Genomic DNA, 72,089 nt, shown 5'->3' with positions numbered 1-72,089 from the left:
TTATAAGAAGTATACACTCCATTGAGCATCCAAGAAAATATTCAACAAGCAAACCATATACATGCACATACATATATATGTACAGTATAGATACATATAAAGATAGATAGAACGGAAGAAGTTAGAGAACTCTATTTCAACCATAAAAAAAAAAGTTATAATTTGTTTCATATTTTGATTACAAGAGTCCCTCATTTAAGGATGTCTTCTTCATTTGAAATGCACATAATATCTAAAATTGTTTTTAAAATTATTTTTTAAAAATAATCTATGATGCATTTTATAGATTTTAAGTAACATGTATATTTTTTTAGGTTAATTTATGATATGTTTTATAGATTTTAAGTAACATATATACTTGGATTTTTTTTATATAGGGTGATAAGCATCAACCCGAGCGGTCAGAGGAAATTGAACTCACGTTTTTCCCAAATAGGGGAACTTGGGATACCGCTAGGTCACATGCCCTTTGGTAATATACTTAGTCACTTGAAAATAAAAAAAAATTAATAAGATAACATTATATCATATAATAGTATCATAATGCATATATGTGAAAAGTCAACATAAAAGTTATTATTTGGTTTTATAAGGCACTATTGTTTTAATTAACTATTCATTGTTTTGAGTATCAGTGACAAGCTTGAGTTAAATGCTAAATCAAACCAGGTCAAACCCAATTTAATTAAGTTTGAGCTAACCATAAAGTGGATTAATAATGGTACTGTCCTATGTGATGCAAAAGTAGATGAACTCAGTTATCCCAACAAAATCATGTATAAAATAATTTTAGCTGAGCTTAGGGGTGGACATGGGCCGGGTGAGCCATGGGCTGGCCCGATCCCATCCCACAAAATATAAGATATGGGCTTAAAAAGTTGGCCCAAAAATCTGATTGGGCTCAAATATGTAGGCCCGATTGAATATAGGATCAGGATTGGGTTAGATGAATTTTAACCCAACCCGACCCAGTCGTCCCGAATAAATAAATTATATATATAATATATTATTTATAATATATATATATAATAAAAAATATATGTTTGAAAATACTAGGTAACTTTTTAGGTTTTGCTTTTGATTTTTTAATATATGTATGTGTAAGGTTGTGTATTTTTTTCATCTAATTTTTTTTTATTTAATTGTTTAATAAAATTTGAGAGGTTATAATAGCGGTTTTATTTAATCATTTTTATTATTTTATAAAAACTTGTTTATTTTTTGGGTTGGACTAGACTAGGCTTTTGTCTAATAAAAATTAAATGGGCAGGGTTTGGACTAAAATAATTTGGTCCGAACATGACCCATCCCACCCCCAGCCCGAATATATAGGTTGCATTTTTTAGTCTAGCCCAGCCCAGCCCAGACCTGGCCCAGCCGAGCTCATATCCACCCGTAATTGAGCTCAGTAACAGTTGACTAGATTTAGTTGCTTCAAATAACTTAATATAAAATGCCATTATACTTTCTGTCAAAATATAATCACATTAATTCTTCCACTTAACATTGTTAATACTGTAACAATTTGTTTATTCAATAAATTATTTTAGCTTTTAATTGATCAGTTAAAATGTCATAAAAATGTCAATATATATATGCACACTACTACATAACCAACCCCATCATCACATGATGTGAATAGTTCGTTATCCATCCACTAACTTGATGCGCGTAGTCCATTATCTATCCACTTGAAAAAAATTGGGAGAGTTCACGCCAACAATCAAATACATCTTTGATTTTCTGTATCCATCCATCATTGCTTTCAGGAGTGCAAACGAGTTGAGCCAAGCCGAACCAAGCCTTAACCAACTTAGTCATGTTCAAATTTGGCTTGCCATTATTTTAACTGAACTTCAACCTCTTTTAATCAAATCCAAGCTGAGCTTAAGGTTACTTCAACTGAGCCCGAGCTCGGCTCAGGCCTAGTTCGAGGCTGTTTCAAATGACACTGCTCTCCATATTTAAAGTAGCTAGCATTCTTTAGACTCAACAATGTTTATCACGTTGAACGAACGATTCAGACCAAGCATTTGTCACCAGGGCTACACACTATGTTTCATTAGTAATATATCATAAGTTGTCACGCCCCGAACCCGGTTAGCCGGACTCGGTGTGCAGACAAACGGCCGCAGACCCACAAGGGGTGAGCCCCATAGGCCTGCAAGGCCTCAGAATCTGATTCAAGACAGGCAAAACTATGATAACTCAACGGAGTTACAGGATTACAAACTCTACAAAATACACAATACCGGGATACAGAAGTCCAAAATACAAATACGAGAATACAGGGATAGACAATATCAAGAACTCAAAATTTACAACAAGACAAGACAACATCTACAGACAACCTTTCAAGATCCACGCCGGTCTATCACTTTTGATCTAAAAAGGATTTAATGAAAATCTATGAGCTCACTAGCCCAATAAGTAATCCAGAAATTGTTTAAAACAACAGGGTTTATGAAACTTGATTTCAGATATTAAGAATAATTCAAAGTTTAAACAGAGTTTAGACAAGTACAAAATAAATAATTCATCAGAGATATAGTTCTCCAGTAATAATGCTATTCAAGATAACTGAAATCAAAAGAAAAAACCAGATTTCAGAACTGCGAATAATAATTCACCAGAAATGAGCATAGGTCTTCAAAACATAATTTAAACAAAATACAAAGTGAAATATTCTAATAAAAGAATATTTCCAAATATGATTTATCGGAATTCAAACCCCAGAAATACGCTATTAAAAAAATACAGAAATTTCAAGGCAGGACAAATATTTGAGTTTTTGCAGAAAATCAAAATCAAAAGGGCAATGCCAAAGGTCATTTATTTATCCTCGGTGACAGACCCGAGCCAAAATAACAGAAATCATTTATTTACCCTCGGTGACCCGAGACTGAATATCAGGTGGCCGTTGATTATTTCACCGAACGGACACGGTGCGAAACTGCAGTCTCATTTTTTCCAAAATTACTTGTTGACAAGGTCAGGGTTTAATCCCCCACTGACAGGGTTGCATATTGCTTATTTGGAGACCAAAATATTCATATACAAAATATTTGCAGAGTACAAGTTCAGAAATTCCCAAAATTTTTCAAGCTCACATATACTTAGAAATATTAATAAAATTTAAAATTTCCGCTTTAGGGACAATAAAAAGATAAACAAAAATTAACTATAAATTAAATAAACAAAATTTAAAACCTTCAAACATCCATTGTTATCCAAAGCAAAAAGAATAATTTAAAATACTGAGTGTAAAATCAATGGTAATCAAATAATCAATAAATAATTAAATAAGGAAATACTTATACTCCTCAAATAATTAAGCATAGCTAGAAAATAGTTAAAATCTAAATAAAGCTCTTATAAAATTTCAGAAATTTTATAATCTCAAAATACGAAATTTTACCAATGGATTTCTTACAATATTCATAACAAATTGTTTTGTAGGCTAAGTTCAGATTTTTCGACATATCCATAATTTGAATATCAAGAATCACTGAAATAATAATATAAAGTTTCCAAACATACCCAACTTAATAATCCAAATAATATCAGAAATTTTGCAATTAGAACTTGTCACAATAGTAGGTGTGGATTACTTACATGCTACTCGTCAAAACTCCAACTCATTCGAACTCCAACCCAAACCTCATCAAAATCCTAGGGACAAGAAACCAATTCTAAAGTCTCAAAAAATACTCCTAAATGAAGTTCCAACATACATGAAATTCTCATCAAGTGTAACAAAATTGATCATCATAATCCAAGAGTTTCAAAAATACACTCCTTTGCTGGGATGTAGTAACATAAGGCATGCATGTTTCTAAAGGTTCACTACCATGAAAAAGAACTTCAAATTGAACATGACTAATGAGAACCAAAGATCATGATTGCAAAATAATACAGGACATGATGACACCAGTTGAGAGTGTATGAATATATACATATATGTTTAAAGTACAATACTACAACACCAAAAGAAGTCAAATATAAAGAGGATGCCTTTAACACACTCTCAAATTTAAGGCTTAAAAATTAAACATTAGCTATAAACCCATGAATGGTTGGAACCTGGGATTTACACATAAGTTTAAGAGTGTAGAAACACTTAAGGTTGCACCACAAAATTTTGAGCATGTGTACAAACAAGCTAGCATGGAAACCAACCATCATAAGGATATTGGCATCACTTAAACTGCCAACCTGAAAACTTAACACTTTCCAACATATATGCAAGACATGAAAAGGCACTAAAACAAGAGCAACAACATGCTAAAGGGCAATACAATCAAGTAGAAGGAAGACTTACTTGGTGAGATGAGTAAGAGGAACTACGCCATCAAGGTGGCAGCCAATAAGGAGAGAAGCAAGGTTTCTCTTGAAGGTAGGTTTAAAGAGAGAAGTGGCGACCAACTCTGGGCTATTCGGGTCACAAGCTTTCAAGAAACCCAAGTATTCTTTTACATTCCCCATCTTTAGAAGATCTCTTGCCGAAGTCTAACTTCCGGTGATAGTAATACTCATGTAGAGAAGCATCTCACTTAGATCACCAATGGATTTGCATCTTGAGAGCAAGAATGCCTTAGTTTGGAACAAGACATGCACTCCATCTACTCTCTCTCTTAAAGGACTGCACTCTCTTCTTGCTTAAGAGATCTAATATGGAGAACTTTCTCAGTTGTCTCCAATGCTCGCCGGACGTTCGGAGGTCGGAAGTTTTCCGATCCCGGAATCTCTCTCTCTCTCTTACCGAAAATTGGTACCATATGGGGTGGGTTGCTAATGGCTTTGGCTCAACATGTGACCAACCAGATGGCAACAAAGAGTCCACAAAACAAGGCTTTTGCATGAAAAGAAGGCCAGGAATCCAGCTTCAAATGTGGTTTACAAATGAATGGAGACAAAAAGCTGGGGCCCACATAAGTTATGTATCAGTTTAATTTTTTTAATAAATTAAAAATGAAAACAGAAATAGAAAACGTGTCTATATTTCAATCTAAAACACGGAGCCTACATGAATACTATAAATACTCTATTTGCTGAAAACGGACACACACTGAGAATGAAGAAAATGAAGCCATCTTCAGTCATTGTTGGCTTCTTCTTCATAACACATGTCACTATTTTCTCTTTATTCATCCAATTTCAAGTAGCTCATGGAGGTAACAAACAGATATATACTTTAAAAATTTTTGCCTTTCTTTTTGGTATCAAATATTATATTTTAAAACAAAATTTGATGTTTTACTATTGTGATTATAGGGATTATAAATGGGAAAGGAGGGAGAAGACTTGGAGATAGGAATCCGTTTACGCCAGATTCTCCAGCTGCATTTGAGCCAAAGGGGCCTTGTATTGATTGTAAATGATGGAATTCATGACATACGGAAGTTCTAAAGTAATTTAAATTAAAGTAGGATTATAATTTGAGAACATGGTATGTGCTTTAAATTTGAGTAAAAATAGTCGATTTAAATCTTATAGAATTTGAGAGTTTATGGCTCTCTACAAAACTGTGCTAGTTGCAGTAGTGTGATGTGTGTCTATTGTTGGGGTGTTGTGTTGTGTTCATCAATCTATCAAAAGTGTGGGAAGTTTGTTTAACTCAAGGGGCCGTTTGGTTGGCGGTAATGTTTGCACATTACCGCTTGTTACGTGGTAATCTTTTCACATTACCATGTTTGGATTATTGGTAGTGGTAATATTGATGGTAATCTGTGATTACTAACCTTGGAAGATTACCAAGAAACTTGGTAATCCCATTACCACCAAAATAGGTGGCTATGTTGGATTACCAAGTGGGTGGTAATCTGAAATATTTTTTGGACAAATATGCCCTTTGTTTAAATATAATAATTTTCATACTTTATTTGTTGGATAAAAAAATTAAATTTAAATAACATTATTTTTGGAATATGTTTAGCTTCGAAAATTTAATTTTTATCCAAAATTTTATTTTATTTTAAATTTAAACTTGCATAAAATAGTAGACACAAGGGTATTTTGGGAAATTTAGAATATTATCAAGTTGATTACTATATAACATGAGTTTCCAACCAAACATGGTTATTATGAATTACCACAACATTCCTGGGCATATAACATTCCCAATCTTATTACCACGGTAATCTCGTTACGTGGTAATATATCATTACCGCGAACCAAACGGCCCCCAAATGTTTGGGGTGGTTTCGTTATATAAATATATAGTAATGATATATTACCTAATGAGATTACCATTGTAATAAGATTGGGAATGTTATATGTCTAAAAATATTGTGATAATTTATAATAACCATATTTAATTGAAAACTCGTATTACTAATAATTTTTCATCACCATATTTAGTTGACTATAGTAATCAAATTGTTAATGTTCTAAATTTTTCAAAATATCATGTAACTAAAATGGTAAGAAAATTTAAATTTAAAATTAAATAAAATTATAAATAAAAATAATTAAATTATAATACAAAAATTTAATTTTTGGCACATTTTTCAAAGTACTCTTGTATCAAAAATTTTAAGTAAATTTAAAGTTAAAACAAAATAAAAATTTCACAGGAAAAATAATTAATGATAATACAAAATATTAATTTTTTTTATATTCCCAAAATACTCTTGCATTTATTTGAAATTTGGAAGAGAGAGTGAGAAAAGAATTAAATTGAAAGGATGGGGGCAAATTTGAAAAAAAAAATCCTGTCAAATTATCACCAATCTTGTAATATTGATGGACACCTATTTTAGTAGTTATTACCATCTTATTTAATAATATTTTACTATTAGTAATATTACATTATCGGTAACATTATCCTATGTTCATATTACCACATGATTTTCGATAATGTTTTCATATTATTATGTATATATTTATGTGTGATTAATGAAGTTATATATATTTTTTAAAATTTTGTGTGTTGAGTCAACCCTCGTTGGGGAGAGATCCTTAAAGAGTGGGTCCTGCTCACTCGAATTCAAAAATACTCCCTCCGTTCCTTTTTATTTGTGAAAAATTCATGTTTTTTTTTTATCTGTCATTTTTCTAACATCAAGAAGCATTTATTATTATTTTTTCAAATTACCCTTAACACACTATTCAATTCTCTTTTTGGAATTAAATATGAGAGAAATGTGAAGATATAAATTATGGGTAGTTTTGGAAATGTAACTAATTTTTTATAAAATTTTGTTAAATTATTTGGTAAGTGAGATTCATTTAATCACGACAGATAAAAAGGAACAGAGGGAGTAATGTTAACGTAGAAATGAGAAAGAGAGTAAAGCTATCATATGATAGGTGAAAACTAAGAATAAGAGCTGATTGGATAGTGATGCCATGCCGGATTTCACTCAGATTTTGGGTAGAGAAACTTATTACTGTCTTCTTATAATTAGTGCTTTTATAATTGAGAAAAAAGAGTTTTAAGGTTTAATTTAATGGCAATTTGTTATTGGAAGGAAGTTACTTTGTTTGGTTTTTTGTTAGGCAACTTCAATCAATCTTTTTCTTTCATCCTCTTAATTTTTTTTTTTTTGATAAAAGTGGATAAACCATAGATTTATTGAAAATGAAACGCAGCGTACAAGCACAAAACAGATAGATAAGAAAGAACATAAACTCTCACCAGAGGTGATGCACAAGTACTTCTAGAAACATAACAAAGGGAACAAACAACGAGAAGATAAAACAGCTCTGAAGACGAAAGCCACCAACATGGGGCACAGGTCAACAGAGCTGGGAGTGGAGAACTCTACTCCAGAACAGGATTAGGATTCGAATCGCCAGAATTGTTGGATCCCCTAGCGCTGATGAAGTTGATTGAGTGCTTGATTTTTTGAGTAGCCTCCGCCAGAGACTGCTGTTGATTAACATCAGCCGCTGAAAACCAGGAAAGTAGCATATTAGCAATTTTAAACATTAAAGAGTGAGTAGGTAATGCAGAAAACTGAAAAATGCGATTGTTACGCTCAAGCCAAATATTCCAAATAATAGCTCTAACACAAAGGTCCCAAAGAGGTTGGCATTGAGGTTGAATGGAAGTAATCCAAGTGGTCCAAATCTTCAAAAAGGAAGAGGGGATGGAGTGTATTTCCAACATATGTGTGAAATATGCTGAAACAGGTGAACTTTTAAGAGACCATAACTTAGTCTCTATAACATTCATGTGAAAGTACAAGTAGCATCCAATCCATTGAACCTTCAGGAACATAATTCAACAACCAAACTATATACACACACATACATATAGATAGATACATATAGGCCATTTTAATTGTATGATTTGAAGAATAATGTTAAAATTATTCTTCACTCAAAGGTGGGAGGGAAGATGAAACAAAAGGTCTAGGGGGTAGCTCCAAGCTTTCCAAACTCCCAATGAGCATTTGCACAACTCTTGTCATTGTAGGCCTATCAGTAGGACTCCATTGTATGCACCACAGAGCAACAATCACAAGCTTCCTCATAGTTTCTTCTTCATTGTTCATCACATCTATCGCTACATGAAAATTTTGCTCGCCGATCAACTGCTCGTAAACCCATTCAGGGAAATAAATCTCATCAGTTTTCTCTACCGAAGGATCGATGTTTTTCCTGCCACCTACCCTTTCCAAGACCAGCATTCCAAAACTATGAACATCTGATTTATAAGACACTGTTCCAAAGTTCCTTGGGTAGATTTCAGGTGCAATGTAGCCCCTTGTGCCTCTTACTGCTGTCATTGTCACAATGCTTTGATCTCTTGAACATAGTTTTGCAAGACCAAAATCAGAAATCTTTGGGTTGAATTCATAGTCAAGTAAAATATTGTGAGGCTTGCTGTCGAAATGGAGAATTCGCTGATTACATCCTTGGTGCAAATACTCAACTGGATAAATCATTAATGTATTTTGTTATTCGAATGAAGTTTCGTCATTTGGGTTTTTTTTTTAAAGAAAATTAACTGGATAAATCATTCATGTATTAAAACAAAAAACTTTATATGTACCAATATGGGAAAATATAGTACAGAAAGAACGTACGTGACAAAGACTCAATAACAGAATAATTCATCTATAACCACTCCGTCTATACCCATTTTGTCAAACTAAAATGTTAAAAATCTTCAATTGTATCATTGATTCCATGGATGGTGAAACATCTCAAACCCAACTCAATCCGACTCGAGTTTGATAATGAAAACTAGTTTTGATCGAATTCCAAGTCGGGCTCAAATAAAACCCAACAATATGGGGATCTTGATAGTCGACCTAAACCTGTTCCCAAACCTTATCTACAAAAATAAAATTATATAAAATGCCATATATCATAGTAGGGATGACAAATATACCAAAACTTTATTATTATGAATTGACATTTTTAATTTTTAATTTTTATATTGGGATGTTTTGTCAAAAAATTATATTTATCATGGTTTTATGACATTTTTTAAAAATATTTTTAAGAAGAGACATAGATGGTATGGATTCACTAAAGGATATGTTCCCAGCCCTGGCCCGAATTTCTACTCACATCTCCTACCTTGATCCCGAACCCGAATACAGGGAATTTTTTTCCCTGTTCTTGTCCCTGGGGGGATTTTTGGGTTCGGGGATTAATCCTAGCCCCTAACTAATAAATTAAAATATTATTATTATTTAAAATAAATTTTATAAAATATTTGCTAAAAATACAATAAAATTTTTTAATAATTAAGAAACTTATTATAATAAATGTGACCTTACAAAAAAAATACTAACATAGACTATCAACAATAAATTATTTACAAATTTTAGAAAAATGTAAAAAATGTAATATAGTTAATATAAGTTTAGGATTTTATTTAATTTTTATACTAATGTTTATTTAATTATTAATAATTTTCTAAATAAATAAATAAATATATGGGTTTTGTTCCATTTTTATTTAGATATTTATAACATAAATTATATATATAATATTTAAATTAAATATTAAATATTTAAATATTTAATATTTCGGGGCCCGAGAGGAACAGGGACGATATTCCTCAATCTCGGCCCCATCCCCGATAGTGATTTTTTTTTCAACCCCTGCCCTAAACCCAACCCCTGAAAAAAATTCCCCAACCTAGGCCCCTATGTGACGGGGAATCGAGTTTCCCGTCGAGCAGGGCCTATTGACATCCCTAATGAATGGGGGCAAGAATCCCCATGGGTACTTGATTCCTCATCAATAAGATTTTGCAAATTTATATAAGCTCCAAGATATTTTCAACTCTCAATAAATTTTAAATAATATTATACATTCCAAAAATTGTTATTAATAAAATTTTTATCTAAAATCAATTTAAACTGAAAATTCAATATTTTGCAAGTAGTTTTTTCATGAGTATATATGTGATATCAGTATTATAAATGGTTCTTTAGAAAACAATTAAAATAAAAACTCTAAACACAACAAAGCAACATGATTCACTTGCAAATTTAGTAATAGCGATGGGAGTTTAAATACTAATAATAATTTTAATTATCTAATTATATATTTTAAATTTATCAAAAATTTGACTTTATACATAATCTATAATTAATTATATATGTTAAACCAACTACTAAAAAAATTATTTCAAAATTGGATTTATTGAACCATACCCAAAAACACGTATATATTATCATCCATGTAATTATAAATTTTTAACTTTATTACAAAATTTTAATAATTTTTAAAAAAAGTTACATGTATATATATATATATATATCAAATCATTTAATTATATATTAATTTTATAAAAAAAAAATCAATTTTAATTTCATCCATCTAATTATATATTTTCAAATTTATTAAAAAATTGTATATAATCTTTAATCTATGAAAAACATACTTAAACCAACTATATAATTGCACTATTTAGAACCATTCTTAAAACCCACTTACTGAAGTTAACAGTTACACACTAATACTACTTTATATTAAACCAACAACTTATATATATGTATATATAGCATGCACGCTACCTATACATGCATGCATTGATCGATTGATCGTTGTTTTCTTTCCAAGAAGCTCAGTGCGCAGCGATCAAGATGAACCCCAACTACAGGAATTGGTGCTCGCTCCCGGCGTTAGCCATTAATGTAATAGCTAAGAACCTCAACACCATCGACCACGCCAGCTTGCGCTCCGTTAGCAAGGACTGGCGCAGCCCCACGGAAGGCCGTATGAAGGCCCCCTTCGTTATATTGGTAGACTCTAAGGAGGACGACGTAAAAGTAAAGGCTATATCCTGTTACGACATCGTAACCAAGGAGATCATCCCCTTCCGCCCCTTTGTTAATCACTATATAGAGAGTTTAGATCGAGTAGAACAAGTTTCTTATAGAAAACAACTTGTAATTCCCAACCACTTGATCTTGAAAATTCACACAAACCCAAGAAACCAGTAAAACAGTGAAACAGAAGTCAATATTACAAAAACAATGATATCAGATTGTATATAACTCTGATTCTTCTCAAACTCAATACACAAGAAGTTAAGATCAAGTACAACAACTTTCTTATAGAAAGCTTGGATGAAAACTCACTAAAATAAGCAGTAAAATTCATACAAGAAGAGACTTACATGAAAAACACTCATAAAAAACCAGAGAGGATAAAAAAAAACATTTCAAACAAAACACTATACATAACTGTTAAAGTTCAGTGACTGTTGGGGAGTGTAGGGGGCTGTTAATTCATGCTTAATACCCTTCTGTATACAGAAATCCTGAAATTCTCTTGACATGAATTCACCTCCTCTATCTGTTCTAAGTATCTCAGAATTCCGTCCCCGATCGCCTCTCAACAAAAAAACATAAACTTTTTGAAACAATCGAAAACCTCATGCTTAAATTTCAACACATAAATCCAAAGACATTCTTGAAAAAGTCATCAACAAAGAGCAAAAAATATTTACCTCCTTCAATTGACTCAGATTGCATTGGCCCACACACATCAGAGATGAACTAACTCAAGTTTGTGTTTTGCTCTCCGGGATTTTTCCGTAATTGAATGGAAATCTTGCCAATTTTCCATAGACACACTCTTCACAATAATTCACTTTCTTGACTTCGAGCAAACTCGTTACTAAATTTTTGTTGTGCTAACACTTGCAACCCTTGGAAATTCAAGTGCCCATATCTCCTGTGCCATAGCATTCCCAAATCTTCATCCTTTCATCGCCACATTCATCTGAATTTCATTAGAAAAATTCAATTGGATAAAGATTGTTACCACTTTTCTCGAATGTGAAACAAAAATTTTTTTCCGTAATCACTCGCTTGGATTACACACCCAGTCTTGCCAAATACCACATCATAACCTCCTTCAACTAGCTGACCAACACTTAATAAATTGTGAGCCAAAGAAGGAACAAACTGAACTCCATGTATTAATTTTTTTTCTCCTCCACACACCTGAATTGCAACAGATCCTTTGCCAAGAACATCAACTTCTTTGTCATCTCCCAATCTCACTTTATGTCTCAATGTCTCATCAAGATTGTGAAATAATTCTCTCTTACCTGTCATGTGACAAGAAGTCCCACTATCAAGTAACCAAATAGAAGAGTTATGTAATTCCTCTCCATTGTGCACCATAAACAAGCTTCCATAATCAATAGAGCTCATATTAACAGATGAACTTGAACCTTCATCTGAATTTCTGCTTTGTGTAGACCAACAATGAGATTGATAATGGCCATACTTCTTACACTTAAAGCATTGAACATTCTGAAAACCTCCTCTTGCACCTCTCCCGACCATCACTGCCTCCGGCCTCTACTAACTCTCCCAAAAAAATCTTGGACCACCTCTACCACGCTCATTTGTATATTGTTGTCCTTGTTGTTGTATGGCTTGCCTTTGATCACCACCTCTAGGATTAATTTCAGCTCTTCCTCTACCTCTAAAATTCCTGCCTCTTCCTCTCATTCTTCCACCTCGAAATTTCCTTGCATAACAAAAAGCTTCATGCCTCTCGGAAAAATTGATTAAATCTTGCCTCATGAGCCCCGCAAAGAACCACTCAATTCATCTAGAGATAATGTGGACATGTCCCTTGCCTCTTCTATGGAAGTTACGACGATGAACAAATCTGGAAGATAGACTCCTCAACACCTTCAAAAACTATCTCAAAGATCCTTCAATTCGGGTTCCCATACCTCCCGATTTGATTCACCAACGCTGTAACCCTTGTAATATAGTGTTGTATAGTTTCATCTTCTCTCATTTGAAGCAAATCAAATCTTTTGCCTTAATGCTCTCTGTCTTCATCGACACCATACGAGAAGTCCCTTGATTTTCATTCTTCAAATGATCCCAGGCTTCCTTTGCTGAATCAAATCTGACAATCCTATGAAGAATTGTCTCATCCACAGCTTGTTGCAACAAAAAAATAAGGCCTTGGCATCATCTTCCAAGTCCTTCTCCCGATGGCTTCTCTTTGCTAAAACCTTCTTCTATAATTTTCCACAACCTCTGGGATCTAAAGAAAATCTTCATCCTATAGCTCCAATGTTCATACCCATCTCCTTTGAAAAATTGGCAACAAAGAGTGAGAAATTTCGGTGTTGGTGTCGATCGTCGGTGTAGATGTCGATGATGAACTAGAAGCCATTATAATTTTTTTCTAGACTTCACCTTCACACAATTACCACTCTTCACGACTTAAAAAACTCTCACAATTCTTACCGAATAAAAAAACACCACAAACCCTCAACTATCACTCCAAAAAAAACTTCTTAACACCAAACCTCACAACTAAAAACACCACCTCTCAACTCACCTGCACACTAACACCGACAACTTTCACCTCATGGCTCTGATACCACTGTTAATCACTATATAGAGAGTTTAGATCGAGTAGAACAAGTTTCTTATAGAAAACAACTTGTAATTCCCAACCACTTGATCTTGAAAAATTCACACAAAACCCAAGAAACCAGAGAAAAACAGTGAAACGTAGTCAATATTACAAAAAAACAATGATATCAGATTGTATATAACTCGATTCTTCTCAAACTCAATACACAAGAAGTTAAGATCAAGTACAACAACTTTCTTATAGAAAGCTTGGATGAAAACTCACTAAAATAAGCGAGAAAATTCATACAAGAAGAGACTTACATGAAAAAAACACTCATAAAAAAACCGTAGAGGATAAAAACATTTCAAACAAAAACACTATACATAATCATAAAGTTCGAGTGATCGTTTCTCGAATCGAACCGACTGAGTCACAATACAACGTGTCTCAGCCCAAGTTAACTCCACCGCTTGACCTAATCCGCCTCAAACTAATGCACTTTCCTTGATCTTCGGATCACGACCGTTCACTACAAACACAATCCATGGCTTCTTCCACTGCCTAGAACTTAAACCTCCATCCTTGATTGATTCAATCTGGACCACACGATCTCAGAACCAAATGCTGGACTCTTGCTGCCTCGAACTTATGCAATATCACTGATCAAACAAATCCTCACCATCCGTTTCTTTCCTCTGATCTTCCAACTGCTTTAACTAACATTCAAATGGATGAAATGACTCAGCTACCCTTCTGCTTTAAACTAATTCCACCAGAACACTAAATTACAGCAACCTTGCTTCTCTGCTTCATCATTTCTGAAATGCACTCAACTTCAATCAATTCTAACACCCTTGGCCTCGCAGATTATTGCAGATTCCTACTACCTCGGCTCCTCCCATGGATGGATCTTCGTCGGTAAATACAGTCCTCCTCAAGAAAATAATCAAGAAGAGCTTGTGATCATACTCCTCAATCCATTTACAGATGAAACCATCAACGTCCCCAGTCTGATAGACAATCCCGCAGGCCATGTCTTTCTCTTGGAGCCACCAAGAAATCTCCAAGTAAATAATGCATTAACAGTTGTTTATTATCAGAATCCTCATCACCATGGCCAACCAATGGCAAAAGTCAGTTTTATTAAACTGGGAGGACAGATCAGTGAGTGGGTTTCATTTTTGCTATTACGGAGACCTGACAACGTGATAGCTTCGGAAGGGTTTTTGTATGCAAATCATTCAGGGGTACTTCAGGTCATAGATCTTGAGACAAGAAATCTTACTGGAGCAACTATGAGAATGATAGGGTTTCCTCCCCGACTACGAGGATTAATCCCTCCTTCAGTTTTCTTGAAGTTTTATCAGAGCACCGACGGCCGACTGCATTTGGTTTTCAGTACTACAAACTCAGCATACTGCTTTGTTAGAGTTGCACCAACTGCTGAAAATCAGAGAGATCTCTTTTCCCTTATTCCGCCATTGGAATTCGTGCCATCATCTCCATGGCGTATACTGGTCACAGAGGATCTTACTGTAGAAAATATATTTGGGGATGAAAGCGTCCATGTAGCTAGCTACAATCCCTCCGGCCTCTTTCGGAAACTCTCAAAGTGGTGGGTTAATGGTCCAAACCAATTGGAACCCATGGGCTGGATTACTCCTACTTTGCCATGATCAAAGGTGATTTTTTTCTTTCTTTCTTAAAGTTTTAACTTTGGATTTCTTTATGTCATTAATCATCACCCTCTTTAATTAATTATTTATTTTCTATTTAGTTACTTATATACAAGATCATGACTTACATTCTTTGAATTATTTTCATGCATTCATTCTAGGGTTTTTGTGAGTATTTATATATTTCTTGTGCTAACTGATTGTTCTAGTAGTTCTTTCTTCATTCTGTTACTTCAGTATGATGCTTACTTTCATTTTTCTATTATTTATTGACCCTATATATATATATATTCATGTTAATGTCTTTCTTGCAAGAGATTAAACTTTCATTCATTACAACAGGTTAAGGATGCTTGAGTTATGGCTCTGGATATATATAGTTTGTGGGTCACTTGTTGGCAAATGAAAGCTAGTTGATCAAATCCAATGAGCTTATGCACAAGCAGCTGGGAACCTGCAATTTCTGAATAAGTGTTCTCTAGCTAGCTAGTACAACTTTTTTTTTTTCTTTTTTTTTTAAACATGATATAGACGGTTCATCTTTTAATTGTGTTTTTTTTTTCCAAAAAAAAGTGGCGAATGAATATTAGATTTACTTGATACTAGTTTGGTTCACCAATTATGGGTACAAAAATCTGAAATTACATCTAGCTACACTCTCAATTATAAATTATTAAAATACAAAGAGAGATATTGGTTGTTAAACAGTGATAACTGAAAATTATATATATATATATATATATATATATTTTCAATATGTATATATATCAAAATTATATACATAAACATATTTCTAAAGCATAAAATTACTTTATAAATTTCAATTTTACTTAAACTTCTATCTTAAGCATCCTCCTTGAGTGATGACCCCTTGACCTCCAAAAGATCAATAATTAACTTTAAATTAATATGTTTGTATATATGTATACTGTTAAAAATAACGGATTGAATTATGTGAGCCTGATAATTTTACATGAGAGCTAAAAAAACACCAATTGCATTCAAGCAAAATTTATGTTTTTGAGGCAAGAGGATGGAATTCGGTGAAATTCCGGCATGCCTCATTAGCTTGTGCAACAAGCTATGGCTTGTATTTGTTGGCCCATTTTCTATCAAGTGGGATCTAAAAAAATAACTAAACTCCACCGCTCCAACAGTGATCAGAATGCCCGCTGTTAGTTTAAATCACATTTTTTTCATGAAACACATGGTTTACAATATTCTATTCATCCAACAACATGCATAGTCACAACAAACTTGTTTTCAATGATAAAAGATGAAAATACTAGATGAGTAGGATATATGAGAATGACAAACTGTTTTTTGATGATCAAGATCAAAATAGGTCACGCCATAAAAATATTATTTTATTGATATTGGTTTTTTCAAATAATATTTAATTAATAAAAAATCGTTTTATTAGTTTCAAATTTTTGTATTAATATTATTTAACTAGTAAAAGAATCACTTCAAGACAATTTTTTCAAATATAAAAAAAAACTCTTATACTTATCTTAGGCTCCTCCAAAAAAATAAAGAATTATTGGACTAGTACAAACCAGATAATTAAATTTGTTGTTCAATTAATTAAAACAAAAATTTTGATTTTGATTTCATAACCTATTATTCATTTGTCAAACAACATGCATAGCTACACCAAACTTCTTTTCTCTAATAAAAAATCTATTATAGTAGGATACATGAGAATGCCAAATTTCTTTTCCATGACAAAGATCAAAATAAGTGACCCCATCAGAGGACTATTTTGTTTATAGCTATTTTTTCAAATAATATTTAATTAATAATAAATTGCTTTATTAATTTCAATTTTTTTATTAATACTATTTAATCCTATTCGACTCTAGTAAAATAATCACTTCAAAACAATTATATATATATATAAACTCTTGTACTTATCTCATGCTCCTCTCAAACAATGAATTATTGGACTAGTATAAACTAATTAATTAAATTTATTGTTCAATTAATTAAAACTATACATAATTTTGATTTAATAACCTATTATTCATCATTATTAAATAATGACAAATTAGTAAATTATATATTAACAAATTATAGACTAATTAAAATCTAGTAAACACATATTAAATTATTAGTAGTCACAAATTAAAACAAAAAAAAAATCTAATTAGTTAACTATTTGTACTTCACGTGCATATATATACGTGAATGAGAATTTAAAATGATGTATATATATAAAGCATGCATGCAAGTTATATATAATAACCATTTTAATTAATTTCCAAGAATATTTACAGTGATCGATCAAGATGAGCAACCACCGGGACTGGTCCTCTCTCCCTGTGACACCCATCGTTCTCACCGCCGAACTTCTCAACGCCGTCGATCACGTCACCTTCCGGTCCGTGTGCATGGAATGGCGGGGACAGACACAACAGCGAAGAAAGGTCCCCCTCCTAATCCTCGTCGACCTTGACGACCAACTTCACCGCATAAAAGCTCTCTCCTTTTTCGACATCATCCGCAAAGGGATCATCCCCCTCCGGCTCATGCCCGCTTTCCACGTTAGTAATTGCCACTACCTCGGCTCCTCCCATGGATGGATCTTCGTAGGCCAAGTACCTGTCGCTCGCCAATCACGACTGAGGACAATACTAGTCAACCCATTCACCGATGAGTACATCCACCTCCCCTGGCTGACAGATCCACCTCATGGTCGTCTCTTTCTCTTAAAATCACAAGAACATCATCGCGTGATTTATGTTTACTACGTTGCTAGCGATATCAGGAACGCTTCTCAAGTGAACTTCATCAGGGATGCTGAAAGAGAATGGTCAACCTTCTGGCTTGTTACCCCGCCTGATGATGTTGTCGCTATCGGTGACCGGTTGTTCGCCAACGACGGAGGAGTACTCACAGAGATCAATCTGGAGGCCGGACGTCGTCTTGGCAGGAAAGTGCTATTGCCTGGTTTGCATAACGCTCTGTCATCAGATTCAACACTTTTCTTGAGGTTCTTTGAAGACTTTCGTAGCCGCCTCTATCTTCTTTTCACTGCCTCCCAAGAAAGATCACACTGTTTCATCAGTGTGGATGTCCTTGATGTTGCAAGGTTGCTTGAAACTGGGTTGAAGTCGTTGACTGGTCAGAGATTCAAAAGACACAATGTGAAGAAGCAAAAGGTTGTTTGACTTGTCAACAAAGCAAATGGCAAGCTTGCCTCTCCACTCACATTAAATGAGCCACCAGCATTAAAAGCAAAAAAGAAGATCCCTCACCGCCACTGTCAGCCAATGGATGCTTAAGTTTTTGTTTGTACTAAGTTTTATTAACGTTGTTTGCCTTGAAACCATGCTATCATGATGAGAAACTTTTTGTAACTTTTAAAGTGGATTTGGTTTAGCCCAATGAGTAGAATGAGAACATTCATTCTCTTAAAAAAAAACATTTCCTTCTCCACCTTTAACTTTGTTTCTTTCTGGTCACTGTGTTTGTATCTTTTTGGGTACTGAACTTTGACAGGGAACGATCCTGAACAAAAATCAAGGACCTCAAACACTTGATATGGGAGGCATTGACGTAAGCTCTTTTGAGCCACCTTCCTTCTTCTAGGGACAGAGGTTCTTGTTGATCCGAGATCATGATTTCACTGTGGAACCACAAAGCCCGCAGCATGATGTACATGTAGGTGATTACTATCCATTTCTCCTGCTTCTCAGACTCTCGAGGTTCTGGGCTAATGATCAGAACCCATGGGAACCCGTGGGCTGGATTACTCCTCTATTGCGAGAGATATGATCAAGCTAGTTAGGTGCTCTTCTTTCTTGATCAGCTCTTTTACCATAGGGTTTTCTAGCTATATATATATTGGCCATCAACCTCTCTTTGTTTTTTTTTTTGTTGGTGTGAATCTGTGGTCATAGATAAACATGATAATTATCTACCTTTCTTTAATTAGTAGGTTTTTGACCGCAACTGTTCTCTTCATGATTTCTATGATTCTATAACTAGTTCGTGAATATATGCTGGCTTATTGCCTGTTTTTCTACAACTTTAATGAATAAATGGTTTCATTCAAGCAGTCATTTTGTTATTATTATTATTATTATTATTATTATTATTATTATTATTATTATTATTATTATTTCTATACCTGTATGTTGATCATGATGATGTTCTTGCAATAGAATTAAAGTTATGTTGATTAATTCATTCTTTTTAACATGTTAAGTTTCCATGAGGACGCCTTTGATATATATACTTGTTTGCAGGATGAACCACTGCCCAAATCCTTCATTAAAATCTTTCTCCTTAATTAGTGTTAATTTATAGATCTCAATATATATATATATATATATATATATATAAATACTTGAAATGATATATATATATCTATATATATATATATATATATATGCATATGTGGTAGAGAACCAACAGTTCTTAGATAAGAATCCTCATTCTTTTCAACATAATGACCAGTCTAGTTATTTGCATTAGATTTATATATTTTTTTTAGTTATTTTTTTATATGCAAGTGGGCAAATTATAAATTTATTTAAAAAAGAAATAGTAAAAACCAACACAGTACCATTACTCTTAGTTTCGGAAAAGTGTTGAATCTTATTTTAAATTAATTGATGCACCCTTTTCCGTGTTGATGTCTTTTCGTCTGTTTATAACAGTAGTTGCTTGTAATTAATTAAGGTGTACATATAGCTTAATTATTAGCTATAAGTTGATGATGATCATGTAATTTCTTGCTACAATAATTGATGTTGGTTTATTCATTCATTTTAATCATAGACGATGATACCATAGATGGTAGAAAATTACTTTTTTTTATGTATTTATTTTTTTAATAAATTTATAATTTATCTATTTTTATTAAAAAAATTACTTTTCTTAGAGAATGTATACTTGTTTAGGTCTTTCGTTTTTATCGTTCATTTCTTTTTAGTATTTATTTTTAGATCTTAAAATATATATTTGACAAATCCAATGAACTTAAGCATAATATATTGGGGACAAATAGTTTATAAATAAATATTTTTTTCCACATATTATCACTGAAGAAAGCTAGTTTATAAGATGATATAGCCGTATGCTTTGATGTTGACGGACTTGTATTATAATCTCTTATTTTTTTTAGATTTAATTAATATAAATTTAAATATAATCAAACAGAAGATTTTTTATATATAAATTTATTTTGTAGTTATTATTCCCACCCAATCTCTAGATATCAATGTAAATGGTTTTAAAAAAATAAAAATGAAATTCTAAATACCACCACGAAGTAATATAACTCAATTGTATATATTTAGGGTGGTTTGCCAACATTATCAATAAAAAACTTCAATTGGAAATTTATCGATAGATATTTATCAATAAATATTGAAGAGGGAGAAACCAACAAGTTATGTAAGCAAATGATAAAAGAATTATTTTTAATTTCATCCATCTAATTACATTTTTTTTAATTTACTAAAAAAAACAGTATACTCAATCTATCAACAAAAATATTTATTTCATAATTACACAAATTAGACAATATCCAAAAGTACCAAGACCTACAATTACACATTAATACTATTTTTTATCAAATTAAAAATATTAAATAAAAGGGATGCACATAATCAACTGTTGGATAGCCCAATAACATACACAGATCACCACGCAATCGGTGGGCAGGAGGTCCAAGGAAACCATTTCGCCCACAACATACACGAATCGATCACTCCCATTGAAGCAATCGCGCCCCGACGGGCTATACTATCTATCTGTGGATCAAATTTGAATTCTTTGGAGCAGTTGATGAGACTGATGCCGATTCCATCAACAGAGAAGAACTCATTTGAAAGATTAGTGGATCTTAGGTCTGGCAATGGGCATGGAGGCCAGAAACCACTGGTATCGATGGTGATGAGCTGATAAGAGTAATCAATGGCTGTGACCTTGAAGGAAAGAGAAGGGCGGAGGGTGAGATGGGCTTGATCGGCAGAGCAGGAGAAAACGAGACCTTCAAGACCGCAGATTGCCGGGCTGGTGTTGAGCCGGAGAGGGAACCGCACCTCGAGGTCGCCGCACTTTGCCGAACACGGGCAGTGACTGAAAAACCACTCCTCCGCCTCGTTAGAGCCAGCGGTGGCGCCGGTGATGGCGAGGAGGAGGAGGAGAAGAGGAAGGCAAGCAGTGAAGGATGGGAATGGCATGGATGAATGGCTAGGGTTTGGGATGAACGGATGGAGAAAGAGAGATGAAGAGCTTAGAACTCCATTTGCAATTTTGCATGGCGAGAAAGTCAAAAGTCAAGAGTCAATGGCGGGACTGAATTGAGCACAAGGACTTCTCTGTTTCTCAAAACCATAGAGAGACGTGGAGGAATAATACAATATTTTTTTTAAAAAAAAATTATAAATAGTTAAATCATGTCTAAATAATTTATGATACGTTTTATAGACTTTAATCACAAAATTAAATTACATTGAATAAAAGATAAATTTTAAAAAATAATAATTAATGCTTCATAAATTTTATTAATAAATAATTATTAATATAAAACTAGTAAAAAAGAAAAAAAAAAAATCTTATTTATTGTTTTTTTAATATAAAAGAAAAAGATAAACTGAGTTACCCAACCAAACCATGGAGAATATAGTTCGAGAGATAGCTAATGAAAAATTGCATATTTTTGGGTTTTTGTTTGCTTCAAATATCTTGATATAGTTTTGTGTTACCAGACAGTACTTTTCACCTTGATTTTTTTTACTTATTTTGTTGTTCTGTTCTTCTCTTTTCTTTTGTGTGCCTCACCTCTGGTGAGAGACTTCTTTTTGTTTTTTTTTTTTACCTTGTGTTTTCTACTTTATTCGTCGTTTTTTTTAATAAAATTATAGTTTATCCATATTTATTAAAAAATAAAAATAATAACTTGATATAAGATACCACCGACTATGCTTTGGAAACTATTAAAAGATATTCACATTAATTCTTACACCTAATTTGTTAATAAAACCAATTTGTTTGTTTAATACATTATTTTAACTTTTAATTTAGTTAGAGGAGTCAACACCAACAATCAAGTGAAGCCTCAATTTTTATCCATCACTTTTCTCTCAATAAGCTAACCCTGCCATTGCTCCTTACACAATGTCCTCAGAGAGTTGAATGGTCAAGTCTTAGTAATTATCATTAGTAGTGGTGAACAAAAACATCCGGATCCGATGATCAGATCCGGTATCCAATTTTTTAATCCGAATTTTTTTGGTATCCGATTTGAAAAAAAGGACCGGGTATCCGATCCGAATTTTTTTAGATGAAAACCGGGTAAGAACCAAAATTTAAAATTAATAATAATAAATATCCTATTTTATCTAAATTTAAATATTACCATGCTTCTAGGATAAATCAGTAATTAATACCATAGATGAATAGGGTTTTTTTTTTCTTGATATAAAACTATTATTTATAGATGCTATATATGAAAATTTTTGGGTCAGGAGAAATTAAAAATCGGGTATCCAAATTCGGTTTTTACTATTTAGCATATTCTTATATAAATATAAAATAATATTAACTTTTATATGGTCTAAAAAATAAAAAAGAAAAAAAAATCCAAATCCTTCACCTAAACTATTTAAGAGTTATATATATATATTAATGAATTTAAATTTTACGAGGGATAGAAGTAAAAAAACATATACAAATGCCTAATCTAATAATAAAGAGTTATATAGTTATATAGTTATATTTATATATATATAGGATCGGGTACCCGGTTTTGCTCACCCGAGTCACCCATAAACATTAGTGGTGGACATGGACTGGGCTGGGTCAGGTCTGGGCTGGGCCAAACTAAAAAATGCAACCCATATATTCGGGTCGGGCTGGGCTGGGCTATGTTCAGGTCAAATTATTTTGATCCAAACCCAGTCCAATTGATTTTCATTATGCCCAGGCCCAGTCTAGCCCAACCCAAAAAATAAATAAGTTTTTATAAAATAATTGAAATGACTAACTAAACCACTATTACTAGAGATGTCAACATGGCGGAGATTCACCAGGAGATACATTCCCCGGCCCCAACTCCCGACCCCGAAAATATACTCTCATTAAATATGAAATTTGAACCCCACATTATTTTTTACACTAATATTTTGAGTGTTATTATTTTATATTAATATTATAAGCAACTTAATCACTTGAGGATAATAGTTCTAAAAAAATTATGTTCCCCTGTGTATATATTGTAAAATTTGCAAAAATATATAAGTTTTAAATTTAAAAATGATTGATGAATCAAATTGATGATAATTATAAAATCAGCATTAGAATTTTTGCAAATTTAAAAAAAAATACAAAATCAAACATGCAGGCAAAAGCATGCGTCTGCAACCCTAAACAAACCATTAGATTCACCTATAGGCTAACCATTAGATTCACCTATAGGCTATAGCCTATAGCACGCTTAATTGATTGAAGTGACACGATGGTTTGGCCCACATGTCGCTGAAAAAACATATACTCTGAAAATAAACATGCAGGCAAAAATTACGTGAAAAATCTTTAAACCAATCAGTTGTGCATGTCGTTTACGCTGTTACATCCATTTGAACAGCATTTGAAACTAATTAAGCTATATATATATATATATATATATATATATATATGCTACTGCACTTGCACTTGCATGCATAGATTGATAGGGTTGTCATCTTTCCAAGAAACTCAGTGAGTGGTGATCAAGATGATGAACATTAATGATGACGACCACAACCGGAACTGGTCCAAGCTGCCTCTGTTAGCCATCAATTCCATCGCCTGCAACCTCAACGCCGTTGACCACGTCCGCTTCCACTCCATCTGCTCGGGATGGCGCAGCAACACACAAGAACGCCAGAAGGCCCCTCTTGTGATTCTCATGGACCGTGAGAACAAAGATGATACCATAAAGGCTCTCTCCTTCTTTGACATTGTCGGCAAAGAGATCATCCTCAATGAGAACTCCATTGATGTTTGTGGTGCCCACTACCTAGGTTCCTCCCGTGGATGGATCTTTATTGGAGAATACACAGCCGCTCCAAAGAGTAATCAAGAAGAACTTCAAATCACTCTCATCAACCCATTTATGGAGGGCAAGAAAATCAAACTCCCCCTGCTCAACGATGTCCTTTCGCCATCAGCTCAAGTCTTTGTCTTGGGCGACACACCAACAGATACTGGGAATGAAGAAGTCATCATTGCCTATTGCATTGATACCGATCAGGTTAGAGGGAGAGTTTGTTGGGTTGTGGACCACACAATATGTAGGGATATAAGGACTTATGTGCATAAGTTGTGTGGACGTACACAACTAATGTTTATAATTGTGTTTATCTTATTATATTCAAGTTTTGAATGGACCCAAATTGTGATCTAATTCAAGTTTGAATTTGGTCCTTATTATCTAATTTTAAATGTGTGGATATACATATTAATCATATGTTGTGTAGAATTCCTGGGGGCAAAATTGTCAAATCTATGATGGGCAGACTTGTAATTAGCCCCATAAAGTTTTCTTATAAATAGGGTGTGGTCCCTGACTGAGCACGCAACGATCTGAGATTCAGAATTATATTTTTCTGAATTAGGGTTCCCATCTCCCCTCATTGTGTGTGATCAGTTAGAAGAACCACAAGGCCCAATCATCATCAATGGATTCAAGTGCAGGTACGCTTCCGCCACTTTCTTTGTTCCTAAGCAATCTCCAAACAAGAAGATCCAGGGTTTGAATTAGGTTTATACCCATTAGATCCATCAAGTGGTATCAGAGCAATCTTGTGTTAGAATTGTTTAGGATTTATTATAATTAAATCTTGAATTTATTGATTTTATTATGCATGCTTCGGTTGAGGTTTTTCATGCTAATATGATGATGGTTATATATACATATATTGGTATGTATATGATTGTTTAATTATTATATTACAATTCTGAAAGAAATTTTTGAAAGTCGTGCCATGGTTTTTCAATAGATTGGAAATTATATATATATATATATAGATGATATAATAATTATTTAATTAATATATATATTGATCCAGTTTTGGAAACCGTGTGGTGCTGTGGTTTCTCAATTCGGAAAACATAGATTGTTATTATATAAATATATATTTATTTATTTGGTTTTGAATGATTGGATTGGTTCTTCTGAACTAAATTATTTGACTTATCCCTTGTGATGGATTTGATATTCATATATATATATATATATATATATATATATATATACTAGATTTAATTTTTATACTTCGGAGAAATTATCAAGCCCTCGTGCTAATGCTTTTCTATAAAGATTTATTGATTATCATGTATCATGGATTTCAATACATGTTTATATTTACTTTTAGTAAGTTAATTTTCATTATCACCAAAATCAAGGTGCAGGAGCACAATTAATAATTTATATTATTTAAATTTTACTTTGATTTTGATTAGGATAATATTTGGATTTTAGTTTAATTATTATGAATTTAATTTTTAATTCATAATTATAAAGTTGTTTTATAATCATTAGGAAATAACAACTTAGAGTTGCTTTTATAGCTTTCTTGGGTATTTACTACAATTGGTAGAAACAGCATCGTCACCAAAGTGACCTCTGTTGTGGAAACTTTTTGTTTGTGAATAACCATGGTATTAGTGCATGCTTATGCTCATGCAGACAACATGTCGGCCCAAAGGAAGACTGTTGTCTGGCAGAAATTTGTTTGCACATGTGGTAATAAGTTGTTTATAGTTATTAAGTGTCTATTGTGAGTATTTAGTCGGCCCAAAGGAAGACTTCATACTTGACTAGATTTTACTATAAAACTTGATTACTGCAACAAGTTGATTACTAGTGAATTGAATCTCTGTCCAAAGACTAGGTTTACTGTCACAACAATTGACTTGTAGATGGGTGGTTGTTATTTATATGCTTGATTATTATATTTTTGTTATTTAATTGTGAGTTGATTTTTGTTAATTGCTCAATGAACAGTTGACATCATGAGTGTTAATAATGTATTTACTACACTCAATGGCATTCCTATGCTTAATGGCACAAATTTCAAAACTTGGAAAAAAACAAGGTGACACTTGTTTTTGGGATGTATGGATCTAGACTATGCATTAAGAGAACCATGTCCTGCACCTCTTACGGATCAAAAGCTCTCTTGAGGATAGGAGAGTTTTTTTGAGAGGTGGGAGCGGTCTAACCGTATAGGGTCTAATGATCATGAAGAATACAATCCCGGAGACTTTTCTGGACACTACATCTGATAAAAGGGACATTAAGCAGTTCCTTGACACCTTGGAAGAACGCTTCGTAAGAAGTGATAAGGCGGAGACTAGTGCTACACTAAAGAAACTAGTTTACATGAGGTATAAGGGTGATCGAAATATACGAGAGTACGTCTTTGATATGTGTCATCTAGCTGGAAAATTGAAGAGTTTGAAATTTGAGATACCAGAAGATGTTCTAGTGCATCTGGTGTTGATTTCCCTCCCTCCTCAATTTAGTCAGTTTGAAGTGAATTATAAGCATCAAAAAGGAAAAACTGGGACGAGTAAATGAACTTATCTCACATTTAGCACAAGAGGAAGATCGGATAAAGCAACATGAGGTTGAGAGTGCTGATTTTGCATCTTCAAGCCATTAGAACAAGTGCAAGAGTTCGAGTTGTTTTTATTAATATTAAGCTTATAGGGATAAACTCCATTGTTGTGGATCCGCTTGCATTAGCTCCTATAGTTTTTTAATAAGCATGTCGCTTATATGGTCGACATTTGTAGAGATGCTTTGATTAGTGGGAGTTTATATTTAGTTGGTTTAATATTTGTATTAATGTCATGACATTTATAATAGATTTTTGTGAAATTTCTAGATTATTCATTGTTTTACTACGAACTATAATCTCATAAAAGTTTTTTTAAAAGTCTGGACCAGGTTGGAAATAGACAAGCGTAGATCACATCGACTTGTAATTTCCATGCTACACATCCACACTTGATCTATGTTATTAGTTAAGTCGGTATATGTGATCATCGTGGGTTTAGTTGCATTATACTGGCGACGACTGCCCCTTTGTTCCATGTATTGATGAGGCTGATGGACGAGATTGATTTAGGTAATTTTTCAGTTGTAATTACATTTGGTTGTTGATAGTAATTTATACACAATTTTGAATTCCCGAAAGTGCATGATTGTATGGTCCAAGTGGGAGATTGTTGGGTTGTGGACCACACAATATGTAGGGATATAAGGACTTATGTGCATAAGTTGTGTAGACGTACACAACTAATGTTTATAATTGTGTTTATCTTATTATATTCAAGTTTTGAATGGACCCAAATTGTGATTTAATTCAAGTTTGAATTTGGTCCTAATTATCTAATTTTAAATGTGTGGATATACATATTAATCATATGTTGTGTAGAATTCCTGGGGGCAAAATTGTCAAATCTATGATGGGCAGACTTGTAATTAGCCCCATAAAGTTTTCTTATAAATAGGGTGTGGTCCCTGACTGAGCACGCAACGATATGAGATTCAGAATTATGTTTTTCTGAATTAGGGTTCCCATCTCCCCTCATTGTGTGTGATCAGTTAGAAGAACCACAAGGCCCAATCATCATCAATGGATTCAAGTGCAGGTACGCTTCCGCCACTTTCTTTGTTCCTAAACAATCTCCAAACAAGAAGATCCAGGGTTTGAATTAGGTTTATACCCATTAGATCCATCAGAGTTCATATAGTTTGTTCCAGCTTAAAGATGATGTGGAGATTGTTGGCTAATCTCGTCACACGTGGATGGCACTGAGTTAGTATTTATTTAATTTAGAAAAATTATGCACGTTCGGTTTGTGAACGTTGCTTCTTGACCGAGTCTTTAGCTGTTTGTTAGGATAGTTGAAGTAGAGGTAAGTGGATCGTGGTCACGTTTTTTTCTTTTGTTTGCATTTAGTATAAGTAACACTACAAGAAAAATCCCAAATCGGTACGGAAAAATTGGCACGGAAAAAAAATCGTTACAAATTTGTTACAAGATTTGACACAGAACTAACAAACTGTGTCAAATATTTGATTTTTTTAAAAAAATATTATTTACTTCCGTGCCAAATCATGCTGAATATACAAATTTAATAATTTTACGTGACGAGTCTAGAATCGCGATGCAAAAAAATATTTTTTTAAAAAAATAATTTATTAGTACAGTGCCAAATACCGTGCCAAAAACCCAAATATAATAAGATATTAATATCGTGCCAAATACCATGCCAACAATATAAATATAGTAATATATTAATATCAGTACTAAATCTGGGACAAATAAATAAATATATTAATATATTAATGCAGTCTATAAATCTAGTGCTAAATATAAATATAATAATATATTAATATTGTACTAAATCTGATTACTAAAAATATAAATATAGTAATATATGAATACTGGGTACAAATCTAGTCCCAAAAAATATTAATTTATTAATCTGAGTGTCAAATCTGATGCTAAAAAATATAAATATATAAATATATTAATCTCATGCTAAATCTAGTGACAAATATATAAATATATTAATATATTAATGCTGTGCTAAATCTAGTGCTAAATATAAATATAATAATATATTAATCTTTGTACTAAATCTGAGTCTTAGAAATATAAATATATAAATATATTAATATCATGCTAAATCTGGTGACAAATATATAAATATATTAATATATCAATGCTGAGTACAAATCTATGCTTAGAATATAAATATAATAATATATTAATACTGAGTCTAAATACTGATCTAAAAAAATATAAATATATAAATATATTAATCATGCTTAGAATACTGGTGACAAATATATTAATATATTAATATATTAATCTGAGTCTAGAATCATCGTTCAAATATAAATATAATAATATATTAATACTGGTCATAGAATCTGATCTTAAAAAAATATAAATATATAAATATGTTAATCATCGTACAAATACTAGTACTAAAAAAATATTAATTTATTAATACTATATCAAATCTGATCTAAAAAAATATAAATATATTAATATGTTAATATTGTGTATTTGGTGCCTAAAATTTATTTAATATATTAAATATAATTTTTCATTTTTATTAAACAGAGACACGTCATAGATATTAAATATTTAATAAATTAATTTTTATTAGTTATGGTAATTAAAAGAAAAAAAACAAAAAAACAAAATTTATTTCATTAACCCTAAACCCATGCCCCCACATGAAGCTTTTTCACCGCCATCCATTGCTCCTCTCTCTCTCTCTCTCTCTCCGCCGCCATTGGAGGAGCTACGAGGAGGAGGAGAAGCGACAGTGAAAGTGGGGATCGAGGGCGGACGCGATCGGTGGTGAGCTCTTTTAGGGGTGTTGTTTTGTTATGAAATTCCAAAGATCTGGGAGAATTCAGAAGAGGTGTTCATTCTAGGGTTTTGAATCTTCTTTTCATATATCTCTCTGTTGCCATTGGAGGAGCTGGAAGGAAGAGGAACATCGGTGATGATTGGTAGTGAGATCACTGTCTTTACTTTGTTTCTTTTCTTTAAAATCCAGAGGAGATTCAGAATAATGTGTTCTTCTTAGGATTTGAATATGTTTTCCCTCTCTGTGTGGCCATTGCAGGAGCTCGGAGGAGGAAGGGAAGCATCAGCGTGAACTGGCGGATTAGAGGTGGTACGATCGGAGGTGAACTCTTTGGCGTTTTTTCTTTCTCTTTTTTTTTTTGTTCTTTAATTGTGATTCCAAGCTGTGCATTCCATGCGATGAAAATAGCTTTCTTGGTGTTCTTAACATATTGTTCTGAGACTATTCTTATAAATTTATGATCATAGTCTGTATTTTTAGAGCTAATTAACATAATGCCAATTAAACATATTCTGCTGTTTTGCAGGCTGTCAGTTGGATGCTTGCATTATAGCATTTTGGAGCTTTTCTCTCTTCAGGCTTCAATTTCACAATAGATTTCTCCATTATGGTATCTTTCTATTGTTCAATCTTAGTAGATGATTTTTCAAAAGTGAAATGAAGACATCCACAACTCATTGTTTATGCCCCTGCTTCTAAGAAGTGCCATCTCTTTGTACTGCATGGCCTACTAGCTAGAGATAATAAAAAAACCATGTAAAAACAGAAGAACCAAAAAAAAAAAAATTATTTAGCAGGAACTATTCTCATGTTTTTTAAATTGATGAATGATGATTTGTAGCTGTAGTTGCGGCCCATAGGATCTATCTTTGTATTAGTTATACCATGCATCCTCTGCTGCCAGCTCCACCATTAATGTTAGTTATTTTTCAATAAACAGACATTTTCTCTTTATTGTATATTTAAATATTGCTGCTGTTTGAGCTTTGGATTTCTTTACCAATTAAACGGCAACAGCTAATTGAATTAATCTTTCTTGTGGTTAATTTTGCACCTGTAAGATGGATGTTGCAATCTCTAAACCGTGGATAATATCTGAAACACTAACTAATTGCTGATTGTTGATAAATAAATTTATGCTTGCAAATTTAAACATCACTCCCAAGCCCTTGTCACTTCTTGAGAGCAAGCCATTTATGCTTGCAAATTCTCAGTCAATGTCAATTAAAAATGCAGGTGGGAAGCTTGTTTACCAACCTGTTGTTCTTTGTTGGATAATCTAGAGATTTTCTTGTCTAGAGATTCAGGTATGGAAAGCTTTGATTTTTGTTGATTGAAATTGTTTAGTGGAGAATAGTTTCCAACTAGAAGTGAAGTTAGATTGCAGTTATGTACTTTAACCAAAAAAACCTTGCCTTTATGTAAAATTCTTCTGATAAAACAATATAACCTGTCATGGTGGAGGATTGATCTGAGGGACTTGTTTGGTTCTTTGCACCGTCCTGACCTCATTGACATATTGGATCGTCATTTTTAACTTTGTTATAGTTGGGAGTTGCATTATTTTTCGGCACAATACCTGTCACATCATCCATTTGTTAGAATATGGTTGTAAAAACCATACCCTCCGTTTTATTTCAAATGAGTGATTGGTTTCATTAATAGTTAATATTTTTAAATATTGATTAATGATTATATTTATTATTTAAATTCTGTGAAAAAGAGCTACTTTTATTTCAAATTATTTTGAAGGTGCTTGGTTAGAGAGATTGTAATAACTTGGGATGAACTTGGACCTGCTAGTTTATTGGTGTCATTCTAGAGATTGTAGCAGTTAATTAATATTTTGAGGAGCTTTGATTTGTGGCTTTTTAGTTGGTGTAAAAAAATTTGGAAGTAAAACTAATTTAGAATCTTATTTGGAAGTAGGCATTACCTAATTTGGAAGTAGGCATTAACTAATTTAGAATCTTTAACCTTTTCTGTATTCTATTCATTCAAATGCCTGTGAACTGATGCTCCATTACATACCTCTTTTGTTTCTTTTCTTTTAAGTTTGTTTGAGCCTGATGCATCACTGATTATGGTTGCTATACAAGCTTGTAATAATGTTTAATATTTTCGCTAACTTTATGACCATTTGAATCAACAAAATTTCAACACCTTTGTATTCATTTTAGAAAAAAATAATTCAGCTGACCTTTTGCATCTTAATTTGCAGCATCACTCAAGAAATAAGAAGTGTTTTGTGTGCAACAAACCAACACTTGGCATCTTCAACACTGCACATGAAATCAAGATGAAGATGATCACATTGAAACTAATATATTATAAGCACTGGTTTACTGAGATCCCCACCCACCCAAATTTATTAAATATTTCCCCCAAGTCCAACCCAACTCAAGTGAAAGTTAGTTTTGACCTTGATCCCATTGAAACTAATATAAAAATATTCTTAATAGTCCAATATATAGAGGCATCACAAGATCCACTCAGATAATAGCCTGTTTTAGAAAACAACAAAAAGAGCAATGGGTTGTGATAATTAGGAATGCTAAAGTTTAGAGTTGTTATTACCCTTTAGATTCATTATCCTTACATATTATTATTTGTGTTAGACTTGGTGTTAGATTTGTTCTGATATTGATTTTTGTTGGTTATTATACAGGGTACCTGTTGATCCTCTTGAATGGCAGATTTCTCAGGATACAATTAATAGCATTTTTGCCTGCCTGGCTAATACAATCGGGGCAGCTGAATCTATCTTGAGGGTTGCTCCAACAGGCCATGACAAAAGGCTATTCTTTAAGGTTCTTACTCTTTCAAACTTTCCCGCCTAATTTCCCAATTTAATTAAATAATGAAAGGTCTGGTGAAGTGCATGTAGTGAAGAAAACACCATAAGGCAATCTTAGGATTTTTGGCAACGGTCTCATCCAATGCATATGGAATACTCAACTCTTCTTTTGTTGTATCCATGCATGCATTTATAGTAATATTTGCACTAACCCTGTAAGTAAAACTATGTTTGTTGCTTTTGCTCTTTATGTAGGTGGATGTCAAGTGTCTGGTTGAAAAGCTTCTTGAATATGTCATGAATAACCACCTCGTTGTGCGAGATCCTGAGACTATTCTGTAAGCATTGAAAATGTCGCTGGTTAGAATTACTCATCTGCATTTTTTCTTCATGCTGAAGTGGGATGTTTATTTTTTTATTAATCTTTTCCGGAAAATATGGCCTTGCTACTTTGCATCACCAACTGATTTTTCTTTCTCCAGAACCTCCAGCTGCAATAGGGGGATTTGGAGTCTGGAAACAGCATCACCAACTGGTAAAAATTCTGAGCAATTTTCCACTGAACTAAAGGATATTTCAGGGAGCATCTGTTAAAAAGCTTTTAGCAACACATACATAACTAAAAAGTAACAAGAATTTGATAAAATACACAACCATTCATAGCAAACAACTTATCCACACAGTTTTCTACTTTACAAGATGGGACCCTCTGGATCTGGTAAGTCTACGCTTCTTGATTCATTGGCAGGTTTGGGGATTTTGCCCCTTTTTGCTGATTGTTTTGGGAGTTTGGTTTGATTGGTGGTACTGGAACAGGGAGGTTGGGGAGAAATGTGGTTCTCACTGGGAAGGTGTTGCTGAATGGGAAGAAGAGGAGGCTTGATTACGGTGTTGTTGAGTCAGACCATTCAAAATGATTGTCAACTGCACACTCTAGAATATGGTACGTCATCCATAAAACAATTCCTTCCAACTGTCCTTGATTATCAGAATGGGCAATATAGCTTGTCAGGAATTTCAAAGTGCTTGGAAACTAAGAGTACTATATCATTACCTTCAGTAGCTCCAATTGGAGCTCCATGGCAACAAATTTATCTGTTTGCTAGGAAGCAGAAGAAGATATATGTTGAGTTTTTTGAGTTGGCTCCTATCAACTTGTCTATAAGGTGAAGCTCTTAAATATTGAAGATGCTATTCCATTTGCAGTTAGAAACTATTAGAGTACAATGTGTGTTTCCTTGGTGAAGGAAGTAAATTCCTGTTACAATCTCTTCTTTCTTCAATTATTCTACTCGATCTAACTTAAGGTTTTCCATGTTAAAGCTTTTCAAGCACTCCATGGATGGTGAGGAATGAAACTCGTGCAGAAACAAAAACTTTTATCCGCGTAAGTGGTGCAAGTTTTCAGGTACAACTGAAAAATTTATTGCAAAAGTTATTATTTCTTTTATTATATAATTTACTTAAGTGATTGTTATTTTGGCTGATAGTTTGAATTTAACTGGCATCAAAATTACTGAATGACCCTTTTGGTTTCTGAAATGACATTGAAATAATGCATCATCCTAGTTCACTAGCAAATCATAGCCTTAATCCTTCACTTGAACCTCAGAGCTTTTGACTTGCAATTAGAGTTAGGATGATGTAACGGTGCAATTTTTTTTTTTATTAGAGTGAAGATATCCTATACTAAGTCTGTAACAGAGTCTTCACAAGCAAATATATGCTTCAAAGCAAGCACAACCTGCGTTATGGGTGTATTTGGTTAAAACTAAGACATCTTATATTCTCCATAACTTGAAACTTCATAAATCTGATCTCTTATTCCTAAATTTGTTAGGTTGAAGACAACACTAAGTACTTGCAATCTGGTCCTCCTTTTCTCATTCTTCTTCATCCTGCTTTGGGTCCACTTTGGGAGATTACTCGACAGAAGGTATTTGCTCAATCTACTATACATGGCTGATTGTCAAATTTTGCCATTGTGATGTCTTATAATTTGATTTCTTGGATAAGCTAATTATTGATGTGTAACCACTTTTGTTTTAAAATGCATGTGCAATGGCATTCTGATATGTTGTATAGTTTATAAATCTGTCATTTTAAATAGCACGCAGATTGATGTTTTAAAATTGTAACTTTTGCAGTTCTTTGGTGGCTCCATCATGGAAGGGTCTGAGTTACAAATTGAGGTGGCAGAGTTTATGTGGAGAGAGGTTCAGGTAAGCATTGCGTCATAACATTTTACAAGGTTAATTTCTTTTTACCTTCATTAAAATGATCTGTTCTTTTAAATGTCAGCTTGATGGAAGTCTTCTTGTCATTGCTGAGAACATTATGGGTTCAACTCAGGCTATTGAAAATGGTGAACCACTCATGCAATATGGACACAGGTACTTTATCTATGGTTTTCTTTTTTTAATAAAAGCCGCAATAACAAAAGAATCTAACTTGGTAAATGGCCCCTCTTCCAATAAAGATGTGCAAGGTGTAAATTGCAGAATGTCAAGGTCCAGAATAAAGGAATTGACTGGACTTCTGCTGACAATGTCTACTGGATGCATAACGTTCACCTATTCGAGAGTTTAAAGGTTATTCTGCAAGGGAATGCAGAATTTGAGGCAACCGATGTAGTCTTACAGGTGACTTTGCAGGAAATTCATTTAATGCATTTTGATTATTTTTTTGGGTTATAATTTTAACTTGATATTTTAGGGCAATCATGTACTTGAAGTGCCAAATGGCCACCGGATGCATGTCAGTTCTGGTGATTTAGGTCAGCAAAACTTTTCTGTAATTTTTGATTGAAACTGATATGTTTTTTTTTTATATTCAACATATCCTATGGCACTTTGAACATGCAAAACTAGTCCCTCCCTATTGCAGACTAATGAACTCTCTTGCAGACTATAATAGTTCTATATCTGCAGGCTTTGTTGTCAAGCTAGAACCAATTAAAGAGGAAATGATGGATAGTGGAAGCTGGTTTTGGAAATACAAACTAAATGGAACACACATTCAGTTAGAATTGGTGGAGTTGTAGGCAGGCAATTGAGAATAATGATCAGTTTCTTTAACTGAGGATAGCAGTTAATAAGAATATCACCTTCACTTGCTTGAACAGAAGTTCAACCATCTTAGAGGTGTGTTTTACAAAAGTGTCTCCTTAGCTCAGTTTTGTAGCATAACAAGTACTTTCATGGAAAACATTTATTGTAATAATAAAAACATTCTGGTTAATTAGTCCGGAAGAGGGTGGTAGGTGGGTAGGTCACTCATGTGTCTTGTTTCCACCTTCCCCAATGCCACAAAAATACCTTGAGTTGTTTTGAGAGCCTCGAGAAGCCTAATACTTCCTATTTCTTTTTTTTATTTAATTTAATTTTTGTTCTTTTTATATTAATCCTATCTGGACTTTTGTGTGTTTTTTTTCCTATCCTCAGATAAGATCAAGAAAAGGACATACAACTAATGTTATCAGGATCTTGTTTGTTCCCCAGCAACAAGGCTGCAATACTGAATTTTAATGTTGCATGTGGAATGGAGTTCTAATGTTGTTTTGATACAAGTGTTTGTATAGTTATACTACATGATTTCCAATGTATATATAGGGCATCTATATGTATTGTTAATTTAATAGGATGATTTTTGTTTGGTAATTCAAAATTTTTAACTAGTGCAATTAAAAAAAAATTAAATTAAATTAATTTCATATAAATTATTTTTTTTCACAGATTAAACAAAAGCGTGCCGAAAATTGTAACAAAAAAGTTTTATTAAAAACTGTGCCAAATACCGTGAAAAAAAGTAGAGTATATAAAATCATGTTAAAAATTGTGCCAAATACTGAACAATAAAACAGTGCCAAAATAGTGCCAAATGTAGAATCAAAGTCCGTGCCAAACATTGATGGCAATGGTTGGCACAATAGTAAAAAACCGTGCCCAAAACAGTGACAAAGTTCGGCACGATATTAAAAAAACGGCGCCAAAATGTATTTGTGACTAGTGCTATAGGCATAGTTAATTTTTAGTGCCAAATACAGTACCAAAATCAGTTTGGTACAATTTTTAATCCTATTTCCGTGCCAATTTTACCGTGTCGATTTACGATTTAATTTATAATAGCACAAGTTAAAACATATATATAGACTTACAATTAGACAATACTATTAAGTTTATATCAAACCAAGCATATATATATATAGCATGCACCCATGCACTTACACGTATACATGCATGCATTGATTGATAGATCATTGTCATCTTTCCAAGAAGCTCAGTGCGTCGTGATCAAGATGAACGACCACCACCGGAACTGGTCCTCGCTCCGATCGTTAGCCATCAGTGGCACCGCCAAGCTCCTCAATGCTGTCGACCACATCCGCTTCCGCTCCGTTTGCTCGGAATGGCACAGACACACAAGAGAACATCAAAAGGCCCCGCTTGTGATCCTCGCCGACCTTGACATCGAAGATGATAGCATAAGGGCTCTCTCCTTCTTCGATATCATCGGGAAAATAATCATCCCCCTCCGGCCCCTAGCCTACCAGGGCGTTCCTGATTCCCACTACGTACCTCGGCTCTGTTGGTGTTGAGGTGGTGCCGTGATTGAAGCCTGGTGCAGCGCGTTCGTCATCCAAGTCGTGGGAAGCATGGTGGATCTCTGGACTGGAGCATGATGGCGGCATGGATGGAGGGTGCGCAGCATGGGGTGAAGGAATGGCTGGGCATGGTTGCTCAAGGAAAGCGGGAGACTTTCTTTTTAAACTTTTGACTAATATTATTATATAGTATCTGTGTTAAGGATGCTGGCCAATCAAGTTTAACTTAATGAATCATGCTGGCCAAATGTATCTTAATGGCTTAAGTTAGCCAATCAGGTCGCTAGTAGTGTTATAGCGTTTGGGTTTACTTTTGACTATTAATAGTATGGAGACTGATAGCTCATTGGTTATATGAGCAAGTTTTTAGTTTTATTCATTCTCTTGACTTGAGTTGACTGAGAACCATTGCCTCTTCTTCTCGTCTTCTTCACAGGCACTGCATATACTAATCTCTTTGTCTGCATCTTTCTCTCCAGCAGGGGACACAGGCGGAGGCTTGCCGGCGTCGCGATCCTCAACAGGCTCCTCCCGTGGATATATGGATCTTCATTGGCAAATATACTTTTGCTCAAAATGGTAATCAAGATCGACTAAGGATCACACTCCTCAATCCATTCACTGAGGACGGCATCATCAACCTCCCATTGCTGGATGATCAACCTTGGGGCCGGGTCTTTATCTCCGGCACACCCACAAATGAATGGGGACTAAAAGCTGGGCCCACAATAGATAGATGAATAAATAAAGGGATTTTTACTTGCATAACCCTGTAAAATCATGAATTTACTTAAATACCCTCATAAAAATGATATATGCTTGTATACCCCTACAAATCAATTATATTTGCTTATATGCCTCTATGGTTATATTGACTCTTAATGGTGTTAAATCAATGGATGGAATAATGGTAAATTACCAAAATGGGTTTGCTTATATACCCCTCTAAATTTTTTTTTTCTTATTTTGTAGACATTACTCACTTAATTCAACAAATGACCATTATGGGTTTGTTAATATACCCATCAATTTGTTTATTATATTTTATAGACTTTAAATTATTGAAGTTATAGATAACCAATGTAATTCTTTTATATATGCTTTAATTATTTTTAAAAATTATTAAAAATTATGAATTTGTGAGTAAATTCATATTTTTAAGGTTTTACAAACATCTCTAAAAAATTTTACATTATCACATGCTCTTTACAAACACAGCCTAAAAATAGGTAAAAATTACGACATGTAACAATATATAGCAAATAATTTCATACACCTACTCAAAATATAATCACATATGAAATTCATAAGAAAGAAGTCTAATAATATTTTTTGAACATCCATCCAATATCAAGTTTTTTACCATCAAATTCTCTAAAGGACATCAAATTTTTTGAACAAACAAGTTCCCCATAAAATTCTTTAAAATTGGGAGATTCTCCGAGTAAGCTCCGGCGACGGTGTTGATCACGCTGAGACCTCTGAAGGTGAAGACAATGGCACATGCGTAAATGCCACGGCGTCGGGCGTAGCCGGCGTTGAGATGGTCCAGTAAGGTTAAGTTGAAACCTCCGGGGACGGTGTAGATGTCTCTGACGCCGATTTGAAAGAGTCGGCGAGTGAAATGACGTGGCTTGAAGGGATTGGTGAGAAGGGAACCTCAAAAGATGGCGGCTGAGTGGTTGAGAAGTTTTGAATAAATGTTAATTGTAATTGGGTAATTTTGTTAAGTTGGGTTAAGTGGGAACTATGGTTAATTCCATAAACCCTAACGGTGGCTAACGGTAACTAACGGTAAGTAAAAAAGTTAGTTTTATGGGGGTATGCAAGCAAATAATATTTTTATGGGGGTGTTTAAGCAATTTCATGGTTTTGCAGGGGTATGCAAGCAATTTTTCCATAAATAAATAAATAACTTGTGAGGGATGGGTGTCGTTTGGGACATTAGTTTGCTGTCTTGAAACTCAAAATAATGAAGCGTTTATTTAAAATTTATATATATTAACCCTGAAATATTCTCTCATTGTCCTTGGCATATTTATATTAAAATAATTTTACCTTCTGTTTTACTTCTGTTTAATGGTAATTGTCCTATGCCAATGGTATTGTGATGTAATCTTTTATGTTAATTATATTAAAAATAACTTTGTTAAACTTCTGTTTTACCAACGTTAATAATAAATATTGGTATTTACATTTCATAAAAAATAAAATAAAATAATATGGCAAACCATGTCCACACAAAGAAAGTATAAAATTCATTCTTGAAAATTTGATAAATGATATATATTCTACTTCAAATTTCTAAACCAAAAAAAACAAAAAAATAGTTGACGAAGTAAAAGATCTACTAAATATATTTGGATAGACAATTTTGTGCTTTTTACATTTAAAATAATCTAAAGCTATCATATACATGGGTTAAAATGTATGAATATTGGCCGTTTTGCTTGGTGACGAATGTTGAGCAAAGGGAATGGTGTGATGCTTCCGTCTGTTATGTCGTAGCTACCCGAGTCGTTGTATCCACCTCGACTGTTGTCATAAATATTGACATCACAAAAATAAATCCTATTATTTTTTGTCTTATCCTCCATAGTAGTTGTTGGAATTAACATGGCATAATTAGAACCCAAAAACAAAACAAAACAAAACCATTTATGTTTTTCATCTCAACAAATTGATTCTCTTCTAGATCTAGCTTAAATAGCTTGAAACACTTTGTCTTTAGGGAATTATAACCAGTGGGATAAATCATCCTATAAATAAGGAGTAGATCTCCCATAAAATCTACCATATAGATTTTCTTTCTATGTGAGTCCCACTTATCTTGGGAAGCAATTTCTATTAGCTTAATATTCATACCAAATTCAACTCGACACACCTGACTATCCTTTCCAACCACATAAAATGCTCCATTGTACCAAATAATGTCTTCAAGAATAAAAGTACTGGTTATCACGGTCGATTCCGAGTCACCTGGTTTCCAAAATGCTAATCTGTAACTCCAATGATAAATAGCAGCTACAATATAATTGGAACTCTTCGAAGGATCTGATGATATTACTGCTTTATTAATAAGTATATCAAAATCTTCTTCGGTCCAAAAAAATGGCACTGGAGGTAAGTTGACCTGAGTTTTCGAAAAGGGTTTCAACAATTTTATATCAAATGACGGATTTATCATAATTAGCCACCCATGTGAAAAACCAACACAATGCATCTCTTGTAGCTCCGATATTTCTATTTGGTAAACCACATTCTCTAATATGTTAAAAATCATTGGGAAATCTCCATCAAAGAAAAGCAAATAAGGGAAGTAATGTTTCTCTTTTACCACCTCATACCACACCTCATACCACTGTGAACACACTGCACCAAATCGAATATAGTCTGCAAATGATAAGAACTTTAGGATCTCTTGCAATATGTCCTTATGAAGACTTGCATAATCTGCCATAACTCCTGCTGGTTTAAAAAAAATAATAATATATGATACATCCATGATTTCATAAAATGACAACATTAATTTAAATCATCGGATTTTAGTTTAACTAGGATATGTAAAATTTATTTGTAGTTTATACAATTGGTCTATTTGGATTTTCTTATGTTTAATTCAGATATTTTTATTTAAAGGAACACATTACTAATATCTCATAAAATTCTCCATTGTCCATTAAACATATCAATGAAAAATACCCAAAACAAGAGAATTCATATAGTTTACTAATTGATTATAACTAAACTATACCAATTCTTGTCTAACTAGTGCCCTGCCATATATGCTTTCAAAATTATAATATATATATTAAATGTTATAAATTTATGACATAATTTTTACAACGAAAACGAAAACATACAAAATAAAATAAAACAAAATTAGATAAAAACAAGCGCGCACCTTTTAAGGTCATTGAATCACATATCCCCAAAAAAAAGAAAAGAAAATAAATAAACTAAGTGAAACAAGTGTTGTTTTGTTGGTTTTTAATTATTTAATCCCAACAAAAAATTAATTATAATCAAACTAACATTAACAATTTTGTCAATATTTTCTATTATCATCTCATCCTAAATCAAATCTAATCAAAATCAAATTTCAGCTCACCCAAAATAACTTGGGTTTTGAAAATTTTTATTAATAATAAAAAAAATTATTTAATTTTGAAATGATTTTATAAAGTTATTTATTAATCATTTAATTTGCATATTTCTTAAATATCTTTTTATTTTGAAGGCAATCATCAAATTCCATATTTTTGTAATTAATTATTTTAGTTTTAAATCATGGATATATATATATATATATATATATATATATATATATATATATATATATATATATATATATAATTGTCACTAAATCTATATTTTTTAAAAAATAACTGTGCTAATAAAATACAAAACCCAAGCTTTATAATCATCTCAAACCCTAGGATGGCAAACAACTCAAAAGCAGCAATTTGATTGTTTCCAACAACTACGGAAATGAAATGAAAACCTGACCTCCAAGCTCTAGTTGTCAGAGAACAGATGCTCCACTAAATTCTTAAAAAACCCACATATAATCCATTAACTACACTAGCATGTAAACACGGTAAAAAGCTCAAATCCTCCTAAAACTCCAGAATTTAGAGTAAAATTTTTATCCAATTAAGCATTCTACATTATCGATATGACATCTTGTTAGATACGTACCTCTATGAGATTGAGATGAACTCTTTGAATCGATGGGCTCGGTGCTCATAATTAAGAACATAAGTGGGATCTCAATGGTAGTATTTATATAAGTGATTTAAAAGATTGAACTACACTTTAAATTTTAAAAAATAAATTATTATCTAAATATCCATTATGATTAATATAGAATTAAAATAATATAATTATTTAAATTTACGTAATTTGATATCATTATTAAGATAAATAGAAATTTTATTTATAATTTTATTTATAACTTTAATTTTAAAAATAGTTACTAAAATGCAGAATTGAAGATGGAAAGGTCAAGAATGCCCCAACCCCCCTGGTCACTGGGCGACATAGATTTTGCCAACACATCAATCTACAACCCGAGTGAAGATTTTTTCTCAGCCAATTAATTTTTTTTATCACCCAACTAGGCAGTCTAAAGATAGACATCCAGTAAGTTAGAATTGCTGTTTAGACCGAATTGACAAGGGTGAGACGACCTCCCAAGGAAAGATGCTGAGCCTTCCAAGAGGAAAGCCTATGACTGACTTTGACAATGAGGCTTTCCTAATCTTGCCTACGAGGCCTTCTTCCCGAGATCGGAATACCCAGGTAGGTCACCGGATTTATTAATAAGTTAAAAACTTTCTTTTAACTCCATTATAAAATATATATTTATTTTAAATTAAATTTATTACTGGAAACAAGGATCTCGCGGGGTAGGGAGTCCTCCCCTCACCTCATCTCGCAATAGACTTCGGAGATTAAATTTTAATTTAGTTTCCCCATTCTTGGTGAAAAACTAGGGATTCCTCACCATAATGGGGTAGATCCTAGGGAGGTAGAGATTATCCATTTTATGTCCATCCCTAATATAAACTTTAGAATATTTTAAACACTCAATAATGACATTTTATACAAATAGTATAAATATTTAAAACTTTTATAAACAAAATCTTAACTAATTGGAATGAAAATATAATTTTATAATAGTCTTGAGTATTCAATATTAATACTATAAATGGTTTTAAAAAAAATTAAAAACAAAACATTTTAAACATTGCCAAACAACATATTACAATTGAAAAGTTACAAAAAAAAATGGAGTTACAATTAAAAAATAGTTTAATTTTAATTTCATCCATTTAATTATATATTTTTAAATTTATAAAAAAAATTGAGTTATAGTTCATACATATAATCTTTAATCTATGTAAAACTAGGGATTCCTCACCATAATAGGGTGGATCCTAGAGAGGTAGAGAGATTCCCCATTTTATGCCCATCCCTAATATGAACTTTAGAATATTTTTAAACACTCAATGACATTTTATACAATTAGTATAAATATTTAAAACTTTTATAAACAAAACCTTAACTAAAAATTAATTGGGATGAAAATATAATTTTATGATAGTCTTGAGTATTCAATATTAATACTATAAATTGTTTTAAAAAAATATTAAAAAACATTTTAAACATTGCCAAACAACATTTTACAATTGAAAAGTTACAAACAAAAATTGGAGTTACAATTAAAAAAATATTTATATGTTAATTTCATCCATTTAATTATATATTTTTAAATTTAGTAAAAAAAATTGAGCTATATGTACGTATTTATTTCATAATAGTATCAGTTAAAACACAGAGGCATACAATTAGACACTAACATGCATTAAGCTTATATCAAACCAAACATATATATATATATAGCTTGCACCCATGCACTTAAGTATACATTGCATGCATTGATTGATAGATCGTTGTCATCTCTCTCCAAGAAGCTCATTGAGTAGTGATCAAGATGAACGACCACCACCGGGACTGGTCCTCGCTGCCGTGGTTAGCCATCAATTACATCGGCAGGCTCCTCAACGTCGTCGACCACGTCCGCTTCCGCTCCGTTTGCTGGAAATGGCGCAGGTACACTCACGAACGCCAGAAGGCCCCTCTTCTGATCTTGATCACCCACTTTAAGAAGAAACAAGAAGACACTGATATTATAAAGGATCTCTCCTTCTTCGACATTTTCCACAAACATAATCTCACTATAAAGTCTTTCTCCTTCTTTGACATCATCCGCAAAGAGATCATCCCCATCCCTCTCTTGGTCTCCTCCCTGTTAGGGATATAGTTGATATGCCCTAGACCCAATCTCTTATGTAATAATTTGAATACATTTCAAACAATGCAGTTTGTTTAATATATGGCTTTATTTTATCATGTTAAGTGTTTAATATGATAATGTCCTTGATTAAATTTAGAGACTTTTCATTATAATGGAGATCATAATAATGAGAGTTAAGTCTTAAACTATTTAATCTAAACAAGGTTCTTGGGCACGGGATCATTAAGAATAGGACATTAGTGATCCGTTTTGATCAATATATGTGTGATAGTCTCTATAAGATAAAGATTAGTTGATCTCATTAACTAAATCACATATATAGATGATGCATATGAAGATATGATCATTGAACTGACTCAATTGAGGATTCCTAATGGTTAATTTTACCATAAACTGTCAATAGGATATTCTCTTGAAGAATGAGATATAATAGTTCCTTTGACCTGAGATCATCATAGTAATTAACAAGTTGTTTATCATACTTTGATTCTGGATATCTATTGTCCTAGGGCAATAGTTGAAAAGATATTGGGTATGATTAAATACTTGTAGAATTAATGATTGATCAAGATAGAATCTGTTAACTCTTGGTAATGAGTTTGAGCTCTATGTTGTCATTATTTATAATGACTATATTAAGTCCTTGGCCAAGGCAATTGAATGAAGAAGAAAAAGAGTTTCTTAAGTCATTCGTTGGTCTGTTATAATTGACATGAAACATAGTTGGTAACCTATTGGGATTTGACAGTCCAACCATATCCTAGGGTTAACCCGGGGCTTTATTGACAGAAGGAAAATATTACATTATTCTTCAACGGGTTCTTGAGAATATTTATATATTTCATGCTATCTGGTCGTTAAGGAGTGTTGCTAGACACCAACCTTGATTTGTAAATTAGTATGACTAATTTGCTACCGGCTTAGCATTGAACCTATGGGGTCACACACTAACGAGTGTTCTAATCTTTGCTAAAGGATTAATTATTTTATTATTTGATAATTAAATAAGATTATTTGATTAATCAAATAAATTAATTAATTAGTCCAAATGGAATATTATTATATTCTTTACTAGCATAGAGAATATAATTAATATTAAAGGACAAATTGAATGATGATTGCATGTGATGGTCATGGTTTTGGGAAAACCAAAAGCCACATGAATGTTTGATGGTTATGGTTTTGGGAAAACCAAAAGATGGTTAAAATAATAAAAATGAAAAACCCAAAGGTTTTGAGAATATACACAAGGCCTCATACATTGGCTTAAAAAAAAAAAGGTGATGATAAGTTAGGAAGTAATTTTTTTTTTCTATTCAAGTGAGAGTAAAAAAGATATATTCCATCAAGAGAGTTTTGACTCTCCATCAAGTGAGTTTTGAGAGTCAAAACCTATTATTCAAGTTGTTCGTTGATTCCATTTTGTCAAAGGGTTGATAGCAAAGGTTTGTCTCGGTGTGGATACGCATAGAGTCTTCGCATTATCGAAGAGGTTTTGAGCGAAAAGAAAAAGGGAATTTGTTTCAAAAGGTATGTTTTAGATTCGATCTATTACTAGTTAAATGAATTTTAAATACAAATAGATCCGCCATTGGATTATTTCGCCTTCCGCTGCGTGTTTTGAACACCGAATAATCCTATACTCCCTTGTCAAGAAATCCTACTACCTCGGCTCCTCCATCAGAACCATCATTGTTGGCCAATACACTCGCTCAAAATGGTAATCAAGAAAAACTAATGATAACAATCTTCAACCCTTTCATCGACCACTACATCATCAAACTCCCCTCACTGACCAGTCGACCTGGAGGTCATGTCTTTGTCTCTGTGAATGATAATGTGAATACTGTGGTTTACTATGTTGCTGGTAGAGTGTACTTCATCAACAGTCCTGGTGAAGATGAATGGGAGTCCTTCTTATTTTATGATCGTCCTGATGATATTGTCTCTTGTAACCGCCGCATCTATGCCTGCGTCAAAGGGGTACTCTATGAGATCGATCTGAAGAAAAGAGAGCCTGTTCATTCTCAATCACTATTGCCGGGCTTGCTTCCTTGTCAGTTCTTTGACGTAGCACTTCCATTGAGGTCCTTTGAAGACATTTATGGCAAACTCCATCTTGTTTGCACTTCCAACCATCGGACCAACTTGTATTGTTTCATCAAGGCTAAAATCATACCAAGAGGCAGGCTTGACGTGCCCCTTTTTGAGCCACCAAGCACGCTATTACTAATACATGAGTGCCTGGCTATCTCGGATGATTTGCGTGTGGAATTACGAAAGGAACAGCATGGTGTACATGTGGATGACTACCATCCATATCCCCTGCTTCTCAAACTCTCAAGCTTCTGGAATAATAATAATAATAATAATAATAATAATGGTCAAAACCAATGGAAACTCGTGGGCTGGATTACTCCTTGTTTGTCTCCTGAGAATTAATTTGTCATAGGTGAACATGATCACTGGATCATACCTTCTCTGTATCATTTTAATTAGTTCTCGTTTTCATTCTATGGTAACTGCTCAAGTTAATATATTAGTTCTTTCTTGATTTCTATTGTTCTATTTTACTTCATAAATGCCAATTTGATCTTTATTATTTCTCAAATTAAATAAATAGGTTTCCATTCATGACTGCAATTCATTAATTTTTCTATTATATATCTTAGCTAGACTTGTAAGCTGATCTTGATGTTTTTGTTGCAATGTCTTGGATTCTTGAGCAATGTCTTGGATAACTTCGAAGCTAGGTCACTTGTTTGGAGGATATATACATGCTCATTCAAGCCCTTCATTTCATTCAGTTCTTTCTTGGTTTTTCTTGAACATGGCAGTAGTTTCTAAATTAGAGTCCTCTGTTTTTTTTTTTGTTATTCAACATGATATGATATATATAGAAGGTAGGCAGTTTAATTATAAGATGATATAGAAGCATATATATGCATTGAATGTTTTTTTCTTTAAAAAGATTAATGACCAATAATTAAGTTACAAATCTTGTTAGCCATCTAGACATGGGGACTAATTAATGAAACACAGAAACTAATGAGAAATTGCTTACAAGTCAATTTGAAAGATAGAAAAATTACTTGCACAAGTCAATGAGCAAAAAGAGTCTCGTCACTAGCTCTCAGTTACTTCCAGCTGGTGTGTAGATCACTAATAATCTAAACAGAGTCACAAAAGAAATAATGAAACTCAAATAGAAAATTAATCTGACCCTGCATGTTGTGAAGGCTGGGAATGAGGCGTCGAGGCAGTGGGTGTTTAAACAGCCTCACGTGCAGAGCACGGGGGTTGAACATTCAAAAGAGCAGGCAACTAATGGGGAGGTGAATAACGGGGTGACGTGGCGACGCAGTGGAAGAGCACGTAGAGCGAACACATGCCTAACGGAGTTCTGTGTGGGTGACAGCGTGAACAAATGAAGAATGGGAAAGGCGATTTGGTTAGGGTGAGCTGGCTAATATATAAAAGGATGAGGGGGGAAAGCTAAAAGGAAGGAAGGAGAGTATTAGAGTAAAGTTAGAGGCCTGAGCTCTGGTCATCTCCGGCGAGTTCTTCTGGCGACCGGCGGCAGGAGGGAGTGTCTCCCAAAGTTATCTTACTGTTTTTTACTGCTATTTTCTCTGGATCTGCACTATTTTGAATTCTGTTTACTAAATTGATGCTTATTTGCTGAGATATTGTGAACTCATTTCATCGTTTACTCAATTTAGTTCTGGGTAATCAGAGTGATTTGATCTATTGATTGATCTGAAGATTGTTTAGAGATTGAATTGGAAATTTTTCTCTGAAGTATCATTACATTTTTGGTGCTTTCGTTCTGACTCATGGCTGAGGGTACGAGGATGAAGGATCTAACTGTGAAGATTGATACCATGTTTGCACTCATGGATCAAAGAGATGAGCGTCTGTTGGCCATCATTGATCAACGGGATTCAAAAATGACTGGGAGGGTAACAATCCTAGAAGACTCTCTGCTTAATATCTCTAAATGTTTGGAAGCTTTACAGGTTCCAAAACCTAGCATCACAGTAGAGCCAGATGCTTCTTTGCGTTTGGATTTTGCAGATGAGAACTCTCCTATTGACATAGAGGCATCGGGTAAATTACATCCTCTCCAGAATCGGGCTGTGCGGGTGGATTTTCCACTATTTGAAGGAGATGAGGTATTGAATTGGATTTTTAGAGCTGAACAATTCTTTACATATTATAGAATTTCAGATCCATATCGATTGGAACTAGCTTCCATTCATTTGGATGGACCAGTGGTGTCTTGGTATCAGATGCTTATCAAAACAGGTACTGTGTCATGTTGGGCTGATTTAGTTACAGCTCTGGAGGAGGATTATGGACCTACAGATTATGAGAGTCCTGAGTATTCACTTTTTAGACTTACTCAAGAGGATTCAGTCACTGCCTATTATCACAAGTTTACTGCATTAGCCAACAGGGTGGAGGGTGTTTGTTCTAAAGCTTTGATAGCTTGCTTTATTGGTGGTCTGAAAGCGGATATTCAACGAGACATTATTCCTTTGAAGCCTATGACTCTTCCTAAGGCTGCCTCTCTGGCTCGCTTGTATGAAAAGAAATATTCTGCTACTGTGCCTACTAAGAAATTTACATATTCTCCTGATATCAATAGCAGTGCCAATCCTAGCAAATTCAACACAGCAGTACCAAAAACTCTTCCACTCTCTATAAATAATTCTGGTCCTCCACACAATGGCCCTACTGCAAACAATTCTCAACCATTCCAGAGGATTAGTTTTCAAGAAATGCAGGTTCGGAAAGCAAAAGGACTATGTTTTAACTGTGATGAAAAATTCACGCCTAATCATAGATGTGTCACCAAGAGATTGTTATTATTACAATGGGACACAAAACCTCCTGATGAATTGGATCCTAGAGATGCTGATTTTGTGGTGGAATTGGAGACTGCACAAAATCAAGAGGAATCTACTTCTAAATTGGCTCTAAATGCTATGAATTCTTCTTCACTCTCGGGGACATTAAGGTTCGCGGGCACTATAAAAGGATATCCAATTAAGATCCTTTTGGATGGAGGAAGTGACGATAACTTCATTCAGCCTCGGGTGGCTCAGTTTTTACATTTGGACATTCAGCCTGCAAGTCCAATTAAAGTTATGGTGGGTAATGGTAATGCTCTTCAGGTTGAAGGATTTCTTCCAAATTTAACTATCATTGTACAGGGAAATCAGATTACAGTACCTGTTTATATTCTGCCAATTGCTGGAACTGAATTGATCTTGGGTACAGCTTGGTTAGCAACATTGGGACCACATATGGTCGACTATAATGCACGATTCATTCAGTTTCATGCTGATTCGAAATTCATTAAATTGCAAGGGGAACATCCTTGAGCACCTCATTCTACTTCTCTGCACCAATTACATCGTTTGCGCACTACTAATGCCATAGCTGAATGTTATACAGTTTCTGATGTGGACAGTGAACAGTTAGAATTGTCAACAGCTTCTACTCTATCAGCATTTCCGAACTGTACTCAGACTTTGGAATTTTCTCCTACTATGCTTGTTTCTTTACAGAATTTACTCTTAATATATCAACAGGTGTTTACCATTCCAGTGGGTCTGCCCCCTTCAAGACAGTGTAATCATAGAATTGAATTGCTTCCCACTGCTCAACCTGTTAAGGTGAAACCCTACAGGTATCCTCACAGCCAGAATACAGAAATTGAAGCACAAGTTCAACAAATGTTGTTTGAAGGGCTAATTGAAAACAGTACAAGTCCTTTCTCCTCACCTGTATTACTGGTAAAAAAAAAGGATGGAACTTGGCGTTTTTGCACTGATTATAGGGCATTAAATGCTATCACAGTAAAAGATGCATTCCCTATACCAGCTGTAGATGAACTTCTTGATGAACTGGGTGGTGCAAAATTTTTTAGTAAATTGGATTTACGCTCAGGTTACCATCAAGTTTTGGTGCATCCTAATGACAGGTATAAGACTGTTTTTCGTACCCATCATGGACATTTTCAGTGGTTGGTCATGCCATTTGGGCTCTCTAATGCCCCAGCAACTTTTCAAGCTCTAATGAATAATATCTTCAATTTTGCTATGAGGAGGTATGTACTAATATTCTTTGATGATATATTGGTATATAGTGTGGATTGGGACACTCATTTGCAACATTTGGAGAAAGTTTTACAGACATTACAACACAATCACTTGTATGCCAAATTCAGTAATTGCAGTTTTGGGGTGTTAGAGATTGACTATTTAGGTCATGTTATATCTGATAATGGTGTACACATGGACCCTACCAAAATTTCAGATATTGTAAATTGGTCAGTACCTGTTAATGTCAAGCAACTGAGAGGATTCTTGGGCATTAGTGGTTACTATAGAAGGTTTATACATCACTATGCTAAAATTGCTCATCCTTTGGCTGACCTTCTCAAGAAGGATAATTTCCATTGGACAGATCAAGCTCAGAAGGCATTTGAAAAATTGAAATCGGTGATAATTTCAGCCCCAGTTTTGCAGTTACCGGATTTTTCTAAACCTTTTGTGCTAGAAACAGATGCCTCGGGTAAAGGCATTGGAGCAATTTTAAGTCAGCAAAATCATCCTATTGCCTTCTATTAAAAAAAATTGACTCCAAGGATGCAACAACAGTCTACATATGTAAGGGAGCTCTATGCTGTTACTGAAGCAGTCAATAAATTTCGTCATTATCTTCTTGGTCATCCATTTGTCATCAAGACAGATCAGAAGGCTTTGCAACATCTTTGTCAGCAATCAATCCAAACACCAGAACAGCAGCGTTGGCTACCCAAACTACTGGGATATGATTTTAAAATTGAATATCGACCAGGCAAGGAAAATGTAGGGGCCGATGCACTATCAAGAAATTTTTTTATGGTTTCTCCACTATGCATTGTAATTTGTGGACACAGATAAAAGAATTACAATAGCTTGATCAGTTTTGTGTCCAGAAAATTGCAGAATTGCAGAATGCTACGTTTAGTGACACCAATTTTTCCTGGAAACATGATGTTTTATGGAAACATAATCGAATTGTGATTCCAGTAGATGCTCCTATCAAAAATCAGTTGCTTTATGAATTGTACTAATTTTTTATTGAATTAATTAATGTATGACTAATTTTTTGAAAACATAGAAAAAAACCATCATCAACAACTATAAATATATAAAAAAAAATAATTCACTAACCTCATAGATGTAAATGAATTAAAAAAAAGAGCACCTTTAATCAAAACAAAGAGAAAAACATCATTAGAAACTATATAAAAATGACTAGCATTCCAGAAATTTTAGAGATACTACCATGAGATCACATTTTACTCAACATCCCCACATGTACCAGTTTTGCAATTTTAACAAGAACAAATTATACAACCTGCGATCAATTTGAACGAGATGGGCCTGTGATCAATAAACTAGTTTCCATTGTATAAATAGTGCAGCAGGAGGCAGGAAGGGTTAAGGCTTCAAAAGAGTGTTCACATTAGGCAATAAGCCCTATTCAACATCCCCAGCCATCCAGCTATATTTCCCCATTCGCCCTTGTAACGGCGAAATAAACAACTTCTCTTGCTCTCTCTAGCTTGTAGGGGCTTCTTTATCCACTGGTATCACTCTCTGTTTAGGGTGAAGGGGGAGGAAAAGGATAAAGGCTGCTAACAAAGAGACTTTGGCTGATGTGAACAAGTTGGGTGACATGTACACACTAAATAGAATGGATGATGTTTCGCAGAAAAGTTGCTACAGATTTATTTTCCTATGGTCACGCCTGCTATTTGATTCCAAAAGCAATCAAGTGGTGAAACAAAATTAAAGATGAATGATTATTTCGATGCAAATTGAATTTTGATTACTAAAGTCAAATAACAAGACTATAGTTAATTGGCCTACTTAAATAATTAACCCTAAACTAATACCAGGGTGAAATATCAATCCATGATGGTGAAAGGTTGAAGCTCTCTTTTGAAAAGATAAATTAATCATTTTTTAATATGAGTTAAAAGATTAATAATGTGAAAAATAAAAATATTTAAAAATAAATAAAAATGTTATGGGATTATCAAAGGTAATAAAGTGAAAATTTTAAAAAACTTCATTATAATTAGTTTTATCTAAATAATATATTTATGTGTATACTTACAAAATGATAAAAGGCGTATACTGACAAAATGATAAAAGGTTATCCTCACGTAGAAAGCGGCTCTAACGGTAAGTTTTAATGATTACAATATTTCATGCACACGTGCCTTTCATTCTTATTTTTTATAAACATCAAATTATCTATTTTACAGTTAGTTAGTTTAAGACATAACCAATGAATTATTATATATATATATATACACCCCAGGCATGCATGCATGCATGCACGCTGTTTATTGATCCCCTTCAACAGAGTTGTCGTCTTTCCAAGAAACAAGAAACAGTGATCGATCAAGATGAGCAACCACAGGGATTGGTCCTCTCTCCCTGTGACATTCATCGTTCGGACTGCCGAACGCCTCAACGCAGTCGATCACGTCCGCTTCCGGTCTGTCTGCATGGCATGGCGACAACAGACAGAAGAGAGAAGAAAGGCCCCTCTATTGATCCTCGTCGACTTCAATGGCCGACTTCGCCCCAGCGAACCTCACCTCATAAAGGCTCTCTCCTTGTTCGATATCATCCGCAAAGAGATCATCCCCATCCGGCTCTCGGCCTCCTTCCGGGTTAGCAATTGTTACTACCTCGGCTCCTCCCATGGATGGATCTTTATAGGCAGTGTCCCCGTTTCTCCAAGTGGCCGCAAAAGACAAAGACTGAAGATAAGACTCCTCAACCCATTCACCGATGACTTCATCGACCTTCCCTCTCTACGTAATGTACCACCTCGTGGCCGTGTCTTTCTTTTTGGCCAACCGGGAAATTTCCAGTACGACAACCACCCAACTGTAATATACCACCTTGTTTACGATGCTAACCCGTACACTTCGGAAGTGAATTTCATAAACACTGGTGAACAAGCATGGTCAACCTTCTTGATTCTTGACCATCCCGATGATGTTGTTGCCATAGACGACCACTTGTACTTCAACAAGGGTGGAGTACTCACAGAGATCAGTCTGGAGATCGGAATCCGTCTTGATGTGAAACTGCTATTGCGGGGCTTGCTTCCTGTTCTGTCATCAGATTCAACACTTTGCTTGAGGTACTTGCAAGACCTTCGTGGCCACCTCCATCTTCTTTTCACTGCCGAATATCAAAGATCATATTGTTTCTTGAGGGTGGGTGTCCATCAAATGGGAGACCTTGACGTAAACTATTTTAATCCACCCCGCTTCTTCACGAGACACAGGTTCTTGCTTATCGGGGATGACTTCACAGTGGAACCGCATGGCCCGGGGGATGGTGTATATTTACGTGATTATTATCCATTTCGCCTGCTTCTCAGACTCTCAATGTTCTGGGCTACTGATCAAAACAGATGGGAAGCCGTGGGCTGGATTACTCCTACTTTGCTATGAATAATAAGGTGCTCTTCTTAATTTCTTGATCAGTTTAATTTTAGCTCTGGGTTGTCTAGCTATATCAGTCATCAAGCTCTTCTTGTTTGTTCCTTTTGAATCTTTGATGGATATATAAACACTACATGATAATTAGTTTCCTTCTTTGTATCGTTTTAATCCTCTTCTTTGTTGATTCTAGCGTTCAGTGAGCTAGTATCTTTCTGGTGTTAATTACTCGAGCAAGTGCTCTCTTGATTTTTGTAGTTCTGTGGTTGATGAATGCTAGCTAGCTTGTTGCCTGTTCTTTCTACATATGCTTAAATATAATAAATTGTTTCATTCTTTTATCTTTCAGTTCTATACTTGTATATATGTTGATCATGATGCCGTTTTTTCACTTAGAAATTTATCTTGATTCATTCATAATTATTGTAAGACGTTAAGGATATATACTTGAGGAATGTTGCCTTGGGTATATGCGTGTCTGCATCGGAGGTTGTATACTTTTTTCAATTCCTTCAGCCTGATCATTTAGATTAGTGTTACGTTTTTTAATTAATCTCAATGGATATACTTGGCAAATACCAACATTGCAGGCTTATGGTTATGAAAGAGAGAGATTTTAGTAATTGAGGAAAATTATTAATTTACTCCTACAAAATATTTTTGCTTCATTTAATTAAATAACTTAAATGTTTCTTAAATATATTGTTCAATCTACCAATAAGATTTAAAATATATATTATATATTATAAATGATATTCTCCATCTGGTGAGATGTTTTCAAGTTTGTATTGTTTTATCTAATAATATAATAAATAAAATGCCACAAAAGTTTACAGTATAAGGAACGGATTTGTATAAATAACTGGATAAATAAATAAATAAATAAATAATTCTAAGTGAAGGAGTTTTAGAATTTAAATTATTTAATCGTTTGACATCCGATTAAAACAGCTTTAAAACATATAAATATATATATACACGCACATACATAGACATATACAAAGGTAAGCATTCTATAACACTTGCATGCATGAATTGATGGAGTTGTCATCTTTCTAAGAAGCGATTAGTGAGATGCCATCAAGATGATCAACCACCAGAACTAGTGCTATTGGTCATCATAAATGAGATGAATGTTCTTTTCAATAAATTAGTAGTTTATCCATTTTTTTTTTAAAAAAAATTGAGCTAAATGCCATTGATTATCACCACCCTTTTAGAAATAAATTTGAAAGTAAAAAATAAAAATTCACCTGCATAACCACAGAGACATTATAAATATTTACTCACATCTCAGATTATTGTTGTTTGCTTAGAAAACCTTGTAAATAAAAATTAATTAAAAACTAAAAATAAAAATTTTGGCTTATGCAAATTATTCATATTTTCCAACAAACTCATAATTTCTAATATAAACATGTAAATCTTAACAAAAATTTTCTAAAAATATTTAAGAAAAAATCTTACTAATAATTAATAAAGTTTTTTTTGGCACAACAATTGGTATGGGTTTTAGGCAGGCACGGTTTTCGTCTAGCAGTGCCACATCTTGTGGCAAATGTTCCATCTTGTTTAGCAAAATCACGGTTTGTAATATACACAAGTAAATGTTACTAAAAACTTACTATTTTATATAAGAGATTGCACACTATTTATTTATTTAAAACCAAAAATATTATACATATATATATATAGCATCCATTGATGAACAGAGTAACCATCACGAAGCACCCAATTATATATATATATATATAAACCAAGGATGTCCATGGGCTTGGAGTCTGATATTTTATATCCATAAGCTGCTCGTAAGCCACCCCATTATGACATGTCCTTATTCAAATAATGTCAAAAGAGCTCAAACTTCATCGTTTGAGGTCTAAAATGCTTCTTTTGGCTCTCTCTCATCTTGAAGTGCTGCCCTAAGTCTGTTAATGCGAAACACACTATATTTAGTATCGAATTCCACAATATCACTATAATTCATACCAAATGAATGTACAAACTGATATAAAAATATTATACACTCATCACGGAGCGGAAGCGAACATGGTTGATGGCGTTGAGGAGCTTGGCAGTTCCACTGATGGCTAACGACGAGAGCGAGGACCAGTCCCAGTGAATCAGTGATGGTCGTTCATCTTGATCACTGCTCACTGAGCTTCTTGGAAAGATGACAACAATCTATCAATCAATGCATGCATGTATACGTAAGGGTATGGGTGCATGCTATATATATAGATATGTTTGGTTTGATATAAACTAATATTAGTGTTTAATTGTGTAATTCTATGTATTTTAACTTATCTATTATAAATTAAATATTTCTTTATAGCATGTTTTACATAGAATAAAAGATTATAAATTTTTATTGGTAACTTTTCAATTAGATCATATTATTTCGTTATATTTAGAATGTGCTTCTTAGAAATTATGATGACAACCTTATCAATCAATGCATATGCATAAGTGTGTGATAGCATACTTACATATATGTGTGTATTGTATTAGTTTTGAAGCCATTTCAATGCAAATGTTACATAATTAATTAGCTAACATGGGTGACTAATTCTTTCATCAATCTTTTTCTCACTAACTGCCCTTTAATCTGCATGTGAATTTTTTTTTTCAGTGACTCTGTTTTCAAGGCTGTTGGATGATGATTTAATTCAATGGTTCCCCCAAACAAAAATCTACAAATATCCCCAAAATATATAGCTTCATATATATATATATATATATATATATATATATTCTATATTTGTTTTTTTAGTGTTTTTATTTTTTTTTAAACATGTGCTAAAATTTTTAATGTCGAATTTTGAAAAGTAGCTTATAGGTTATCATAAAAAACCAATCCCTTCTTAACTTGGAATTTTTAAAAACTTTTATATTTTTAAAAACATTATTGCTATTTAAAAATATAATGAAAGCAAACTAAAGTATCCAAATACGAGTAAATTTTTTGGGTGAGTACCAAACTTTGCTCCGTTTTCAGTTTGAGCACCAACTTTCAATTTGTATCAATTTGAGCACAAAATTTTAATTTTATTTCTCTGGCGGGCCATTTGGGGAATTCTGGTCACAAATTAATGATGTGGCAGCCGAAATGGTGACATGGACTCCCTGGCGCTTCGTCAGCTCATTGCCAACTCAGCGACTTATACACGTGGGCTTCTATCCCTCCACGTGGCGACCACGTCAGCAAAGGCTTTTCTCCCTCTTCCCCTCCCCCTCTCCCTGATCGTTTCATCATCCTTCCCGACTTCTCCTCCCCTCCGACCACTGGTCAAGCCCTAACAATTGTCCGTTCTTCCCCTTTTTCTCCTTCTCTGTTCCTCCCGACCACCACCCGTGCCATATCAACCATCCCCTCTTCCATCGTTTTCATCATCTCTGCCCATCTCGAGCTCGGTCTTAGCCTTAACAGTCACCCCAGATTGACGGTCCATTTTTAAATACCATAACTCGCACTAGGTAGGAGAAGAATGAGGAAAAGTTCGGAATGGAAAAGAAACTCACTAAGGGGAAGGAACAGCCTAGTGTAATTGATTCAAGTTTTGCATCTAGAGAGAATATAACTCCGTTAATTCAGCAACTTCAGAAGCACAAACAATCTTCATTTGACATTACAAATTGTAGTTGTGAATTACGTATGTTCAAAGGTTCTCAATACCAAATTAAGAATTTTAAATTGACTGCACATCAGTAATTCACCAAATCCACAATCCACAAACAATACATATCTAAAACAACAATTGAGGAAGACAACCTGTTGTCACTAATGGAATCATTAACTGTTACAAATTTCATACATATCTTTATATATAGCATTGTTTGAAACATCACAAAATTGAATTTCCTGAGTTCATATTTCCAGACTTCACATATTCAGATTTCTCATTATACATATTTAGCATTTTTAAAACATCACAAAATTGGATTTCCTGAGTTCACATTTCCAGACTTCACATATTCAGATTTAACATCTACATATTTAGCATTTTTGAAACTTCACAAAATTGGATTTCCTGAATTCACATTTCTACATATTTAGCATTGTTTGAAGCATCACAAAATTTGATTTCTAGACAAATTTTTTTCTGAGTTTCTTGTTTATGCTGCTCCCGGAGGGATCCACATTTTCCTCTTTTTTCTTGCATCTCCTCCTTTATCTAAGCCTTCTGACGGCTTCTCCTTCATTCGTGACCTCAGCCCAGGGATTCTCAATTTTCTTTGGTCATTGCTGCTGGCTATTGTATTTTTGCCCTTTTCCTTTAGTACATGTTGCTCTTCTAAATTTGTTGTTTTTCCCTTAAGCCCTCTTGTCATAAGTTTCCCTCTTGTCTCCTTTCCTTGACCAGCACTTGATGAGATGTGCATATTTTGATGTGTTGATGATCTACAGTGAAATGATGTACAATTATTTTATATATTAGCAAGTACATTGTTGTCAATGAGGCTTATTAACATTAAGTAAACCTGTGATACGGGCTCTGTTTCGTTGTGTGCAGGTGTTCCATGATCTTCATTGCTATGGTCTCTTACTATGAGGTCAACCTGAGATAGGTTTCAATGGTAGACATGGAGTGTAAATTATCTAATTGAAATTCAACCATGTCGAAGGGAAAAAAAAAGGAACCATCACATACTTGTTGAAAATGCTCATGCAGGACATTGGGATCATTGTTTGTACCCTGTTTAAAAAAAAATACAATCCATTTAATTCAGATAGTTAAAAGGAAAAAAGATAAGATGGTATAGTTATTCACAACTCACATCATTATCTTGGATTGATACAACAGCTTCTGTTGTACTCGCTGTGCCTTCAGATTGTTGATCACCCTATAAATCATAACCATTATTAGCATCTAGAGAGTATGGCCATACATATATATCTGCAACATGTTAACATACCAAGCAAAAATTTTCTACCTTTGACCCATGGAATCTTTTATTGTGGCCTATTACACCACAGATACTGCACTTAATTTTCAGACCAACCCTAGAAACTCTTCCCTTGTTGAATCCAGCCTCTTCTCCTTCTTCTCTCCTTCTCAGCTTTGTCTTCCTTCCCCTCTTCATGTTCACAGGATCAGGTGGAATCATGGGTTCTTCATCGCTTTGTGGCCAACAGTCTCTGCCTTGTGTGGGTTTTATAATATTCCTATATGTTGCTAGAAACTTTGACACATGATAACATTCATCTAAATGATTCTCAGGTCTTTCTTTATTATAGTAGATTGCTGAAATTGCATCACAGCAAGGAATTCCCGTTAACTGCCATTTCCTACATGTGCATGTCATCTGTTCATTGTCCACCACAAATTGCCCATCAGGGCCCAAGACTTGGTACTGCTGGCCCCCTGACCAAGTTGTGTTGTAAGCCCAACTTAAGGTCTTTGCTCGCTCTAATTTGTTTACAATCTTAGGGCAATGAGTTATGTCACATTTTGCCATGGAATCCCTTTTTTTTTTTGTATCCTGATCATCAGCCTTGTTCTAATTAACTCATTCATAGTAATTATCCCCCTGGTTCTAGCTTCTAATATTATGCTGTTAAAACACTCACATAGGTTATTCAAGAGCATGTCACACTTGAATTGGGTCTTGAAATGTGACCTTGTCCAATGGTGATGACCTATTTTCTTTAAGTATTCACATGCTTGGGGGGACATTGTATTTAGAACATCCATTTCCTTATTAAATGCAGGTACGTATGAAGCCCTAGCATAATTCCATAACTGATCTTTAAGGGTTTTTCCTCTAATTTTTTTTTTTTTGAAGTTATTGTGTATGTGTCGAACACAAAACCTGTGTTCACTATTAGGGAACATCTCTTCTATTGCAGGTATTAAACCCTAAAGGACAAACAACACCCACACAAACAAAGGAAAACACAGAACAAAAAAAAACACAATATTGTTAGGATTTCAACACAAACATTAAAATTCAACTTAATTGGCACATATGAAACAACTTATACCTTTTGCCTGTCTGTCATGAAGGCCCAATGATGGCTGTTGGTGATTTGCAAATCCTCGGCAAGCATAGTTAGGAACCATTGCCAATTATCACTGTTCTCTTTTTCAACTCTAGCCCAAGCTATGGGATAGATGCAATCATTTGCATCTATCCCAACAGCAGTTAGGAGCTGGCCTCCAAATAATCCTTTTAGGAAGCAGCTATCCAACGAGATGATTTTCCTGCAACCTGCTAGAAAACCTGCCCTTAATGGGGCCAAACATACATACATTCCTTCAAATTTCCTTTCACAACATTTAAATACCACAATCGATGTTGGATGTACTCGCAACAACTCCAGTCTATAATGGAACAATCCTTTAATTTGTTCATATTCATCACCATCAAGCAAGCTGTGAATAAATAAAAAGCATAAGTAAAAAAAAATAGCATGCATAGTATGGTATACTTTAGTATGCCACACAAAGTACCTGCTACCAATTGCCTTTGCCCTCCAAGCTTTCAACCGACTAACATCAACCTGTTGGTTCATCTTAACTGCCTGGATAATACCTGCAATGCTCAAGTGGGATCAGCCCAGAATTGCTCTAGATAATTCAATGCAATCCATTTTGCGTTGATATGCCGTATATTGTGGTCTCTGGCACATTCGTGTTTGAGATAACCAGACTTAATCTGAATGGTGTTTTTATCATTTACCATGTAAGAAGCCCATAGATAAAATGGGCAGCCATTTTTGCAAATTGCTTTACACCTTTTGCTATTACTTGGCCTGAAATTCATAACCACTCTGTGCTTAATTCCATATTCTCTAACAGCTTCTCTAAATTGCTTGAAGCTTCTAAACTTCATCCCAATCTTGAAATGTGGATCTCTCATGTCTGTTTCTTCTATGAACTCTACATACCTAGGCTTGATAGGACCAACCAAATCTTCATCTGTTGATGAACCAGATTGGAGTTCCTCAGATTCACAATATTCACTTTCAACCTCATTGACATGTGCGGGTCTATCAATAGCTTCTTGTGCACCTGATGCACCAATGTCTTTAGGTGCTCCATCAGTGTCACCACCTCCTGTTTCTGCACCAATTTCACAAGTTTCTTCATTAGCCTCACCCACCTGTGCATCCACATTGTCTGCATCCACATCATATTCTTCACTACTAAAATTGAAGTTTGAATCATACAACTCAGTACACTCTTCTTCTGCTCGTCCTCCATCATTCTCTTGATTTTCTTCCTCTCCTCCTGAGTCAGACAACCCACCAACATCTACAACTGAATTATTTATCTTAACTGCATGTTCTGAAAGTATATTAATCTCAACCGGTGCCCTAGTGCTTGGTCTAGCATTCGCTTGACATTGACATAAATGTTTACAGCCTTACAGAAGTCAACATTCCTGGCCATTGACAATGCGTCCAGGTCAGTCATTAACTCTTTGATGCCCACATTGTCACTCATTAGATACAACCACCACAACTGGCACCCTTCTACATCCAAATTGAATTGTTTTGCCATATTTAAAATTTCCAACCTGGACATCTTGTCAGGGCAGCAATAATCAACAAAACCAAGCAGCTTTTTGTCAGCCCATCTCATCCTTTCACCTATTGTGTAATGGAATTCTATTGTAAAATATTCTGACTTGGGCTCTGTTATTAAATTGCCAATGGTGATGATTAATACATAGCACACCATATTAAGTTAGCAAAGAACACCATACTGTTATATGATATCAACGTTTAATAAAAATGGCGAACATATAAAAAAATTGCATTAAAAACAAAAACTATTAAATAGCTGCATGAAAACCAGTAAAATGGTGAAAAAAAACATAAATGGATGGATTTTCAGTTCAGATCTAATGAATTTTTACTATGTTGCTTCAAAAACAGTAATCGGGTGGATTTTACTATGGTCTAAGGTTACACACAACAAGCTTTTATTTGGAAATTAAAATTGCCTCAAAACCCTAACATTAACCCTAACATTGCTTCAAAACCCTGACATTATTTCCAAACAAGAACATAGCTTGAAAACCCTAACATTGTTTCAAAACAAGAAACATTTAACTATACATAAATCAAAGCTTACCGTAAATTGGTTCACCAGCATCTGCCGGTCTGATAATCCAGTTGACCTCCATGGCTTCTTGGGTTTTTGCACACAATAGCACCACGATCTTCTGAAATCCCTAGTGTAGACTTGCCGACCTTCTAAAGATCAAACACTAGGGAAGGAGGAAAAAGGAGTGGCTATTAGGTCTCGGGCTGTGGTTGGGAGGGACAGAAATGACGCAAAGGGGGAAGAGGGTATGGCTGTTAGGGCATGGCGGTGGTCGGGATATAAAGAGATGAAGAAATAAGGGAAGAAGGGAAAGGAAGAGAAGAAAAAACGGTCGCTATTAGGGCTCGGCTGATGGTCGGGGAAGGGAAAAATGGTCGGGAGGGGAGGAGAAGTCGGGAAAGATGATGAAACGATCAGGGAGAGGGGGAGGGGAAGAGGGAGAAAAGCCCTTGCTGACGTGGTCGCCACGTGGAGGGATAGAAGCCCACGTGTATAAGTCGCTGAGTTGTCAATGAGCTGACGAAGCGTCAGGGAGTCCATGTCACCATTCTGGCTGCCACATCATTAATTTGTGACCGGAATTCCCCAAATGCCCCGCTGGAGAAATAAAATTAAAACTTTGTGCTCAAATTGATACAAATTGAAAGTTGGTGCTCAAACTGAAAACCGAGCAAAGTTTGGTACTGTTGGGGAGCCCGGGGTATACAACACACAGCGGACAAAACCTGGCAGTCTACACTATTCACCCCCTTTGGATCAAACGACAAACAAATACACAATTCTCATTTAAAAATCAATATACATCATTTTTCAGGAAGAATCCTTGTGGGAAAACTCCTCACTACAAAGAGAAACCACAAGGACCTATAGTGTTCAATTAGTATAGGAAGTGCTACAGTGTTCTTCTTCTCCCTTAAGCTACAACCTAGCTTAATCCGGCTAATCAATGCATACAAACATATAATAAGCCTCTCTTGAGCAAATAAGAACACACAACAAGATGATAAACAACTTGCCCTAGCAACCTTCCCACCTTCTTGCAACCCCTAGCTTAGGTTTACAAGAATGAAGAAGAAGAGTACAAATATACCTTCACTTCTTCTTCTTTGAGCTCACAAGCTCGGATCCGAAGCTCTAGGATGTCTTCAAGGCTTCCCCTTTGATGGATGTTGAAGCCCTTGCCCGTAGCCCTCTCTCCCTTTCTTTTTCTCTCAAGAAACCTCAAGAATGCCCTATTCATTGAAGAGAGAATGAAGAGTTAAGTAACTCATTCGGGGTGCTACAGTAGCCCATACGGTCTCCATGCGGGCCGCATGGAGCCCGTGAGGTTTACAGCCATTCTCAGAAATTCTCTCACTACTACAGTAATATTACTACAGTCATATGCTACAGTACTAGCAGAAATCGAAAATTCCAGTGAGCCTCACGGTCTCCATGCGGGCCGCATGGAGCCCGTGAGGTTTACAGCCATTCTCTGCATCCCCGTTGCTACAGTAATTCCTGCACAAACTCAATATTGAGTTATACATCCATCTTAGAGCTTCAAACAGGGTTGGACACCTCACAGGTACTACCCAAAAAATTTACTCATCTAAATACAGACCTTCTTAACTCGGATCATAACGTTTTTCATCTGTTCAGCCAGAAAGCAATTCGGTTGGACGAACATTGATAAAACAGTATTCGTTTCTCTGATATGAAGAAGTCATGAGAAGATGGAGAAGGCCTTCTTGATCAGTGAGAGGCTTGGATCCGACGATAGTTCCCGAGAGAGGCCAGCTAGTGATAGGTGTTTATCAAGAACCTTCTCGTTTTCTATATCCACTAATGAAAGCACGCCATCGAAATTTACATAGAATCCTCCGTCCATACTTAAAATGTCACTAGGTTGTTTACCCAACCTAACAGAGCCCCAGTCACTTTCCTGAACAGGCTTGATAAAGAACGCTAAAGCATTTATCGTATTGTCATTCTCCGCGAAGTTCATCAGAATAAGTTGCGGGGCACGCTCTTCTGTTCTTTCTCTCCAACCCTTGCAAACCGCTCGAAAACGATCGTATTCATCCCCTTTCAAGTAAAAGGTAACCTCAGATAACATGTCTGCTGGGAGGTCCGCCCAATTCGCCATCTTGCTTCTAGTTCTCTTCTCCCAAATATCTCGGAATGTGGGTTTTCTCACAAACAAGACTAGCTAGAGAGAGATCTAGGAGACTTTTTGATTAATGAAAAGTGAAGGATCTTGGTTCTTGCGAAGGTACTACATGCATTCATGCATGCTTTGCGAGATATATATATATATATATACTATATATAGTTAGACATGTGTATGCCTTAATAATTACTAAGTCTTGGAATTAATAGTCTGTTTATTTGATTGTGTCCGTTATATCAGATAAGATATTATATTCAGAATTGAGTTTAAGCTGACGTTGGTGTATGAGTTTCAAATAATATTTAGTTTATTATAATATAAATAATTCTATACGTATTCAAGTTAATATATACTTAAAAAAAAAATCACTCAAATTCTATACTCAAAAAAATGTAAAATTACGTGAATACTCCCTTTTTTAGTTCAAAAAATTAATATAAATATTATATTATATAATTATTATAATAGGTTTTTTTTCCTAACTGTCAATTTGCCACCATGCCACATATTACTTGATGAGTGTACAATACATGTTTCAATATTTCATATCATTTTGTACACTCTCATATGTCATGTATTAGAGTAGTATTGCAGAATTCGAGACTAAACACCGTGTGTTTTGCATTTTCAAACTGCAGGCAATGCTTTAAGATGAGAGAGAGCTCAGATGGCGGCATGTCAAGGGATGTGGCTCAGTTGATTACTTGGAGATTTAAGGGGCACCATACCTTGTGGAGTCAAACTACTGGTAGATAATAAATCGGCAATCGAATTATGCAAAAACCTAGTGCATCACGACCACAGCAAACATATTGATACGAGATTTCACTTCATTCGTGAATGTGTCAAAGACAGCAAGGTAGCTGTATCACATGTTAGCACCAACGAACAGCTTGCTGACATTCTAACAAAGGCTCTCGGACTCACCAAGTTTATTGAAATATGACAGAAGCCGGGCATGGTTGAGGTGAAATCAAGGTACTATGATAATTGTAAGTCTACATGCTTTAACTTGTGCTATTATAAATTAAATATTTCTTTATAGCATGTTTTACAAAGAGTAAGGATTATATGCATGAATTCAATTTTTAATAAATTTAAAAATATATAATTTGATAGATGATATTAAAATTTAACTTTCCTTTTAATTTTAAGTCTCATTTTTATTTGTAACTTTTCAATTGAATCATACTGTTTCGCTATATTTAAAATGTGCTTGAAAATTAAGAAGACAACCTTATGCATGCATTTGTGTGTAATATATAGCATACTTACATATATGTATGTATATATGTGTGTATTGTACTCCATTAGTTTTGAAGCCATTTCAATGCAAATGTTACATCAACTAAGATGAGTGACTGATTCTTTAATTCATCAATGCCATATGCTCTTTGATTTGTATGTGAATTATTTTATTTTTTAGGGACTTTGATTCCAAAAATATTGGATACTAATTCAGCTGCCCCGCGGATGAAAATCTACAAATATCCCAAAATAAATAGCTTCATTTGTATCTATAAAAATAAAGCTACTTTTTTTTCAGAAAAAAATAAGTAGCTTCATTTATTTGTATAGAAAAATAAAGTAGCTTCATATATATATATATATATATATATATATATATTATACATGCTTTTTATAGTATTTTTATTTTTTTAAAACATGTGCTAAAATTTTAATGTCAGATTTTGAAGAGAGTGCCCTAGAGGTTATCATAAAAAATCAGTCCTTTTTTTAACTTTGAAATTTTTAAAACTTTTATCTTTTTAAAACATTGTTAATATTTAAAAATATAATGAAAGCAAGCTAAATTATCTAAACACAGATCCAAAGGATTAACCTATAAATATATCTTCTTTAATTTAGTCCATGCTTCTTTAGCTGTCCAATAGATGTCACAGTATAACCAACATGCACAACTGATTGCCAACCACCAAATAATCTATTGGTATTCGGGTCACTGATAGAACTTTTCATCGAGAGGTGAGAGTTTAATTCTCGACTGAGGACATATTTCTGGGAGATGTGAGTGGTGGTTATATATGGATGATCCCGACACCCATGTGTAAGCGGGCCCCATTTCTACTTGCTCCCCACCGAGACTTGTGCACACTCTTAATTGACTAGCAGGGTTTTCGAATTGTCTGTTTTTCTTGTAAAAAAAACTTGCACAACTGATTGATTCAAAGATTGTAATTTTCAGAAACTGCTCCTTGAACTTTATGTAAATGTGTATACATATATATTTTTTGTTTCAGGGACTTGTAGGCAAAATCAGTCTGCCACTCCAATTAGAGCTGGATTAAAAATGTTTTGCCCGCATGTTTCATTTTTTTTTTTTTTGTTTTAATTTGCAAAAATTCTAATGGGGATTTTATGAATATCATCAATTTGATTTATCAATTATTTTTAAATTTAAAACTTATATACTCTTGAAAATTTTACAATGTACACGCAGGAACATAACTTTTTGAAAGTATTATCCTCAACTGATAAAATTGCTTATAATATTAATATAAAATAATCAAACTCAAAATATTAGAGCTTAAAACAGTACATGGTTCAAATTTCCGTAATATAATACTCTTGGAGAAGAAGAAACTGACGTGGTGCCCCTTCGGGTGACATGGCGTGCGCTGCTTGAGCTGGCGAGCTTTACTTGGCATGGCGTGTCCAGCGTGTCAGGAGCAGCTTGACTCACTCCCTTCAGCAGTCACGTAAGCAAAAGGGGCGGAAAAAGACCGGGTGATCTGCCGGTGTTATAAAATCAAAAGTGAGTGACCAAATTACTTCAAATTAAACTTGGGTGATCAATTTATAAAAACATGAAAGATAGGTGATCTTTCAAAAAATTTACCCTGATGCAGACGAGTGCATATTTAGGAATTCATGTTCCTATTGGACAAGTCATGGAAGACACCATGTTTCCATTTACAGAATAACCATGCATTGAGCTCTATTTATCTCCATATATATATAATATCAAATGTTTATTTTATTTTCCACTTTAAGTCCCCAATGCAGCCACTTCGACCATACATGCATGGGTTAGTGCATATAATACTTAATATATCTTCTTTAATTATTTCTGAACGTTACCCACGACTAAGTGATCTATTGGTAATCGAGTCCCTATTAAAACCCTTTACAAATGATGAGAGTTCGAATCATGGATGAGGATATATTTCTGAGAGTGTAAGTAATGGTTATGTGTCGGTGGTCTCAGCGCCCATGTGTGCGCTGGTTCTACCCCATTTGCTCAGTCGAGATTTATGCACGCTCCTGCCTTTCTTAGCGGCTTCTGAACGTATTAAAAATAAAAATAAAAAAACACCATTGATTAATCAAACTAGTATCAATTAAATCTGAAATTTATCACCAGTTTTTTTTATACTAAAGAAAATGAAATCCTTTATTCAGAAATTACAAGTTCCAGCCCATTATGCGCAAGCTCATTGGGTTCAAGTATATACTTTGATAACTAGGAATCATGACTAAGACAAAAAAAAAATATCTGAATCAAAGCTTGAACAAATATATATGCGAACTCCAAAGAATAACCCTCGATCAGTTGCCAAGCCATTACTCTAGTACAGTACTTGATCTGTTAAAAGGAATGAATGTATCGATCAGCGTAAATTCCAATTGGGATAAAGGCATCAAGAAATTAGTCTGGAAACAATTCGAAAAAGCTTGAAAGACTTGCATGAAACTATCCATTTATGTTGAGCAATTTAATAACAGGCCATTCTTTAGCAGTTAAAACAAGATATATACTCACAAAACAACAAAATCAAGATTAAAAAAAAGAAAAATTAAAATAAAATAAGAAAGATACGAGGAAGAGGGTAATTAATGCATGCATGTTTATCTATGACAGATTCACGACAAGAAAACAAAGAGAGGTTGCTGATCAATGTAAGAAATAACCCAAACTTCAAAACTAAAGAAAGGAGATAAGAGCACCTGTTGGTGATGAGTGGAAAGACTACTTGGATGGAAGCTCAAGTGGATGATGACGTGGAGCATTGGATAAGTCTTATTGACTTGATCTTTAAGCTGTTAGGTAGTTCCGGGAATGATAATATTGTGCTTTGAAGCACGTGGTAGATGTTATATAAGTGTGGTATGGGCACACAATTTAATGTGAGAAAGTCTCTTCCTTTTATACTAATATCTATCTATCAGTTTGGTGTTTGACTGAGCTTTTGCATGGTTATTCTCTCACTAGTTTTCTCATATAAATTTCTCCAACAGCACCTTGATCATAGCGAATTAAAGCAGGAGCATGTTGTGTATGGCTCATATACACAAGTAAACTAGCAGATGTGGGAACGGAGTGGAGTGGCGTGACAACATCTGTCATATTGTGGGAGCATCAGTTTGATAGGTTGAGTGCGGGGGAAACGCCCCGCGGTAGGATACAAGGGTAATTTGTATTTTGTTAGGATTATGATTTGATAATCTTGTAATTTGTATCCGGATAGGTTTAAAATATGGATATGTTTAGAATCCAGATAGGGTTAGGATCCAAATAAATTTGTATTTGGATAAATTTAGGTTTTTACCTATAAATATTTGTAACCCTAGTCTTTTGTCTCAACTGTGAGGAGAGACAAGTGAATAAGAGGATTACGGCTGCTCCACTCCCGAGGACGTAGGCACATTGCCGAACCTCGTAAATCTTGTGTGCTTTTATTGTCTCATTGCTCTCTTGATTTCCCCTGCGGATCCTCTATTTTACCTAACTATTTTCCTAACAAGTGGTATCAGAGCGAGTTTTTTGCTGGCAGGATGAACTCTATTACAAAATTCGATGTGGAAAGGTTCAATGGAACTGGGAATTTCGGATTATGGCAGCGGAGGGTAAAGGATTTGCTAGTGCAGCAAGGGATGTTGAAAGCATTAGAAGAGACAAAGCCTCAAGGTTTGGAAGACCAAGTTTGGTTAGATTTACAAACAAAAGCGGCGGCACTTATTCGGTTGTGTTTGGCGGATGATGTTATGTATCACGTCATGGATCTCTCGTCTCCGGTGGAGGTCTGGAAGAAATTGGAGGGTCGATATATGTCGAAATCTCTGACAAATAAGTTGTATCTGAAGCAGAAACTGTACGGCTTGAAGATGCAGGAAGGTGCAGATCTGGTACAACATATCAATTTCTTCAATCACACGATCGATGATTTGCGAGAGAATCGAGGTCGTGATTGAAGATGAAGACAAAAGCTATGATTTTTGTCGTGCTCTTTACCGCCTTCATATGAGCATCTAGTGACTACACTCACATGGGGGAAAGATACGCTCAAAGTAGATGAGATCACTACGGCGTTGTTAGCCCACAATCAGCGGAAGCAAAATAATGCTGAAGGTTCTCAAACGGAAGTTTTGTATGTGAAAGGCAACCAGGAAATTGGGAGAAGGCAGGGGAAAGATGGTTTCAGCAAAAGGAATTCCAGAGTCATAAGATCTGTTCAATGTTATAAGTGCCAACAGATGGGGCATATTAGGAAAGACTGTCCAAACAGGAAGCAACAGATTGATGAAAGGAACAGTAATTCATCACAGTTTGCTAATGTGATCCAGCGCGGTGATTCAGATTGTAGTGATGGGGATCTGCTTTCAGTTTCATCATGTAAAACCTCATATTCATGGATTTTGGATACAGTATGTTCGTTTCACATGACATGGAACAAGGACTGGTTTGATTCATACAAATCAGGGGATTTTGGTTTTGTCTACATGGGCAATGATAAAGCTTGTGCTATTACTGGAAAAGGGCAGATTAAGATTCGGATGCATAATGGTGTTGTTCGGACTTTGTGTGATGTTCGACATGTTCCAGAATTAAAGAAGAATCTGATTTCTTTGGGTACTTTGCATAGAAATGGTTTTGGCTATAAAACCGAAAAGGATTGCATTGTGGTGAGTAAGAATGGTTTGATAGTGATGAAAGGAGAAAGGAGTGCTAGGAATATCTACACGCTGATGGGAAATACAGTTGTAGGTGGAGTTGTTGTTGCAGTTACAAAATCAGATCAAGGCAATCACTATAGGGAAGTTCAAGCATTGCTTGGACTTGATCAATGTCTCTAATGCTAAAGAGACATGGCACTCAATCTATTTGGAAGATAAGAAGCTCCCTGGTTTATATCTTCATGGGGTATATTCGCCAAGGTGGAGATTGTTGTGTATGGCTCATATACACAAGTAAACTAGCAGATGTGGGAACGGAGTGGAGTGGCGTGACAACATCTGTCATATTGTGGGAGCATCAGTTTGATAGGTTGAGTGCAGGGGAAACGCCCCGCGGTAGGATACAAGGGTAATTTGTATTTTGTTAGGATTATGATTTGATAATTTTGTAATTTGTATCCGGATAGGATTTGTATCCGGATAGGTTTAAAATATGGATATGTTTAGAATCCAGATAGGGTTAGGATCCAAATAAATTTGTATTTGGATAAATTTAGGTTTTTACCTATAAATATTTGTAACCCTAGTCTTTTGTCTCAACTGTGAGGAGAGACAAGTGAATAAGAGGATTACGGCTGCTCCACTCCCGAGGACGTAGGCACATTGCCGAACCTCGTAAATCTTGTGTGCTTTTATTGTCTCATTGCTCTCTTGATTTCCCCTGCGGATCCTCTATTTTACCTAACTATTTTCCTAACAGAGCAATCCAGCCCACGGGTTCCCATTGGTTTTGACCATTATTCCAGAACCTTGAGAGTCTGAGAAGCAGGCGAAATGGACTGTAATCATCTGCATGTACTCTAGGGTTCTCGTTTAGTAATACAACACTCAAATTTTCCGAGATCACCAGGTTCCTAGTTAGTGGCATTAGTATTAAATCAACGGGTGACTTATAGAAGAACAAGCTCAAGTATTCCATTGGCTTGGCAGTCATCATCTGATTGAAGGTTATGCAGTTGAACTGAAACTGGAGTTGAAGCTCAGTGTGGTTATTCTGTTGATGTATCAGTGTGATTACTGACGTTTGGTTTGAAATACTGTTATGTTCGTTGCTGGAGTGAATGAGAGAGGATGGAAGTTAATCAAGGGCTAGGATGGCTTCATCTAAAGAATTTGTTTAAATTGGAGGCATTGGAGAGAGATCACAATGTTTAAGTTAAGGGTAGTCTCATCTTTTCAGTATTTGTTTGTTTTCTGTTAGTTGTATATAATATATGTTTGTAAGAGAGGCATGAAGGATATATGAAACTCTGAATGAATGTTCTAGTTCTGTTTATGCTTACTGTTTGTGTTTTCTCTGAGTGTGTTTTCTCAACTTGTATCAGATTGATTACTGAACTTTCTGGTTTAGCATTCTCTGTGTCCTAACAGATACATTGTAGCTAGAATTCATGCAAGGATATGCAGGTGTTATTATAGGCATTTGATGATGTCGATCTCTTAGATTCCTTCATGGATCCCAAACAGGAAGACCAAGAGACCCCTCTTCAATGTTACATATAACATTACAGGATTTGGCCATTGCCACTGGGTAAAAACCCTGAAAAAGTGAGATACCAACATACTTGGCAGTGCATTTGGGTATAACTGGCATATACGAGCAACAGGCAATGCCCAGTTAATACCGCCAAGAAAACCTGCAACCTGGACATAATGTGGAAATATGTCATACAGCAGAAGTAAATGAAAAAAATCATGCATACATAAAAAAAAACTCAACGGAACTCTTTCAAAACAGGAATCTTATTACATTTGAATAAATGCCACGGCGTTTTGCCCAAAGTCTCATGCATCTCAGTGTTGTGCGAAAACTCTGGATTCAAACAATTGAAAACCAGTGAGACCACATGAAAGGTGCACAAAGTGCATATGCATTTAGAAATCATGATCAGAATAATTGCAAATGAGACAGGTATAAAAAATGGTAATGAGGACCTGAATGTTTGGCACCAATCTTACAATTTGATCAGTAACCCTGCAACCATTCAAACTGCGACCAGTTTGTTCATCAGCATTCTGTAATATAGAGTCTACAGAGATATCTGAGTCCTGAAACAAAGAAGGAATGAATGAGAAGATTAGGTCCTAAAAGTAGCAGCATATATAAAAAAATGCAGAAGTAAAGACAGCCATACAACATCAGTAGACACCTCATCAAGTAACATGAGCCAATTGGACCAATCGTGTTAAAAGGATATAAATTTCAGTTATGCTAACCAACTAGCATATTGCAGCATGCATATTATTAACAGCACATAAAA

The 72,089-nt window shown here is 34.4% G+C and overlaps 5 protein-coding genes across 21 annotated transcripts in view; 2 read left to right on the top strand and 3 right to left on the bottom strand.

Annotated features, from left to right (window-relative positions):
- Positions 1-8,315: 8,315 nt before the first annotated feature.
- Positions 8,316-8,894, bottom strand: LOC120280473 (rust resistance kinase Lr10-like). The gene has a single exon (XM_039287331.1). The coding sequence runs from the start codon at positions 8,892-8,894 to the stop codon at positions 8,316-8,318; it is 579 nt and encodes a 192-aa protein (XP_039143265.1).
- Positions 8,895-29,756: 20,862 nt separating this feature from the next.
- LOC120280644 (UTP--glucose-1-phosphate uridylyltransferase 3, chloroplastic-like) lies at positions 29,757-36,325 on the top strand. 17 transcript variants are annotated; one of them, XM_039287546.1, is made up of 18 exons: positions 29,757-29,878; positions 29,956-30,033; positions 30,150-30,212; positions 30,418-30,501; positions 31,128-31,198; positions 32,560-32,701; positions 32,944-33,026; positions 33,171-33,436; positions 33,505-33,631; positions 33,749-33,854; positions 34,012-34,096; positions 34,529-34,624; positions 34,836-34,910; positions 34,990-35,081; positions 35,168-35,330; positions 35,404-35,464; positions 35,619-35,831; positions 36,132-36,325. In XM_039287546.1, exons 9-17 carry the CDS (start codon positions 33,550-33,552, stop codon positions 35,729-35,731), a joined length of 873 nt encoding a protein of 290 aa, XP_039143480.1. In that variant the 5' UTR covers positions 29,757-29,878; positions 29,956-30,033; positions 30,150-30,212; positions 30,418-30,501; positions 31,128-31,198; positions 32,560-32,701; positions 32,944-33,026; positions 33,171-33,436; positions 33,505-33,549; the 3' UTR covers positions 35,732-35,831; positions 36,132-36,325. The 17 variants fall into 17 exon arrangements, with proteins under 17 accessions (XP_039143480.1, XP_039143468.1, XP_039143470.1 ...); XM_039287534.1 differs by having other exon boundaries at positions 30,000-30,033; positions 33,505-33,854; XM_039287536.1 differs by having other exon boundaries at positions 30,000-30,036; positions 33,505-33,854.
- Positions 36,326-39,902: 3,577 nt separating this feature from the next.
- On the bottom strand, positions 39,903-40,751 carry LOC120280472 (putative F-box protein At2g33190). Its single transcript, XM_039287330.1, has one exon. The coding sequence runs from the start codon at positions 40,749-40,751 to the stop codon at positions 39,903-39,905; it is 849 nt and encodes a 282-aa protein (XP_039143264.1).
- A 7,199-nt stretch (positions 40,752-47,950) lies between these two features.
- LOC120280470 lies at positions 47,951-50,755 on the top strand. Its single transcript, XM_039287328.1, has 2 exons — positions 47,951-49,394; positions 49,578-50,755. The coding sequence occupies exons 1-2, from the start codon at positions 47,951-47,953 to the stop codon at positions 50,753-50,755; spliced, it is 2,622 nt and encodes an 873-aa protein (XP_039143262.1).
- Positions 50,756-71,204: 20,449 nt separating this feature from the next.
- LOC120280875 (nuclear poly(A) polymerase 1-like) overlaps positions 71,205-72,089 on the bottom strand; it is a 2,092-nt gene continuing 1,207 nt past the window's right edge. The window contains exons 6-8 of the mRNA XM_039287840.1: positions 71,764-71,877; positions 71,579-71,641; positions 71,205-71,472 (exon numbers count right to left, since the gene is read on the bottom strand). Of these exons, the coding sequence (XP_039143774.1) occupies positions 71,269-71,472; positions 71,579-71,641; positions 71,764-71,877 (381 nt within the window). The 3' untranslated portion in view covers positions 71,205-71,268. The remainder of the gene's footprint in view (positions 71,473-71,578; positions 71,642-71,763; positions 71,878-72,089) is intronic.

Source organism: Dioscorea cayenensis, chromosome 17, assembly GCF_009730915.1.
Source record: "Dioscorea cayenensis subsp. rotundata cultivar TDr96_F1 chromosome 17, TDr96_F1_v2_PseudoChromosome.rev07_lg8_w22 25.fasta, whole genome shotgun sequence".
In the NCBI taxonomy this organism is placed as follows: domain Eukaryota; kingdom Viridiplantae; phylum Streptophyta; class Magnoliopsida; order Dioscoreales; family Dioscoreaceae; genus Dioscorea; species Dioscorea cayenensis.
This window is presented reverse-complemented; position numbering and strand designations above follow the sequence as displayed.

Coding starts and splice junctions, on each gene's coding strand:
- LOC120280473 (XM_039287331.1), bottom strand. CDS start 8,894: ATGATTTATCCAGTTGAGTATTTGCACCAAGGATGTAATCAGCGAATT.
- LOC120280644 (XM_039287542.1), top strand. CDS start 33,550: ATGGGAAGAAGAGGAGGCTTGATTACGGTGTTGTTGAGTCAGACCATT. Junction 34,097..34,528: donor TAAGTGGTGCAAGTTTTCAG/GTACAACTGAAA, acceptor TAAATTTGTTAG/GTTGAAGACAACACTAAGTA. Junction 34,625..34,835: donor GGGAGATTACTCGACAGAAG/GTATTTGCTCAA, acceptor TAACTTTTGCAG/TTCTTTGGTGGCTCCATCAT.
- LOC120280472 (XM_039287330.1), bottom strand. CDS start 40,751: ATGGCAGATTATGCAAGTCTTCATAAGGACATATTGCAAGAGATCCTA.
- LOC120280470 (XM_039287328.1), top strand. CDS start 47,951: ATGGCTGAGGGTACGAGGATGAAGGATCTAACTGTGAAGATTGATACC. Junction 49,395..49,577: donor TGGAACTGAATTGATCTTGG/GTACAGCTTGGT, acceptor AATGTTATACAG/TTTCTGATGTGGACAGTGAA.